Below are 72,089 nucleotides of genomic sequence, written 5' to 3'. Positions count from 1 at the left end.
AAAAGGAGGTTGATAAAGGATAATAAGATCATGAGGGGCATTGACAGCATAGATAGTTGGAGTCCTTTCCCCAGGGTAGGAATGTCCAGATACATGGGTAGGAAAGGAATAGAGAGATGAGATCCCAATGTGGTCAAATGGGGTCATGCAGATGAGGATCATGGTCAGCATAGACAAGGTTACCTGAAGGAAACGTTTCTGTGCTGCATTACTCTACAACTCTATAAGCATCGAATTGAGCTCTTTGGCATACTGGGTTCATGCAATTTACCCAACTACACTAATCCCATTTGCCCACATTAAGACAGTATCCCTCTCTGCCAAGTCCTATTTAAGCATTTGTCTCAAAGCTTTTTAAACATAGGATTCCGATTAACATTTAGTGCGGAAACAGGCCCTTTGGCCCAAGTCCTCGCCAACCAGCGACCCTTGCACTATCCTACACACACTAGAGATGGGGTTTTTAACATTTACCAAGCTTACAACCCAAGAGTATGAACATGGAATCCTCCAATTTTAGGTGACCTCTAACAACCCCCCCCCCCCCCCCCCCCCCGCCTTACCTGGCTCACGCCTATTTCTCCCTTCCCCCTCCTCTTACATCTCTTCCTATGGCTTCACAATTTGTAATCCCCCTCCTCTCTTCCAGCTTTCTTTTCCCCCACCCCTTACAATCAGTCTGAAGAAGTATCCTGACTTGAAACGTCTCCAATCCACATTCCTCAGAGATGTTGCCAGACCCACTGAGTTACTCCAGCACTTTGTTTCTTTGTTTAACACAGACCAGACTTAGACCCAACCAGTGACCCAACCAACACAATCACTGACTTGTCAGACCCTGGTCATCCTTCTCCCTGTTCCCTTCCAGCAGAAGGTACAGAAGCTTGAAAGCGTGCAACACTAGACTCCAGAACTGCTTCTTCCCCTCTGTTATCAAGCTTCTGAACGGTCCTTCCATTAACTAGGGTACTAAACCAATTCACCTCTACTGCATTGCAGACATTGGACTTTGTTTCTGGAACTAATGCACTACAAAGCTGAGAAACATATTCTTAGTTACTCCAGCACTCTGTATCTTCCCTTTTGTTCTATCTATTGCACTCGAGTTTGGCTTGATTGTATTTATGTATAGTATTTTCTGATCTGATTGGAAAGCATGCAAAAGAAAGCTTTTCACTGTATCTCGGAACATGTGACAACAATAAACTTAAGCCGAACCTAGACCTAATATTGTGTAGGAAAAAACTGCAGATGCTGGTTTAAATCGACGGTAGACACAAAATGCTGGAGTAACTCAGTGGGACAGGCAGCATCTCTGGAGAAAAGGAATGGATAACATTTCGGATAAGACTTCTTCAGACTGAAGGGTCTCGATCTGAAATGTCACCCAGTCCTTCTCTCCAGAGATGCCTCCTGTCCCGCTACACCTAATATTCACAGGTGAAATACTACAAGATTGGAAGGCTTGAGTTATTAGGTGACATTAGATCAGCTGTGGACACAAGAAACTGCAGGCGCTGGAATCTTTAGCAAAAACAATGCTGGAGTAAGATGCTGGATTCAGGCAGCATCTGCAGAGGGAATGGACAGGAAACCTTTTGGGTTGGGAACCTTCTTCAGATTGATCAGACTGAACAGACAGGGACTGTTTTCCCTGGAGTGAAGGAGGCCGAGGGGTGATCTTATGGAGGTTTATGAAATCATGGGAAGCATAGAGAAGGCGCATGGTCACAGCCTATACTCCAGCATAGGGGAGTCTAAAACTAGAGGGCGCAGCTTTAATATGAGAGGGGAGAGACTTATTCCCACATAGGGTGCTGGGTATAAGGAAGAAGCTGCCACAGAAATTGGTAGAGATGGGTAGAATTATAACGTTTAAAAGACATTTGTACAGGTTTATGAATAGGAAGGGTTTAGAGGGATATGAGCCAAACAGGCAAAGCTCACTAGCTTTGGTAGACATCTTGATTGGCATGGATAAGCTGACAGGTCTCTTTGCATGCTGCATGATTCTAATATCAGATATCTGTGGGGGAGTAACATGCTTGGATCTATGGCAGGAGTTCAGATAGTTTATGTGTGGAAATAACAGATACCAGAGTTACAGAGTGGGAAGTCATTCATTGTCTGTAGGAAGTCATTTACATGTTGAATAACAGATACTAGGAGTGGGTTACAAACTGAAGGTTTTCAATGGGTTTGTGTGTTTCTGTACACAATCTCAAATACTGCAGCTGAGGCCAATGTAAAATGCCCAGAGAACAGACCTGAGGACACTTCCTGCTGCTGTGTGATTTGAAAAGCCCACCCACCCTCTAGAGAAATTGACCAAAGGCCTGTGTGCCAGCGTGTCACCCCAGACCCAAATCCCACGATGGTCTTGAACCGTAAGTACTACTGACCTTTATTTTGTTGTAGTTATACGGATCCATATTCACATTGCCACCCTGGGGGGGCCTGGAAGATAAATGGATGGGATGAGTTACTACCTCCAAGCTGAAGAGTTCCTGCACTTTGCTGACAACTTCTTCACAGGGACAACACTTCCTGTTCTGTCTCAGTGCCAGAGACCAGGGGCTCCGTGGTAACTCCAGCGTTGCAGAATCGGTGCTCCCACACTGCAGCTTGGAGCAATGACAGCAAATATACCCCGTCCCGGGTTTGCCGGGTGTGAAGTGTAATAGTGAGGAGGTGTGGGAATTGTGGGAAGAACTGAACTGCTCTCTGTCTTATGAGCACTTCGTACCGTGGAAATAGAACTTTATTTTAGTGAAGTGTCTCATAGGTTGAACATGTCTGACCTTGTACTTTTGATCTTTAATGTTAAGGCTGATAAGGGAAAGAAGAGAATTCTGGATCACAATAGTTAACCATGTTAACAAATATACGTGACCCACTCCACATTTCTTGCTATTAAATATGATATTAAAAGGTCGCATGCTCTGAGTCAGCAGAGCAGTCTCTGGCTTGACACGTTATTGTGAACAAAGAAGTTAATTGTCACTCACGTCTTGAATATATTATTCCAACAGAGGTCTGGCTTTGTCTCTGCAGACCTTTAGTGACATCACAACAGATTCTTGGTCCCTTTATTTAAAGAGAGGTATAGCTGCCATGGAAGCAGTTGGGTGAATGGTGAAAGGTTGAGTCCTGGGATGGGGTGCTGTATGAGAGATTGAGCAGGTTGGGCCGAAGCTCACTGGAGATTTTGGAATGAGAGGTGATCTTCATGAATTGTCTAAATTGTGAGGGGGACTGACAGGGTTGTGTCAGATTCAGGGGCGGCCATTTGAGGTGGAGCTGAAGACCTTTGCTCAGAATGCAGCCGTGCAGCTGCAGAACCAGCTGTTGTTCTGGTGCTGGTGTCCAGTTCCTGGGCTCAGTGGAGACCACAGACCAGCACCACAGCCCGACACTACCACTGGAGACCCCCCTGTCAGCTCTCCCTGATAACTCCCATCTCTCACTAGAACCCATCTGAGTAACGAGACTTACCACCAGCCATGGATGGTCCACCATTCAAATTCACATCCTTTGCCGGTCCAGTGATTCACCTGGAGAAAGAACAAAGAAAACCCATCACTGAAACAAAATGGATGAAAAAGGTTAAAAAAAAGATAGATCATTGGGGTCATTGTCAGGCAGAGAGTGGGCAGGCAATGGGAGGGTTTGGCAAAAGGACAGAGGGGTGAGTGAACAAAGGGAAGGGTGGAAGAGACAGGTGGATGGGTCAAAGTGACTGTGGGATTGGTTGCTTCTCTCCAGGTGGATGTTTCTCTGCTTCTCAGGATATGAGTGAGAGGGTGCAGAGGAAAGTGGGACCCAGAACAAGTGGTACACATTGGTACCAATGTGGAGAAGGCAGCAATGGAAGTCTGTCAATGTTGCCAGAGGTGGACAGGTGGCAATCTCTGGGCTGCTGGCACGGCCAGGCTTCAGGGAGAACAGAATATGAAGAGAAGGTGGCGATAGACTGGTAATATCCATGGTGCATGCAGGTACATTCAGATTCAGAGGCAGATGAAACCTGTATGAGATGGACGGGTCACAAGTTAATAGGATTGGGACAATGCCCAAGTCATGACAGTTGAATCAAGATCAGCAGGGTATGGGCATACCAGGCAATAACAGCAAAAATAAATAAGGTGAACAGAGGGTGTGAGTGTTGGATGATGACAGAGAAGGAATTGTTGGATAGGAGCAAATTGAGAGACACAATCTGGTGTCCACAATATACACAGAATGTGATGAGTAAGATTGGTGAGCTGCAGGTACAAAGAGCCATGTGTGATTATGATGTGCTGCTGATCACATGGCTCATTCTCGGCAGAACAGACCTCTTAATATTCAAAGATATGGTGGTCAGAAAAGGTAAGGATGGAAAACAGGAGATGGGAGGCAGACGAAAATGGTATTATAGACTATCGATTAAACATTCCCTTCTCCAAACAAGACAGCATCAAAGCTTCACCGTCGCCTCTCGCCGATGGACGGATGCCAACTACTATAGACTGAAGAGAGGGGATGTCCTTAAGGCCATGCACAAACTCGCTTGGGCTGGAATTCACTTTGCAAAACTTCCTCTTCTTCCCGACGTCGTTCATGCCCACGTGCACAACCACTTCTGGCTGTTCACCCTTCCTCTTGAGGATGTTCTGAAGTCGGTCTGTGACATATTTAACCCTGGCACCAGGGAGGTAACAGACCATCCTGAAGTCCCGCCTGCCACTACAGAATCTCCTGCCCACACTTCGGACAATGGAGTCACCCACTACTATGGCTCTGCCTGACGTCGGTCTCCCCAGTCGAGTCTCCTTGCCAGGATTGGAGCCACCGACCTGTTCACCGCTTGGACTGGAAGCGTCTTCTGCTCCGACAACTCCTAAGGGGGCATACCTGTTTTCATTCGGCACAGCCACCGGGGTCGCCTGCTCTCCACGTTTACTCCCTTTTCTCCCAGTCACCCACCTGCTCTCCTCCTGAATCACTGGCTTAACAACTTCACTTGTCCAGGAAACTCTCATTTTCCAGGATGGCCCTAAGGTCATCCAGCTGCTTCCCCAGTTCCCCAACACGTTCACTCAGGAGCTGCACCTGGACACAATTCCTGCAGGTGTAGTCTCCAGAAGCTCCATAGGCATCCTTGACCACCCATAACCTGCAGGAAATACACTGCACCAACCTGCCTGCCATTTCTTCAGTGGACAAAAAATCACAAGTTTCAAAGATCTGGGATACCAAAAAAAATTAGAGATTGCCAAATTTTATTTGGAGAAAAAAATAAATGGACAGAATACTTTTCAACTCTTGTTTCCTTACGCAAGCATAGATAATGTGCTTTGTGTTAGTAAATCGCGATATGGACTGCTCTCCCCAGTCCTCATGTATCACAAGTGTTGATATTGTGGCAGCTGGCACTGTCACTGAAGAATGGGGAATGTTTTATGTACAGACGAGGAGTATTCCCACACCAGGGAAAAGTAAAGGAACTCAGGTGCTCCCTGGATCACCCAGGAGGGAGTGAAGGAAGGAGTGAGCATGAGGAAGGTGAGACTTCAATGGAAACCCACCTGAATGTGGTGAGTTGGGAGAGGCAGTGAGTACAAAAGGAGAGAGGCTTTTCAAGGGAAAGTGGAACAAAGAGCCTTCCAAAGGCCTGTAAATGGGATGAGCGGAGTGTGGAGATCAGGGTATAACGGAGTGATCTGCATCAAGGTAGAGGCACAGCTGGAACATGGCTGAGGGCATTGTATCACCCGTTATCAGGAAATGGGAGCTGCCAGAAGCGGAGTGATGCAGATCTGGGAGAGGGGGTGGGGGTAACTGATGAGGAGGAGGAGGTAACACTAACAAGTCACTTGCACCGGAAGGGATAATCCCAGGTTGTTAAAGGATGCAAGGGTCATGGAGCAGGTGGCTGTAATCTATGTTGCCACCACCTTCTGTGTGAAGAAATTGACCCTCAGGTTCCAATCAAATCTTGCCCCACTCACCTTTAACCTAAGTCTTCTTGTTCATGATTCCCCCGCGTTCGGTAAAATACCCTATCTATTCCCCTCAAGACCTTATACTCCTTTATAAGATCATTGCTCATCTTCCTGCACTCCAAAGAATAACGTTCTCGCCTACACAACCTCTCTCTGTAGCACAGGCTCACAAGTCCTGGCAACATCCTCTTCTAGCTTCTCTGTGCTCTTTAAGCTTAATGACATCCTTCCTATTGCAGAGTGACCAAAACTGAACACAATACTCCAAATGCAGCCTCAAAGTCTTGTGCAACTGTAACACAATATTGCAACTTCTTTACTTAACACCCTGATTAATGAAGGTACCAAAAGCCTTTACTACCCATTCCTCAAACCTCCCTGAGAGGATGTTAGTCCTTTTCCAGTTTTGATGCACCCTGTCCCTCTTGTAAAGGTCACACCTGCCCAGAAGTTATCCCAGTGATCTCATCAGCTAAAGGCCTGTCTTCTGCACCAGTTCTTCAGCCATGCGTTCATCTATTCTAGTGTTACCATCATTGGCATATGGCACTGAGAGGAATTTTGAGATTACACTCTGGAAGTTCTGCTTTGTAAACTTCTATCAAACTCTCTAAGTTCACCCTGTCGGATCTCACCTCTCGTTCTGCCTAGGTTGTCAGTACCATTGTGTACAACAATCTCAGCTGTTTTCTCTCCCCTTTCACAATGTCCCGGATCCAATCCAAGACATCTCTGTCCTTGACACGAGAGAGGCAACAAACCATCCTGGGATCTCGCTCTGAGCCAAGGGGAAGTCCATCTCTTCCCCACACCACAGCTCACTGAGATGTTTCCTTGCCCTGCTGTGCATCACAGCCAACTGTGGTGCCACACCTTGGCTACTGCTGCAACTTTCCTCTGAGAGACCTACTCTGTCTGCAAGGGGAATGACCACAGGGCACTCACTCCTGCACGACCTGCCTGCACTTACTGCTCCTCCTGGTCATCCACCTCCTTCCTTTCTCTACCTGCAGTGTGACTAATTGCTAAATTCAGTCAACAAAGTTCTCCGTAAATCAAATTCTCCACGGCACTACACAGTGGGAAGCTGCAGCTGGACACAGCCTCCTGCAGGTGTAGTCAGACACACCAGAAATGTTCCCAAACTCCCACAGGAAGAGCAGACCACTGGCCTAACCTCCATAACCTTTCCTCTTGTTCTACCCTTATTAGACCTTTGATGTATATGGTCTCACTTCCACCTGGCATTGCTCTGCCCATCTTATTAGATCAATATCACCATGTAACCAATCACTCTTCAGACAGAAATCCAGATAGACACATTCTGTCCCAAATAAACCTCCTCACCATGGGTGGCACATTGGCGCAGTAGTACAGCTGCTGCCTCCCAATGCCAGAGACCCGGGTTTGATCCTGACTACGGGTGCTGTCTATATGGAGTTTGCACGTTCTTGCTGTGACTGCGTGTGTTTCCTCTGGATGCTCTGGTTTCCTCCCACATCCCAAAGACGTGTGGGTTTGTAGGTTAATTGTCCCTAGTGTGTAGGATAGAACTAGTGTACTGGTGATTGCTGTTCAGCACGGACTCAATGGGCCTGTTCCACTCTGTATCTCTGAAACTAAAAACATGTACACGTTACTGAAGGAATCACTGATCAGAGGAGCAGGACATGTCACAAGAGGGTCTGATGTCAGAATGCAGCTGTTTTATGGATCGCTGACTGAGGGCAAACGATTAGGTGGTGACAGAACAAGTTTCAGAGATGCTCGTACAGTATTCTTGAAGCCTTTCAACATCGACACACTCCATTGGTAACAATGAACAGTGGATTGTCTTATTTGGCATACCTGCATAAAGTGTGTGCTCGGTCGTAAAGAGTTATCATGGAAACAGCCCCATTGATCAAACTCGTCCATGCCGACCAAGGTGCCTCACCTAAGCTAGTCCCATTTCCTTAGGTATGGCCCATATCCCACTAAACCTTTCCTGTCCATGTGCCTGCCCAAATGTCTTTTAAATGCTATTATTGTACGTGCCTCAACGATCTCCTCTGGCAGTTCATTTTCCATAACTACCACCCTTTGTGTGAAGAAATTCTTATTAATTCTTTCCCCTCTCACCTTAGGCCTATGCTCTCAGGTTCTTAATTCCACTATCCTGGGTAAAAAACTGTACATTCACCATATCCATTCCCTATGACTGATGAAAGCCAATACACTAAAACTCCTCTTTAATACCCAAACCACCCGTGATGCCACTTTCAGGGAACTACACTTTACACTAGCACTTTCACTGCTTAGTTTTTAGTTTAGTTTAGAGATACAACGTGGAAACAGGCCCCTCGGCCCACTGAGTGCACAGATGAGCAATCCCCACACATTAACACTAATCTATACACACTAGGGACAAATTACAATTATACCCCGCCAATTATCCAACAAACCTGTATGTCTTTGGGGTGTGGAAGGAAACCGGAGATCCTAGAGAAAACCCACACAGGTCACGGGGAGAACTTACAAACTCTGTACTGACAAGTACGTAGTCAGGATCAAACGTGGGTCTCTGGCGCTGTAAGGCAGCAACTCTACTCCCGCACCACCGCCCGATCCCTCTGCTCTACAACACTCCACAGGCCCCTGCCATTCACTGCGAAGATTCTACTTTGGTTTGACTTTACAAAATTTAACATCTTGCACTTATCTGCATAAAACTCCATTTGCCTCTCCTCGGCCCACTTGCCCAGCAGATCAAGACCCTGCTGTAATTTTTGATAACCCTCTTTGCAATCTGCGATACCACCTACTTTATTGTCATCTACAAACTTACTAATCAAGCCTTGTACACTCTCATCCAAATCAGTTGTAACCTGAGACAAGCCTCTTCATTGTCCACTATACCACCAATCTTCTCTCAACCTTATTGTTCCAAACGTGCGTTTCAAGGTAGATAAGGAAAGGTACAAGGATTAGAAATTAAGGATCTGAAGTGGGGAAGGATGATATGAATGTCATGAAACAGGACCTGGCAAAAGTTGACTGGGAGCAGGTACATCCATAAACCTACCAGTCATGCCATCCAGATTCTAATTATTAGTACGGCAATATGATCTCTAAAGCAGCTTCTGTGATAATGACACTATTTGCATGCTCTCACAATCAAAGCACTCAGACTGGCACACAAATAATTCCATTTACCTTACAGACATTTTTCACCACTTAAGTGCCAGAACATTAACGGTAGGATCTCCCAAGTTAGATTTGCTATAAAACAAAAGTGTTTTCATTAACGGATCTGTGAACTGGCCACACGAGGAAGTGCTGATAGAGCAAATAGTAATTGGCGGTACAGCCCCCGTTCACCTACTGCATATAAACCACCACAACACGCACTCACCTGGTAACTCCAGAGATGGGGGTAGAGATGTCAAAGGGAGGGAAAGAGTCAGAGTGGTCTAGGTGGGAGCAGAGTCAAAGTGGCAGCAGGGGTCATGAAATGTTTACATTCCATCTGAGTACACCAATCCAGTCATCTAGGTAGACAGAGCTCGGTTCAGTTTAGTTTATTGTCACATGTATCGAGGTACAGTGAAAAGCAGTGAAAAGTGACCAAAGGCAGCAGATCAAAACACCATCCACATTCCCCTCAGCCCCACACTTTCTGAACTTGGACGTTTCCTCACTTGCTTCCAATCCACTCACCACCCTCCCATTCATCTAGGCTGAATCAATGTAAATGCTGCATTCTCCAAGTTTATAATGTGAAGGTGTTTCTGGGGCTACTTGGATTATGAATCCAAATCAGGTCTTACATTGTTCAATCCATGGTCTATAAAGAATATCAAGACAATAATGAATACTCTCCACATTCCTAGATGCGTGCACTTCCAATGACACTCGGAATGCTTGACTCATGTCTAGATGACCAAGGCGAATAACGCATTTAATGAGCACCCAGTCTATTCACACCCTCCACAGTGATACACCATGGCTGCAGTGTGTCCAGATTAAACTCCATCAGTCGTTTCTCTGCACATATTTTCAACCTATCTATATCCTGCTGAATCATTCGACAAGCCTCCTCACTATCCATAACTGCACCAATTAGGCAGCATCTCTGGAGAAAAGGAATAGATGATATTTCAGGCTGAGTGAGAGTGTCAGTCCAAAGAAGGATTTCGACCCGATACGTCACCTAGACGTTTCTCCGGAGATGCTGCCAGACCAGCTCAGTCTTTGCATATGCATGGGCGCAATCCCTTGTTAGGACAGGACGAGGCACTGGCACCTCAGGCTTGCCCCGGCCACTTGGCCTTAGTCTCAGTGGAAGTGCTGGCTGTCTCGGATTTTTTCCTGACAGCCCAGTCTTGACCACACAATGGTACTGGCAGTCTCAGTTTTGTCCCAGTAACTCAGTCTTCCTCGGACGTGTGACAGGAGAACACAGCCAACAGGCAGCCCTGCGCCTTGCGCCTTGTGCCTTGCCCCTTGCCCCTTGCCCCTTGCCCCTTGCCCCTTGCCCCTTGCCCCTTGCCCCTTGCCCCTTGCCCCTTGCCCCTTGCCCCTTGCCCCTTGCCCCTTGCCTTTCCCGTTCCCACACTCTCCTTTTCACTAGAATGCCTAGGTTTATAGGGAACAGGCTGAAAAGGTTCTGGTGACCAAACCAATATAAGCTAATTGCCCCCCGCTGTTACCAATGATGCTGAGAATTGCCTCTCCTGGCCTGTCAGCCAATGAGAGGGACAGGAGCGGCATCTGAAGGAGGGGTCCCTCTCACATTGTGCACATCAACTTTGAATTCAATCTATCAAGTCTCTGTGGATCTCATGTACTTTAGCCTTTACATCAGCCTACCATGAAGGCCTGTGTTGAAAACTTTACTAAAATCCATTTATTCAACACCCATTGCCCTACGTTCAATCATCTTTGTCACCTCCTCAAAAAACTCAACCAATTTTTTAAGATATCATCTCCCCCTCCCAAAGTCATGATGACTATCCCTTAAAAGACTTATTATGGATAGATTAGGATTCTATCCCTAAAAATCTTCTCCACCAATTTTTCTACCACAGCCTCACCATCCTATGAATGACCTGTTTTGTCTCTATTTCCTGCCTCAAATGAAGGAATTGCAATGGGGTACCTGCAGAACTTTGGGATCTTGCATGTGGCTAAAGAGGATACAAAGATCTTTGTCAAGGCCCCAGCAGTCTCCACTCTTGTATTTTCAATGATCTGGGATAGATCCCATTAGGCGCTGGGGAGTTATCCACTATATTATTCTTCTAGAAAACAATACCTGTGCCACAGTGGCCCAAGGGTGATACAGTGACACAGCTGGTAGAGCTGCTGCCTCACAGTGCCCAGGACCAAAGTTTGATCCTGACCTTGGATGCTGCCAGTGACACAACTATACCTCGCGCTCCCGCATCTCGTGCCTCGTTAGCCCAACCGAGGGTTCGAGACCCCCCCGCTAATCCGTATGTCCCTACATGACCCCCCCCCCCCCCCCCCAGAACCCTCGAAACCGTACCTCACGGGTGCCCGGACCTCCCTCCTGGAACGCGTACGGAGGGGGGAACCCGATACCGCCAATGTGACGGGAGGCGGTGAGGTCGCCGCCGCCGGAGGCGATGGAGGGGCCACGGAAGTGGAGGGCGTAGGCGACGGAGAGCGCTTGATCGGGAACGGGGGCCCGGGCCCAACCATAGGCGGCGGGGGGCTGAGGGGTGGCAACCAAGGCACCGCTGGCGGCAGCAGGGGGGCGGCCATAGGCCGGCCCCGGCGCGGAGGTTGAGCCACCGACACCGGGAGGTCCTGGTCCAAATGGGCCGGCTTGAGCCGGGATACGGAAACGAGTTCCTGGCGATTACCCACCTGTAAGGTAAAAGTGACAGCCCCTCTCTTCAGTACCTGAAACGGGCCCTGATAAACCGGCTGAAGAGGGGGGCGGTGGGAATCTTTCCGCAGGAACACGAAATCACAGTCCCGCAAGTCCGACGGGACGTGGACCGCCATGCTTCCGTGCCAGGAGGTCGGAACTGGAGCCAGAGAACCTACCCGTGCCCGGAGGGAACCCAACACCGACGTAACGGGTGGTGGCAAAGCGGGGGCTGGAAGGGAGGATGTCACCTCATACCCGCAGGGGCGAACCGTAGACGAGCTCGGCCGAGGATGTGCCTAGCTCAGCCTTCGGGGCCGTACGAATGCCGAGGAGGACCCAAGGCAGCTGGTCAGCCCAATCTTGGCCGGTCAGTCGGGCACAGAGGGACGCCTTCAGCTGCCGATGGAAGCGCTCAACCATCCCGTTGGATTGGGGATGGTAGGCGGTGGTCTGCTGTAAGCGAGACCCATATAACTGTGCCAGCGCGGCCCAGAGGGAGGAGGTGAACTGGGCTCCCCGATCTGTGGTGATGATAGCCGGGACGCCGAAACGGGCCACCCAATGCAACGCCAGGGCCCGTGCACAGGAGGCCGCCGAGGTGTCCGTCAATAGGAGCGCCTCCGGCCAACGTGTAAACCGATCCACCACCGTCAGCAGATGAGGATAACCCCGGGAATAAGGCAATGGACCCACCAAATCCACGTGGATGTGGAAAAAACGGACTGGGGGAACCTCGAAACTCTGGTATGGGGGCTGGACATGGCGATGAACTTTGGAGGTTTGGCACGGAATACAGGCACATGCCCAGGCTGCCACCTGCTTCCGCAGGCCGTGCCAGACAAACCGGGCGGCCACCATGGCCGAAGTCGCCCTGATGGACGGATGTGCCAGGCCTTGAATGACCTCAAAAACCTTACGCCGCAGGGCGGCAGGCACCACCAGGCGAGGGCGTGGAAGGGAAACGTCACACCACAACTTGGTACCTGTTGGGCCACACGCCACATGCTCCAGACGCAGTCCCGAGGCTGTGGAGGCGTACACCGCGGCAGTTCCTTCCAGGCGCTGAGCCTCCGCTAGCTCCTGGAAATCCACCTGTCCACCTACCGCGGCTACGGAGGGAATGGCCGGCTGGGACAGGGCATCAGCAACAGTATTAAGCCTACCCGCAATATGAGGGACATCGGTGGTAAACTCCGAAATCAGGGTGAGGTGCCGCTGCTGGCGAGCCGACCACGGGTCAGAAACCTTAGCAAAAGCGAATGTTAGAGGTTTGTGATGCGTGTAGGCCACAAAAGAACGGCCTTCCAAAAAATAACGGAAGTGGCGGACTGCTAAATAGAGGGCCAGGAGCTCCCTATCAAACGCACTATATTTGAGATCGGCTCGCGAGAGCTGCCGGCTGAAAAACACCAGGGGCTGCCATTGACCTTCGACCTGCTGCTCCAAAACCCCACCCACCGCCACGTCCGAGGCGTCCACCGTCAGCGCCGTGGGGGCGGAGGAGCGCGGGTGCACCAGCATGGTGGCGTTGGCGAAGGCCTGTTTGACCGCGACAAAAGCCGTCTCTGCAGATGCGGACCATACCAACTCTGCGGGGTTACCCGCGAGGCATAGAAAAAGGGGGCGCATGACCCGAGCTGCTGCAGGCACGAACCGGTGGTAAAAGTTCACCATGCCTACGAATTCCTGCAAACCCTTGATGGTAGTAGGGCGTGGAAAAGAGCGGACCGCCTCCACCTTAGCTGGCAAAGGGGTGGCTCCGGCCGATGTAACCCGGTGACCCAAAAAATCTACCACCGACAGGCCGAATTGGCATTTGGACGGATGGAGAATCAGGCCGTGGTCCTGCAGCCTCTGGAATATAGTGCGGAGGTGGACTAAGTGCTCCTGGACCGAACGGCTGGCAATAAAAATGTCATCGAGATAAATAAACACGAACGGCAAACCTCGACCCACACGGTCCATCAGACGCTGGAATGCCTGAGCTGCGTTTTTAAGGCCGAAAGGCATGCGCAACCACTCAAACAATCCGAACGGAGTAATGGTAGCCGTCTTTGGAATGTCCGGCGGGTGGACCGGGATCTGATGATATCCTCGCACCAAATCAATCTTAGAAAAAATTGTAGCCCCCTCCAGGCTAGCTGAGAAGTCCTGTATGTGCGAACTTTCCCCTGACACCCTTTATATCAAACAAAAATCACAGCTGGAGAAGTGACTGATGCAACTTTGTCATGTTATAGTGTCCAAGTAAACCCCTGGAACAGATATATGGGAAAGATGTAAAAGCAGAGGGTGAGTTGTAGTGGGTGACTTTAATTTTCCCAATATGGACTCGGTCTCCGGTGGTGCCACAAGCTTAGATGAGGCAGAATTTTTGTAGGTGCATCTAGGAGGGTTTCTTGACAATATCTAGATCCAACCAGGGAAGGGACCATACTGGACCCTGTATTGGGAAATGAGCCTGGCCAGCTGATTGGAGTTTCAATGCAGGAGCATATTGGGAACAGTAAACACAACTCCATATGTTTTCTGAAAGTTATGGATAAGGATAAATCTGGACCTTGGAGGAGAGTGCTAAGTTGAGAAGATGCCAATGACATCAGTATTAGGCATGAGCTGGGGAGACAGGATGAAAGGCAAGAATGGCAAGGCTCACGAACCTTCGATGACAAGTTTAGTCAAAAAGAAAAAAAGAAGCATATGAAAGGATGAGGAAACTGAAATTGGGCCCTTGAGAAATGTAGACAATAAGAAGAAAACAAAACTTCCATGGCAAGTTGGATTAAGGAGAATCCCAAGATATTGTATTCATTGTTGACAAATAAGTGGGTAACTGTAAAAGGATGCCACTCGTAGGCAGAGTCTTTTACTATATATAAGTTTATTCATAACACTGCACATACATTATGCCCTAGCTGTCCGTGGTCATCACTGGCACTAGAGAGCGAGCTGGAGGTGGGGAAGTTACAATTATACCAAAGACAATGGGGAGTGGTTAGTAGTGGTGAGGTCACTATGTTAAAGGAACATGCACTGATCTACATCCTTCCTCTTGGAAACAAAGTGACCACGGCTCATGCGCTAGGCTCAAACTACAAACAGACTACTCGTACACACCGTACCGGACAGGCGGCCTGACCACTCTCCCAGAGCGGGTGCGCAACCCACCATCCCCGCCGGTCGAAGGAGCAGCATGAACGGGTGCGGGTACAGAGGCCGGGGAACCAGGGGAAGGTGGAGGACTGGGAAGCGATGCACGCACAGGCGAGGGAGGGGTAGGTAGCTGGGGCGACTGCGGATGTACCGGAGCAGGAGGCACATCAGGCACCTTGTAGTGGACGGGAGGCGAATACGGGATCGCGGGGGGCGGTGCAGGTTCGTTTACCAGCATCAGGTGCTGGCGGGTACGACGGTACACGGTACCCTCGTAGTTGACCAGGTACGACCGTGGAGAGTCAGCATTGCCGACGACCACGGCCAGCCGGTGGTGGCCGGAGGACGACTCCATCCGGACAACCTGGCCAGCGAACAAAGGTGGAAGGGGACGGGACGATTTGTCAAAGGAGCGCTTCCGAATGAGCTGCTTCTCAGTGATGCGCTCCCTGACAGCGGCAGGGCTCCGAGCCGTGGGTTTCAGGGATTGCTGGGAGACGGGGATGGGGGGTCTAGTGGTGCGGGACAGGAGGCGTTGCGCAGGGGAACCGAGCGCGGGGTCCCGGGAGATGTTGCGGAGGTTGAGGAGGGCAAGGTACAAGTCCGAACTGTCAAGCCGGCAACGTTCCATCAGCTCCTTAGCGCTGCGGACAGCGCGCTCTGCAAGTCCATTGCTTTGCGGGTACTCGGGGCTGCTGGTGATGTGGCGGAAGTTCCAGCGATTTGCAAAAACAGCAAACTCCGCGCTGGTAAACTGGCTGCCGTTGTCGGACTGGAGAGATGCCGGGGAACCAAAGGTCGAGAAGTGGCGGCGAAGCTTCCCGATGACGGCAGCAGACGTGAGGGACGGCAGCAGGTCCACCTCGAACCAGCTTGAGTAGGAGTCCACCAGGACCAGGTAGTGTTTGCCACGCCACTCGAAAATATCGGCGGCAACAGCCGTCCACGGCAACTCGGGAGCCGGCTGCTGCAGGAGAGGCTGACGCTGCTGATGAGGTAATAGGCTGTTGCAGGCAGCGCAGGCGGAGACCCTGTCCCGGATCTCCTTGACCATGCCAGGCCAGTAAAACTGTGCTTGGGCCTGGGACAACGTGGCCTCCACCCCTGGGTGTCCGTTGTGGGCGGTGTGGAAGTAGTGATCGCGCAGCGCAGCCGGCACCACAACCTTGTGACCCTTCACCACCACACCCGCGTGCAGCACCAGTTCATCCCGAACCAGGAAGTAGGGCACGGCACCAGCCGGCAGGGAAGACCGTCGTTCAGGCCAGCCACGGCGGATGACGCCCGCAAGCTGTTGGAGGTCCGGATCCGCGGCAGTGTGTTTGACCAGGGACTGCAGCTGCCAAGATGGAACAATGTTGACGTTCAACACCATCAGGTCCGCCGATTCGTACGGATGGCGGGAAATGGAAGGTAGTGGGGCGCGGGACAGAGTGTCTGCCACGAACATCTCCTTGCCTTTGCGGTACACGATTTCGAATTGAAAACGCTGCAGCTGCAGCATCATTCGCTGCAGGCGGGACGATGCTGCGTGGATGGGCTTGTTTAAAATCGAGACCAGCGGCTGGTGGTCAGTTTCGATGGTGAAAGTTTTTCCCAGAACGTAGTCTCTGAACTTGGAGCAAGCGAACACCACGGCAAGGAGCTCCTTCTCAATCTGCGCGTAGCGCTGTTCAGCAGGGGTCATTGTTCGAGAGGCATAGGAGACGGGCAGCTGTCGGTCGTCGTAGAGCTGCAGGCAGGCAGCACCCAGGCCGAACCGAGATGCATCGCAGGTGAGGACAATTGGCCTGTTTAAGTCGAAAAACCGCAAAGTCGGGGTCCGCGCGAGTCTGGACCTCAGGGCTACGAAGGCCGATTGGTGGTGAGGGAGCCAGACCCAGGCATTGTCCTTCTTGGTCAGCTCTCTCAGGGGGGCACTTAGTTCGCTGAGGTCGGGTATGAACTTACCCAGGTAGTTGACCATGCCCAGGAAGCGCTGCAGGCCGGGCACGTCAGTGGGAGCGGGCATTTCGGTGATCGCCGCCGTCTTCTCGGGGTCTGGCTTCAGGCCCCCCGCCGTGAAAACGTGGCCTACGTAGGTGACTTCCGCAACGCGGAACCGACACTTCCTTCGATTAAGCTTGAGGTTTATCTCACGAGCCTTGTCCAGGACTTGGCGGAGGTGTCGGTCATGCTCAGCAATGTCCCTCCCGTACACCAGGATGTCATCCACGATGATGGCGCACGGCAACCCAGCAAACAGCTGCTCCATCGTGCGCTGAAAAACCTCGCTTGCCGAGTTGATACCAAAAGGCATGCGGAGGAAACGGAACCTGCCGAACGGTGTGCTGAAGGTGGTCAGGAAGGAGGAACGTGCGTCCAGCGGGATCTGCCAAAAGGAGCTCTTGGCATCCAGGACCGAGAAAACTGTGGCTGGACCGACCTGTGCCGCGACGTCCTCCACCGTCCGCATGGGGTAGTGCGGGCGTTTAGTAGCCAGGTTCAGGTCCTTGGGGTTGATACAGATCCTGATCTCGCTCGCGTCCTTCTTGGCAGCGACCACCATGGTGGAGACCCACTGGGTGGGGGCACTCACCTCCTTGAGGATGCCCAAGTCCACCATGCCACGTAGTGTGGACTCCACGCGGCCCTTCATGGCAAAAGACACACGGTGGGCCGGTCTGACCACTGGGTCGACCCCCGGGTCCACAACGATCTTGTAGGCACAGGGCAGCTTCCCCAGGACGTCATCAAATCGGTCAGGGTACTCGACCAGGGGGTCCATGGGGGCCTGCACCAGGTGGATGTCGCGGTGAAATGAGACCAAACCAAAGTCCTGGCATGCACGGGCGCCCAGCAGGGTGACGTTTTCAGATGCTAGCAGGAGGAACGTGAGGGGCCGAGAGGTATCCAGAACAGTACAGACAACCGTTGCCTTTCCCACGGCAATCAGAACGCCTCCCCCATAGGCATGGAGGCGGGAGTTGTCAGGAGTAACCCTCTCCCCCGAATTTATCTGCTCGAAGAGGCCCACAGACATAACATTGGCAAACGCCCCAGTGTCGACCTTGGCAGGGAAGGAGTGTCCATTGACTGTAACTTGCACGGATGGATCCGTTATCAATGCAGGTGCTCCCAAGAGCGAAAACACCAGAGAGTCTCCATGGGAGGAAGTCGTATCTGAGCCATCGAGGACCTCATGTTGGTACCGGGAACCGGTTGCGTTATCGCTTGCAAGGTTGTGTAGACTCCCTCTAGGAGCAGGGACAGGTCTCCCACGAGAACGACAGGCTGCAGAAAAATGGTTCTGCTTCCCACATGAATTACAAGTTTTGCCCTGCGCTGGGCAAATGTTATACCTGTGTGACGAGAAGTTGCAGTTTGGGCATCTGCGAGGGGTGGCCATAGTGGGCGCGGAGGGGGCGACCCTGGGCTGTGGGTCATTCAATCGCCGGCGGCTGGCGAAATTTATGTCCTGGGGGGCCGGCCGGGATACTGAGCCAACAGCAGAGGCCATTCGTGCGGCATGTATTGCGTCCGTAAGCGACAGGTCAGGCTTCATTAGGAGCTCATCCCGCAGCCTAGAGTTTAGGAGACCGTTGACCAGGACGTCCCTGATCATCTCGTCGGGTGTAATCGTTTGAAGGCGGCACCGCCGAGCCATATGTCTTAAAGATGCAATAAAGGCGTCAACGTGCTCCCCTGGAGTCTGACGCCGCGAGAAAAATTTAAAACGTTCGATGATATTGTTGGTGGGTATGTCGCACAGGGCAGTGAACTTAGCAATGAGACATACCGGGTCGTTGCGGTCCTCTGGAGGGACGAATTGGAACGACGCATAGCGTTCCATTGCCTCCGGACCAGCCAGGTTGAGGAGCAGGTGGGCTTTTATCGCAGCAGTCGCATCAGGATGGGCAATGGCTATATAGTGTTCGTAGTCCCGCTGGAAGACAGTCCAGCGGTGCACGATGTCCTCATCGAAAACGAGCGTGTCCGGACGACGACACGAGGAAGACATGGCAAAGTGGAAGGAGGGGACACAATTGGGAGAAACAAATAATAAAATAAAAACCGATAAACAGGAGGCGCAAGTCTACCGATCTGACACCATGTAAAAGGATGCCACTCGTAGGCAGAGTCTTTTACTATATATAAGTTTATTCATAACACTGCACATACATTATGCCCTAGCTGTCCGTGGTCATCACTGGCACTAGAGAGCGAGCTGGAGGTGGGGAAGTTACAATTATACCAAAGACAATGGGGAGTGGTTAGTAGTGGTGAGGTCACTATGTTAAAGGAACATGCACTGATCTACAGTAACTAAGGAGGGGATTGGAACAGTCAAAGGTAAATAAGAGAATTTATGCATGGATTCACCGAAAACGGGTGAGTTACTAAATGAGTACTTTGCACCTGTATTCACCAAGGAGAGAATAGTGCAATCACGGAGGGGTATATTGATATTCTAGGGCATGTTGATCATTTTGACTGTTTATCATTATTGTCCTATTCTGCTGCAGGCTCTGGTGCCTGTGGTAAGAGCAGGGAGTGTACCTCTGGTAGTTGCAAGAACTTGTGGTTGGAACATGTCGTATAGGAAGCCTGTGTGACCACAGCCCCATCTGATCTCATGAGCCTGCAGCCTGGGGATGTATAAAGCCTGAGCATCCCACTGTGCATTACAGCTACAATAGCCTACAACTGTCTCCGCCGTGACATGGGAAAACAAAACATTTCTTCACACAGAGAGTGGTGAGTCTGTGGAATTCTCTGCCACAGAAGGTAGTTGAGGCCAGTTCATTGGCTATATTTAAGAGGGAGTTAGATGTGGCCCTTTTTGCTAAAGGGATCAGGGGGTATGGAGAGAAGGCAGGTACAGGCTACTGAGCTGAATGATCAGCCATGATCATATTGAATGGCGGTGCAGGCTCGAAGGGCCGAATGGCCCACTCCTGCACCTATTTTCTATGTCTATGTTTCTATGGGTCTGCCATTCCTCCTGAGTACTTTGCACCTGCATTCACCAAGGAGAGAATAGTGCGATCAGGGAGGGGTATATTGATATTCTAGGGACATGTGATCAAGAAGGAGGAGGTTTACTCTGCTTTAGTTCAGAGATACAGCATGGAAACAGGCTCGTTGGCTCTCCATGTCCATTCCGACCATTGATCACCCATATACACTAATTCCATGCTATCCTGCTTTCTCATGTACTTCCTACACATCAGGGGCAATTTACGGAAGCCAAATAACCTACAAACCCGCATGTCTTTGGGATGTAGGAACAGGGAGAATAGGCAAACTCAACACTGGCAGCATCCAAGGTCAGGATCAAACTTTGGTCCTGGGCACTGTGAGGCAGCAGCTCTACCAGCTGTGTCACTGTGTCGCCCTTGGGCCACTGTGGCACAGGTATTGTTTTCTAGAAGAAGAATATTGTGTCCAAGAAAACTACCGGAACAGATATATGGGAAAAATGTAAAAGCCACAGAGGAGTTGCAGTGGGTGACTTTAATTTTTCCAATATGGACTTAACTCCCCTTGGTGCCACAAACTTAGATGGGGCAGAATTTTTGTAGGTGCATCTAGGAGGGTTTCTTGACAATATCTAGATCCAACCAGGGAAGGGACCATACTAGACCCTGTATTGGGAAATGAGCCTGGCCAGCTGATTGGAGTTTCAATGCAGGAGCATATTGGGAACAGTAAACACAACTCCATATGTTTTCTGAAAGTTATGGATAAGGATAAATCTGGACCTTGGAAGAGAGTGCTAAGTTCAGAAGATGCCAATGACATCAGTATTAGGCATGAGCTGGGGAGACAGGATGAAAGGCAAGAATGGCAAGGCTCACGAACCTTCGATGACAAGTTTAGTCAAAAAGAAAAAAAGAAGCATATGTAAGGATGAGGAAACTGAAATTGGGCCCTTGAGAAATGTAGACAATAAGAAGAAAACAAAACTTCCATGGCAAGTTGGAATAAGGAGAATCCCAAGATATTTTATTCATTGTTGACAAATAAGTGGGTAACTAAGGAGGGGATTGGAACAGTCAAAGGTAAATAAGAGAATTTATGCATGGATTCACCGAAAATGGGTGAGTTACTAAATGAGTACTTTGCACCTGTATTCACCAAGGAGAGAATAGTGCAATCACGGAGGGGTATATTGATATTCTAGGGCATGTTGATCATTTTGACTGTTTATCATTATTGTCCTATTCTGTTGCAGGCTCTGGTGCCTGTGGTAAGAGCAGGGAGTGTACCTCTGGTAGTTGCAAGAACTTGTGGTTGGAACATGTCGTATAGGAAGCCTGTGTGACCACAGCCCCATCTGATCTCATGAGCCTGCAGCCTGGGGATGTATAAGGCCTGAGCATCCCACTGTGCATTACAGCTACAATAGCCTACAACTGTCTCCGCCGTGACATGGGTCTGCCATTCCTCCTGAGTACTTTGCACCTGCATTCACCAAGGAGAGAATAGTGCGATCAGGGAGGGGTATATTGATATTCTAGGTACATGTGATCAAGAAGGTGGAGGTTTACTCTGCTTTAGTTCAGAGATACAGCATGGAAACAGGCTCGTTGGCTCTCCATGTCCATTCCGACCATTGATCACCCATACACACTAATTCCATGCTATCCTGCTTTCTCATGTACTTCCTACACATCAGGGGCAATTTACGGAAGCCAAATAACCTACAAACCCGCATGTCTTTGGGATGTAGGAACAGGGAGAATAGGCAAACTCAACACTGGCAGCATCCAAGGTCAGGATCAAACTTTGGTCCTGGGCACTGTGAGGCAGCAGCTCTACCAGCTGTGTCACTGTATCGCCCTTGGGCCAATGTGGCACAGGTATTGTTTTCTAGAAGAAGAATATTGTGTCCAAGAAAACTCCCGGAACAGATATATGGGAAAAATGTAAAAGCAACAGAGGAGTTGCTGTGGGTGACTTTAATTTTTCCAATATGGACTTAACTCCCCTTGGTGCCACAAACTTAGATGGGGCAGAATTTTTGTAGGTGCATCTAGGAGGGTTTCTTGACAATATCTAGATCCAACCAGGGAAGGGACCATACTGGACCCTGTATTGAGAAATGAGCCTGGCCAGCTGATTGGAGTTTCAATGCAGGAGCATATTGGGAACAGTAAACACAACTCCATATGTTTTCTGAAAGTTACGGATAAGGATAAAACTGGACCTTGGAGGAGAGTGCTAAGTTGAGAAGATGCCAATGACATCAGTATTAGGCATGAGCTGGGGAGACAGGATGAAAGGCAAGAATGGCAAGGCTCACGAACCTTCGATGACAAGTTTAGTCAAAAAGAAAAAAAGAAGCATATGTAAGGATGAGGAAACTGAAATTGGGCCCTTGAGAAATGTAGACAATAAGAAGAAAACAAAACTTCCATGGCAAGTTGGATTAAGGAGAATCCCAAGATATTTTATTCATTGTTGACAAATAAGTGGGTAACTAAGGAGGGGATTGGAACAGTCAAAGGTAAATAAGAGAATTTATGCATGGATTCCCCGAAAATGGGTGAGTTACTAAATGAGTACTTTGCACCTGTATTCACCAAGGAGAGAATAGTGCAATCACGGAGGGGTATATTGATATTCTAGGGCATGGGAGGAGTTGGCTGCGCCTAACGGCTGCGGCAGTCTGTTGTCTTTTTTTCTTTTTTTTTGTTTGTGTCGGTGTTGGGATGGTTTTTGTTTCTGTTTTTGGCTGTGTATGTGTGGTGGGGGTGTGTGGTGGGGGTGTGGGGTGGGGTGGGGGGGTGGGGCGGGGGGAAACCTTTATTTTATTAGGTCTCTTCCCCGGGGCGCGGCTCGGCTGCGGGCCTTAACATTGCCGGCGCAGCTCGGCTGCGGGACGTTTCAGTGCCCGGTGCGGCTCGGCTGCGGGCCTTAACATTGCCGGCGCAGCTCGGCTGCGGGACGTTTCAGTGCCCGGTGCGGCTCGGCTGCGGGCCTTAACATTGCCGGCGCAGCTCGGCCGCGGGACGTTTCAGTGCCTGGTGCGGCTCGGCCGCTGGACTTAACATCGCCCGGTGCGGCCGCGGGACGTTTCAGTGCCCGGTGCGGCTCGGCCGCGGGACGTTTCAGTGCCCGGTGCGGCTCGGCCGCTGGACTTAACATCGCCCGGTGTGGCCGCGGGACGTTTCAGTGCCCGGTGTGGCCGCGGGACGTTTCAGTGCCCGGTGCGGCTCGGCCGCGGGACGTTTCAATGCCCGGTGCGGCTTGGCCGCTGGACTTAACATCGCCCGGTGTGGCCGCGGGACGTTTCAGTGCCCGGTGCGGCTTGGCCGCTGGACTTAACATCGTCAGCGCTGTTCGGCCGCGGGACGTTTCAGTGCTCGGTGCGGCTCGGCCGTTGGACTTAACATCGCCCGGTGTGGCGGCGGGACGTTTCGGTGCCCGGGGCGGCTCGGCCGGGGGGCCTTCCATCCCCTTGCGGGGGCTGTGCGTGTCGGTTGCCTCGGTAGGGGTCGAGCTGCCTGTCCGTGGGTGCGGGGGGAGGAGAGGGGAAGTTTTGTTGCCTCCATCACAGTGAGGGGGTGTTTGGAGTCACTGTGATGGATGTTTGTGTTGGGGTCGGGTGTCCTGTGTTCTTTTCTTTTTGCTGTATTTTGTGTGACTGCTGAAATTTCGCTCGGTGTTGTGCTGAGTGACAATAAAGTGTTGTTATGTTATGTTATGTTATGTTGATCATTTTGACTGTTTATCATTATTGTCCTCTTCTGCTGCAGGCTCTGGTGCCTGTGGTAAGAGCAGGGAGTGTACCTCTGGTAGTTGCAAGAACTTGTGGTTGGAACATGTCGTATAGGAAGCCTGTGTGACCACAGCCCCATCTGATCTCATGAGCCTGCAGCCTGGGGATGTATAAAGCCTGAGCATCCCACTGTGCATTACAGCTACAATAGCCTACAACTGTCTCCGCCGTGACATGGGTCTGCCATTCCTCCTGAGTACTTTGCACCTGCATTCACCAAGGAGAGAATAGTGCGATCAGGGAGGGGTATATTGATATTCTAGGGACATGTGATCAAGAAGGAGGAGGTTTACTCTGCTTTAGTTCAGAGATACAGCATGGAAACAGGCTCGTTGGCTCTCCATGTCCATTCCGACCATTGATCACCCATACACACTAATTCCATGCTATCCTGCTTTCTCATGTACTTCCTACACATCAGGGGCAATTTACGGAAGCCAAATAACCTACAAACCCGCATGTCTTTGGGATGTAGGAACAGGGAGAATAGGCAAACTCAACACTGGCAGCATCCAAGGTCAGGATCAAACTTTGGTCCTGGGCACTGTGAGGCAGCAGCTCTACCAGCTGTGTCACTGTGTCGCCCTTGGGCCACTGTGGCACAGGTATTGTTTTCTAGAAGAAGAATATTGTGTCCAAGAAAACTCCCGGAACAGATATATGGGAAAAATGTAAAAGCAACAGAGGAGTTGCTGTGGGTGACTTTAATTTTTCCAATATGGACTTAACTCCCCTTGGTGCCACAAACTTAGATGGGGCAGAATTTTTGTAGGTGCATCTAGGAGGGTTTCTTGACAATATCTAGATCCAACCAGGGAAGGGACCATACTGGACCCTGTATTGGGAAATGAGCCTGGCCAGCTGATTGGAGTTTCAATGCAGGAGCATATTGGGAACAGTAAACACAACTCCATATGTTTTCTGAAAGTTACGGATAAGGATATATCTGGACCTTGGAGGAGAGTGCTAAGTTGAGAAGATGCCAATGACATCAGTATTAGGCACGAGCTGGGGAGACAGGATGAAAGGCAAGAATGGCAAGGCTCACGAACCTTCGATGACAAGTTTAGTCAAAAAGAAAAAAAGAAGCATATGTAAGGATGAGGAAACTGAAATTGGGCCCTTGAGAAATGTAGACAATAAGAAGAAAACAAAACTTCCATGGCAAGTTGGATTAAGGAGAACCCCAAGATATTTTATTCATTGTTGACAAATAAGTGGGTAACTAAGGAGGGGATTGGAACAGTCAAAGGTAAATAAGAGAATTTATGCATGGATTCACCGAAAATGGGTGAGTTACTAAATGAGTACTTTGCACCTATATTCACCAAGGAGAGAATAGTGCAATCACGGAGGGGTATATTGATATTCTAGGGCATGTTGATCATTTTGACTGTTTATCATTATTGTCCTATTCTGCTGCAGGCTCTGGTGCCTGTGGTAAGAGCAGGGAGTGTACCTCTGGTAGTTGCAAGAACTTGTGGTTGGAACATGTCGTATAGGAAGCCTGTGTGACCACAGCCCCATCTGATCTCATGAGCCTGCAGCCTGGGGATGTATAAAGCCTGAGCATCCCACTGTGCATTACAGCTACAATAGCCTACAACTGTCTCCGCCGTGACATGGGTCTGCCATTCCTCCTGAGTACTTTGCACCTGCATTCACCAAGGAGAGAATAGTGCGATCAGGGAGGGGTATATTGATATTCTAGGGACATGTGATCAAGAAGGAGGAGGTTTACTCTGCTTTAGTTCAGAGATACAGCATGGAAACAGGCTCGTTGGCTCTCCATGTCCATTCTGACCATTGATCACCCATACACACTAATTCCATGCTATCCTGCTTTCTCATGTACTTCCTACACATCAGGGGCAATTTACGGAAGCCAAATAACCTACAAACCCGCATGTCTTTGGGATGTAGGAACAGGGAGAATAGGCAAACTCAACACTGGCAGCATCCAAGGTCAGGATCAAACTTTGGTCCTGGGCCCTGTGAGGCAGCAGCTCTACCAGCTGTGTCACTGTGTCGCCCTTGGGCCACTGTGGCACAGGTATTGTTTTCTAGAAGAATAATATTGTGTCCAAGAAAACTCCCGGAACAGATATATGGGAAAAATGTAAAAGCAACAGAGGAGTTGCAGTGGGTGACTTTAATTTTTCCAATATGGACTTAACTCACCTTGGTGCCACAAACTTAGATTGGGCAGAATTTTTGTAGGTGCATCTAGGAGGGTTTCTTGACAATATCTAGATCCAACCAGGGAAGGGACCATACTGGACCCTGTATTGGGAAATGAGCCTGGCCAGCTGATTGGAGTTTCAATGCAGGAACAGTAAACACAACTCCATATGTTTTCTGAAAGTTACGGATAAGGATAAATCTGGACCTTGGTGGAGAGTGCTAAGTTGAGAAGATGCCAATGACATCAGTATTAGGCATGAGCTGGGGACACAGAATGAAAGGCAAGAATGGCAAGGCTCACGAACCTTCGATGACAAGTTTAGTCAAAAAGAAAAAAAGAAGCATATGAAAGGATGAGGAAACTGAAATTGGGCCCTTGAGAAATGTAGACAATGAGAAGAAAACAAAACTTCCATGGCAAGTTGGATTAAGGAGAATCCCAAGATATTTTATTCATTGTTGACAAATAAGTGGGTAACTAAGGAGGGGATTGGAACAGTCAAAGGTAAATAAGAGAATTTATGCATGGATTCACCGAAAATGGGTGAGTTACTAAATGAGTACTTTGCACCTGTATTCATCAAGGAGAGAATAGTGCAATCACGGAGGGGTATATTGATATTCTAGGGCATGTTGATCATTTTGACTGTTTATCATTATTGTCCTATTCTGCTGCAGGCTCTGGTGCCTGTGGTAAGAGCAGGGAGTGTACCTCTGGTAGTTGCAAGAACTTGTGGTTGGAACATGTCGTATAGGAAGCCTGTGTAACCACAGCCCCATCTGATCTCATGAGCCTGCAGCCTGGGGATGTATAAAGCCTGAGCATCCCACTGTGCATTACAGCTACAATAGCCTACAACTGTCTCCGCCGTGACATGGGTCTGCCATTCCTCCTGAGTACTTTGCACCTGCATTCACCAAGGAGAGAATAGTGCGATCAGGGAGGGGTATATTGATATTCTAGGTACATGTGATCAAGAAGGTGGAGGTTTACTCTGCTTTAGTTCAGAGATACAGCATGGAAACAGGCTCGTTGGCTCTCCATGTCCATTCCGACCATTGATCACCCATACACACTAATTCCATGCTATCCTGCTTTCTCATGTACTTCCTACACATCAGGGGCAATTTACGGAAGCCAAATAACCTACAAACCCGCATGTCTTTGGGATGTAGGAACAGGGAGAATAGGCAAACTCAACACTGGCAGCATCCAAGGTCAGGATCAAACTTTGGTCCTGGGCACTGTGAGGCAGCAGCTCTACCAGCTGTGTCACTGTGTCGCCCTTGGGCCACTGTGGCACAGGTATTGTTTTCTAGAAGAAGAATATTGTGTCCAAGAAAACTACCGGAACAGATATATGGGAAAAATGTAAAAGCCACAGAGGAGTTGCAGTGGGTGACTTTAATTTTTCCAATATGGACTTAACTCCCCTTGGTGCCACAAACTTAGATGGGGCAGAACTTTTGTAGGTGCATCTAGGAGGGTTTCTTGACAATATCTAGATCCAACCAGGGAAGGGACCATACTAGACCCTGTATTGGGAAATGAGCCTGGCCAGCTGATTGGAGTTTCAATGCAGGAGCATATTGGGAACAGTAAACACAACTCCATATGTTTTCTGAAAGTTACGGATAAGGATAAATCTGGACCTTGGAGGAGAGTGCTAAGTTGAGAAGATGCCAATGACATCAGTATTAAGCATGAGCTGGGGAGACAGGATGAAAGGCAAGAATGGCAAGGCTCACGAACCTTCGATGACAAGTTTAGTCAAAAAGAAAAAAAGAAGCATATGTAAGGATGAGGAAACTGAAATTGGGCCCTTGAGAAATGTAGACAATAAGAAGAAAACAAAACTTCCATGGCAGGTTGGATTAAGGAGCATCCCAAGATATTTTATTCATTGTTGACAAATAAGTGGGTAACTAAGGAGGGGATTGGAACAGTCAAAGGTAAATAAGAGAATTTATGCATGGATTCACCGAAAATGGGTGAGTTACTAAATGAGTACTTTGCACCTGTAAGATTTGAGAAGTTTTCCCTCATTCTGAAATCAACACAAAACCAAAGAGCTGCAGTTTGGACATTTTAAACGGGAGACTGGGGCTGATAGCGGAGAAAGGCTGCAGTCAGTTTACCAAAGGATGTCACAATCTGTGGGTCCTAAAATGGCTGCAGGACCTCGTGACCAGCCACAAAAGGTAAAAAACCTTACAACCCAGTCTCTAGGTTTCTGCAAAGCTACGGCCAGAACAAAGGATGGGTATTGGCCATGCAGAAACCTACGAAACCAGGTCGGAGTCCAGACACTAGGGCGCTGACATCAGCATACTCACAATGCCCCAAGCCGACCTAAACAGTTCATCTCAGTGAGGGGGCACAATAGCCCATAGAAAACTACCTGGTAGGTGATGGGAAACCAGTTAACACCCATCACCTCACAACGAAATCCCAATTAACACCGTCTGGCCATCCCCGGTATCCCCGAACATAAGCGCAGATCAGAAGAAAACCTCATACATATCTTTTTGAACAAAGAGATTCCAAGATCTGGCGGGAGATAGGACGGGTCAGAAACAGTATAACTGGCCACTACTTTTGGGTGAATAAGTGAAGTCAACTCGAGAAGAAAACCTGCAGGGAACGCAAGCAGGCAAGGCAAGACAGACACAGTCAAGAAGCGCAGAGAAAACCGGGTTCGAAGTCAACTGAAGTCAAGAAGAAAGTCGGAAAGAAGAACGGATGCAAGAGGGAGGAACAGGCACGCAACTCGAGAAGAAATACTGCAAAACGAACAGCCAGTAACCCCAGTAATAGCCCCATGGTGAGCATGCACTCCAAATCCTACATATCCTGGACATAGTTTAGTGTAGAGGGGAGGGTGGTTGTGAATAAACGTTGGGTGTGTATTAAAATATGTGTTGGTCAAGGTTGCGATGCGTCGTGCGTTCCCCATCTGACAGTCGTGTATGTGTCTTGCAGAACTGTGTTTAAGAATTCATAAGTAAAAGGGTATTCGTGTATATGTTTTGTGGAACTGTGTGTTTCAAGAATTCAGCGAAGAAGGTATTCGGATATATGTCTCGTGGAACTGTGTGTTTTTAAGTTTTCAGCGAAAAGGGTATTCGGGTATATGTCTTGTGAACTGTGCGTTTCGTGATTAATAAATCAAAGGTATTCATGTATTCGGTATGTGTATTATAGATATATCTTATAGAACTGTATAAATATATTCATGGACAATAGTCCCAAGTGCTGAATAAAAGCCTTTTCATTTCAACCCTGGTTTTGAAATCTGGTCTGGTTGAATTTTTTCTGCACTATAAGAGCTCCTGCATCTAAGCCCAGTGTCTAGAACCGTAAGGGGTGAGTGGGTCGAACCACTCACGGGGAACCAGTGTGCACGGCCTGGTCAAGGGATCAGAGCAAGGCACGGGGACCTTAGGTCGGGCGAAAGCTCGGCGCAGAAACCCCTTACACACCTGTATTCATCAAGGAGAGAATAGTGCAATCACGGAGGGGTATATTGATATTCTAGGGCATGTTGATCATTTTGACTGTTTATCATTATTGTCCTATTCTGCTGCAGGCTCTGGTGCCTGTGGTAAGAGCAGGGAGTGTACCTCTGGTAGTTGCAAGAACTTGTGGTTGGAACATGTCGTATAGGAAGCCTGTCTGATCTCATGATCTCAGGCCTGCAGCCTGGGGATGTATAAAGCCTGAGCATCCCACTGTGCATTACAGCTACAATAGCCTACAACTGCCTCCGCCGTGACATGGGTCTGCCATTCCTCCTGAGTACTTTGCACCTGCATTCAGCAAGGAGAGAATAGTGCGATCATGGAGGGGATATTGATATTCTAGGGACATGTGATCAAGAAGGAGGAGGTTTAATCTGCTTTAGTTCAGAGATACAGCATGGAAACAGGCTCGTTGGCTCTCCATGTCCATTCCGACCATTGATCACCCATACACACTAATTCCATGCTATCCTGCTTTCTCATGTACTTCCTACACATCAGGGGCAATTTACGGAAGCCAAATAACCTACAAACCCGCATGTCTTTGGGATGTAGGAAAAGGGAGAATAGGCAAACTCAACACTGGCAGCATCCAAGGTCAGGATCAAACTTTGGTCCTGGGCACTGTGAGGCAGCAGCTCTACCAGCTGTGTCACTGTATCGCCCTTGGGCCACTGTGGCACAGGTATTGTTTTCTAGAAGAATAATATTGTGTCCAAGAAAACTCCCGGAACAGATATATGGGAAAAATGTAAAAGCAACAGAGGAGTTGCAGTGGGTGACTTTAATTTTTCCAATATGGACTTAACTCACCTTGGTGCCACAAACTTAGATTGGGCAGAATTTATGTAGGTGCATCTAGGAGGGTTTCTTGACAATATCTAGATCCAACCAGGGAAGGGACCATACTGGACCCTGTATTGGGAAATGAGCCTGGCCAGCTGATTGGAGTTTCAATGCAGGAGCATATTGGGAACAGTAAACACAACTCCATATGTTTTCTGAAAGTTACGGATAAGGATAAATCTGGACCTTGGTGGAGAGTGCTAAGTTGAGAAGATGCCAATGACATCAGTATTAGGCATGAGCTGGGGAGACAGGATGAAAGGCAAGAATGGCAAGGCTCACGAACCTTCGATGACAAGTTTAGTCAAAAAGAAAAAAAGAAGCATATGAAAGGATGAGGAAACTGAAATTGGGCCCTTGAGAAATGTAGACAATAAGAAGAAAACAAAACTTCCATGGCAAGTTGGATTAAGGAGAATCCCAAGATATTTTATTCATTGTTGACAAATAAGTGGGTAACTAAGGAGGGGATTGGAACAGTCAAAGGTAAATAAGAGAATTTATGCATGGATTCCCCGAAAATGGGTGAGTTACTAAATGAGTACTTTGCACCTGTATTCATCAAGGAGAGAATAGTGCAATCACGGAGGGGTATATTGATATTCTAGGGCATGTTGATCATTTTGACTGTTTATCATTATTGTCCTATTCTGCTGCAGGCTCTGGTGCCTGTGGTAAGAGCAGGGAGTGTACCTCTGGTAGTTGCAAGAACTTGTGGTTGGAACATGTCGTATAGGAAGCCTGTGTGACCACAGCCCCATCTGATCTCATGAGCCTGCAGCCTGGGGATGTATAAAGCCTGAGCATCCCACTGTGCATTACAGCTACAATAGCCTACAACTGTCTCCGCCGTGACATGGGTCTGCCATTCCTCCTGAGTACTTTGCACCTGTATTCACCAAGGAGAGAATAGTGCGATCAGGGAGGGGTATATTGATATTCTAGGGACATGTGATCAAGAAGGAGGAGGTTTACTCTGCTTTAGTTCAGAGATACAGCATGGAAACAGGCTCGTTGGCTCTCCATGTCCATTCCGACCATTGATCACCCATACACACTAATTCCATGCTATCCTGCTTTCTCATGTACTTCCTACACATCAGGGGCAATTTACGGAAGCCAAATAACCTACAAACCCGCATGTCTTTGGGATGTAGGAACAGGGAGAATAGGCAAACTCAACACTGGCAGCATCCAAGGTCAGGATCAAACTTTGGTCCTGGGCACTGTGAGGCAGCAGCTCTACCAGCTGTGTCACTGTGTCGCCCTTGGGCCACTGTGGCACAGGTATTGTTTTCTAGAAGAATAATATTGTGTCCAAGAAAACTCCCGGAACAGATATATGGGAAAAATGTAAAAGCAACAGAGGAGTTGCAGTGGGTGACTTTAATTTTTCCAATATGGACTTAACTCCCCTTGGTGCCACAAACTTAGATGGGGCAGAATTTTTGTAGGTGCATCTAGGAGGGTTTCTTGACAATATCTAGATCCAACCAGGGAAGGGACCATACTGGACCCTGTATTGGGAAATGAGCCTGGCCAGCTGATTGGAGTTTCAATGCAGGAGCATATTGGGAACAGTAAACACAACTCCATATGTTTTCTGAAAGTTACGGATAAGGATAAATCTGGACCTTGGAGGAGAGTGCTAAGTTGAGAAGATGCCAATGACATCAGTATTAGGCATGAGCTGGGGAGACAGGATGAAAGGCAAGAATGGCAAGGCTCACGAACCTTCGATGACAAGTTTAGTCAAAAAGAAAAAAAGAAGCATATGTAAGGATGAGGAAACTGAAATTCGGCCCTTGAGAAATGTAGACAATAAGAAGAAAACAAAACTTCCATGGCAAGTTGGATTAAGGAGAATCCCAAGATATTTTATTCATTGTTGACAAATAAGTGGGTAACTAAGGAGGGGATTGGAACAGTCAAAGGTAAATTAGAGAATTTATGCATGGATTCACCGAAAATGGGTGAGTTACTAAATGAGTACTTTGCACCTGTAAGATTTGAGAAGTTTTCCCTCATTCTGAAATCAACACAAAACCAAAGAGCTGCAGTTTGGACATTTTAAACGGGAGACTGGGGCTGATAGCGGAGAAAGGCTGCAGTCAGTTTACCAAAGGATGTCACAATCTGTGGGTCCTAAAATGGCTGCAGGACCTCGTGACCAGCCACAAAAGGTAAAAAACCTTACAACCCAGTCTCTAGGTTTCTGCAAAGCTACGGCCAGAACAAAGGATGGGTATTGGCCATGCAGAAACCTACGAAACCAGGTCGGAGTCCAGACACTGGGGCGCTGACATCAGCATACTCACAATGCCCCAAGCCGACCTAAACAGTTCATCTCAGTGAGGGGGCACAATAGCCCATAGAAAACTACCTGGTAGGTGATGGGAAACCAGTTAACACCCATCACCTCACAACGAAATCCCAATTAACACCGTCTGGCCATCCCCGGTATCCCCGAACATAAGCGCAGATCAGAAGAAAACCTCATACATATCTTTTTGAACAAAGAGATTCCAAGATCTGGCGGGAGATAGGACGGGTCAGAAACAGTATAACTGGCCACTACTTTTGGGTGAATAAGTGAAGTCAACTCGAGAAGAAAACCTGCAGGGAACGCAAGCAGTCAAGACAGACACAGTCAAGAAGCGCAGAGAAAACCGGGTTCGAAGTCAACTGAAGTCAAGAAGAAAGTCGGAAAGAAGAACGGATGCAAGAGGGAGGAACAGGCACGCAACTGGAGAAGAAATACTGCAAAACGAACAGCCAGTAACCCCAGTAATAGCCCCATGGTGAGCATGCACTCCAAATCCTACATATCCTGGACATAGTTTAGTGTAGAGGGGAGGGTGGTTGTGAATAAACGTTGGGTGTGTATTAAAATATGGGTTGGTCAAGGTTGCGATGCGTCGTACGTTCCCCATCTTACAGTCGTGTATGTGTCTTGCAGAACTGTGTTTAAGAATTCATAAGAACCACTGAAGGTCACCTCACCTACTGTCTCCTTTCTCTGTTCATTTATTTATTTACTTATTTATCTATTTATTAATTTCCCTATGTTCTCAAAATCTCTGTAAAGCGTCTTTGAGTATATGAAAAGCGCTATATAAATAAAATGTATTATTATTATTATTATTATTATAAGTAAAAGGGTATTCGTGTATATGTTTTGTGGAACTGTGTGTTTCAAGAATTCAGCGAAGAAGGTATTCGGATATATGTCTCGTGGAACTGTGTGTTTTTAAGTTTTCAGCGAAAAGGGTATTCGGGTATATGTCTTGTGAACTGTGCGTTTCGTGATTAATAAATCAAAGGTATTCATGTATTCGGTATGTGTATTATAGATATGTCTTATAGAACTGTATAAATATATTCATGGACAATAGTCCCAAGTGCTGAATAAAAGCCTTTTCATTTCAACCCTGGTTTTGAAATCTGGTCTGGTTGAATTTTTTCTGCACTATAAGAGCTCCTGCATCTAAGCCCAGTGTCTAGAACCGTAAGGGGTGAGTGGGTCGAACCACTCACGGGGAACCAGTGTGCACGGCCTGGTCAAGGGATCAGAGCAAGGCACGGGGACCTTAGGTCGGGCGAAAGCTCGGCGCAGAAACCCCTTACACACCTGTATTCATCAAGGAGAGAATAGTGCAATCACGGAGGGGTATATTGATATTCTAGGGCATGTTGATCATTTTGACTGTTTATCATTATTGTCCTATTCTGTTGCAGGCTCTGGTGCCTGTGGTAAGAGCAGGGAGTGTACCTCTGGTAGTTGCAAGAACTTGTGGTTGGAACATGTCGTATAGGAAGCCTGTCTGATCTCATGATCTCAGGCCTGCAGCCTGGGGATGTATAAAGCCTGAGCATCCCACTGTGCATTACAGCTACAATAGCCTACAACTGCCTCCGCCGTGACATGGGTCTGCCATTCCTCCTGAGTACTTTGCACCTGCATTCAGCAAGGAGAGAATAGTGCGATCATGGAGGGGATATTGATATTCTAGGGACATGTGATCAAGAAGGAGGAGGTTTAATCTGCTTTAGTTCAGAGATACAGCATGGAAACAGGCTCGTTGGCTCTCCATGTCCATTCCGACCATTGATCACCCATACACACTAATTCCATGCTATCCTGCTTTCTCATGTACTTCCTACACATCAGGGGCAATTTACGGAAGCCAAATAACCTACAAACCCGCATGTCTTTGGGATGTAGGAAAAGGGAGAATAGGCAAACTCAACACTGGCAGCATCCAAGGTCAGGATCAAACTTTGGTCCTGGGCACTGTGAGGCAGCAGCTCTACCAGCTGTGTCACTGTGTCGCCCTTGGGCCACTGTGGCACAGGTATTGTTTTCTAGAAGAATAATATTGTGTCCAAGAAAACTCCCGGAACAGATATATGGGAAAAATGTAAAAGCAACAGAGGAGTTGCAGTGGGTGACTTTAATTTTTCCAATATGGACTTAACTCACCTTGGTGCCACAAACTTAGATTGGGCAGAATTTTTGTAGGTGCATCTAGGAGGGTTTCTTGACAATATCTAGATCCAACCAGGGAAGGGACCATACTGGACCCTGTATTGGGAAATGAGCCTGGCCAGCTGATTGGAGTTTCAATGCAGGAACAGTAAACACAACTCCATATGTTTTCTGAAAGTTACGGATAAGGATAAATCTGGACCTTGGAGGAGAGTGCTAAGTTGAGAAGATGCCAATGACATCAGTATTAGGCATGAGCTGGAGACACAGGATGAAAGGCAAGAATGGCAAGGCTCACGAACCTTCGATGACAAGTTTAGTCAAAAAGAAAAAAAGAAGCATATGAAAGGATGAGGAAACTGAAATTGGGCCCTTGAGAAATGTAGACCATAAGAAGAAAACAAAACTTCCATGGCAAGTTGGATTAAGGAGAATCCCAAGATATTTTATTCATTGTTGACAAATAAGTGGGTAACTAAGGAGGGGATTGGAACAGTCAAAGGTAAATAAGAGAATTTATGCATGGATTCCCCGAAAATGGGTGAGTTACTAAATGAGTACTTTGCACCTGTATTCATCAAGGAGAGAATAGTGCAATCACGGAGGGGTATATTGATATTCTAGGGCATGTTGATCATTTTGACTGTTTATCATTATTGTCCTATTCTGCTGCAGGCTCTGGTGCCTGTGGTAAGAGCAGGGAGTGTACCTCTGGTAGTTGCAAGAACTTGTGGTTGGAACATGTCGTATAGGAAGCCTGTGTGACCACAGCCCCATCTGATCTCATGAGCCTGCAGCCTGGGGATGTATAAAGCCTGAGCATCCCACTGTGCATTACAGCTACAATAGCCTACAACTGTCTCCGCCGTGACATGGGTCTGCCATTCCTCCTGCTCCTCTTCCTGGTGGCAGCCAGCTGTTCTGGGTGAGTACAGTCAGGATTACTGGTAAGGGGAGCTTTTTCTTTCCATTGTGTCTGGATTAATCCCATCTGTTCATGAGTGATAGCTGAATGAGGCTATTCAGCCCATCAAGTCCACTCTGCCATTCAATCATGGCTGATCAACTGCCATTCAATCATGGCTCCCTCTCAACCCCATTCTCCTGCCTTATCCTCATAAGCCTGTCACTCGTACTAATCAAGAGTCTATCTACCTCCACCTTAAAAATATTCATCGACCTGGCCTCCACAGCCTTCTATGGCAAAGAATTCCATGGATTCACCACCCTTTGAGTAAAGAAATTCCTCCTCAGCTTCCTAAATGGACGTCCTTTTATTCTGAGGCTACGACCTCTGTTCCTAGACTCTCTCACTAGTGGAAACATCCTCTCCACATCTACTCTATCCAATCCTTTCACTATTCGATGTTTCAATCAGGTCCCCCCCACATCCTTCTAAATTCCAGGGAGTGCAGGCTCAGTGCGGTCTGGGCGGTAAAACCAGCCAACACTCTCAAAGTACTCAACTTATAGATGTTAGTCTTTAAAATGTTTATTGGAAGTAAATATCAAAAACTATTATGGCATAAAATACGTAATAAAATGTGCGATTAAATTTTACAAGAAAGTTAAAATGATGCAAGATAAAATGTTACAAAATACAATGCACTGACCATTCCTCTGTGCCCTAATGGGTTTGCACAGCTTTAATTCTTAACTTTAAGTCTCCAACTCAGAATGCAGCTCACCTCAATGTTTACTGATCCAGTGGTTAAATGGTACTTTATTGTCACATGTAACTAGGTACGTACACTTGAGTAAGAATCTTACTATACAAAGACACAAACATACTTAAGTACAAGAGTGTCGGAATAGTAGATTACACTGTTACAGGCATTACACAAGGCACACCACATTTCCAGCGCTATTTGTAAGATTGAAGTCCAAGGTTGTTTAAAATGTTGAGTCCGAACTTGGCCATAAAGGCCAGTTGTCCTAGTGGCGGCACTGCATTGGAGTTGCAGCGGCCGATCTGGCCAGACGATGTTATCAAAGTCCTCCACCCCTGCTCCGCCACTCTGTGCTGCAGCAGGCTGGTTCTGATCCACGCACTCGGCCTCTTAGAGCGGCACCTGAGCCACTCGAGCCCCCGGCTGCTGCAGGGCCTCCAGTGGCCCACTCCACCGACACTTTGACAAGGGGACATCCACCCATAAACATGTCGTCACTCGCCTCACACGGCCACTGCTCAGCCTTCGATCCCCAGGGTGCCACCCCGCAATCAACCTTGAGCACAGAGTGCTGCCGAAGGTGTGGGAGGAAAGACCCCAGCAGCACCGTTCTTTTACTGCAACCGCCACCATTTTGAATCTTACGCACCAATCCTGTCCAGTTTCATTGCAAGTTGCTCTGAACTTTCCCCTGACACCCTTTATATCAAACAAAAATCACAGCTGGAGAAGTGACTGATGCAACTGTGTCATGTTATAGTGTCCAAGTAAACCCCTGGAACAGATATATGGGAAAGATGTAAAAGCAGAGGGTGAGTTGTAGTGGGTGACTTTAATTTTCCCAATATGGACTCGGTCTCCGGTGGTGCCAAAAGCTTAGATGAGGCAGAATTTTTGTAGGTGCATCTAGGAGGGTTTCTTGACAATATCTAGATCCAACCAGGGAAGGGACCATACTGGACCTTGTATTGGGAAATGCGCCTGGCCAGCTGATTGGAGTTTCAATGCATGAGCATATTGGGAACAGCAAACACAACTCCATATATTTGCAGTAAGTTACGGACAAGGATAAGCCTGGACCTTCGGGGAATGTGCTACATTGAGGTGAGGCTAATGACATCAGTATTAGGCACGTGCTGGGGAGAGAGGACGGAAGGCAAGAATAGCAAGGCTCAGGATCCTTGGATGTCAAGAGATGCTGCAAGTTTAGTCAAAAAGAAAAAGGAAGTTTGAGGAAGCTGAAATTGGGCCCTTTGAGAAATGTATAGACAATAGGAGGAAAATGAAACTCCCATGGCAAGTAGGATTAAGGAGAATCCCAAGATATTTTACCCATTGTTGACAAACAAGTGAGTAACTAGATAGAGGATTGGACCAGTCAAGGATAAATTGATGCTTGGATCTGGAAATGGGTGAGGTACTAAATGAGTACTTTGCACCTGCATTCACCAAGGAGAGAATAGTGCGATCAGGGAGGGGTATATTGATATTCAAGGGACATGTGATCAAGAAGGAGGAGGTTTACTCTGCTTTAGTTCAGAGATACAGCATGGAAACAGGCTCGTTGGCTCTCCATGTCCATTCCGACCATTGATCACCAATACACACTAATTCCATGCTATCCTGCTTTCTCATGGACTTCCTACACATCAGGGGCAATTTACGGAAGCCAAATAACCTACAAACCCGCATGTCTTTGGGATGTAGGAACAGGGAGAATAGGCAAACTCAACACTGTCAGCATCCAAGGTCAGGATCAAACTTTGGTCCTAGGCACTGTGAGGCAGCAGCTCTACCAGCTGTGTCACTGTATCACCCTTGGGCCACTGTGGCACAGGTATTGTTTTCTAGAAGAATAATATAGTGGGTAACTCCCCAGGGCCTCATGGGATCTATCCCAGATCATTGAAAATACAAGAGTGGAGACTGCTGGGGCCTTGACAAAGATCTTTGTATGCTCTTTAGCCACATGCAAGATCCCAAAGTTCTGCAGGTACCCCATTGCAATTCTTTCATTTGAGGCAGGAAATAAAGACAAAACAGGTAATTCATAGGATGGTGAGCCTGTGGTAGAAAAATTGGTGGAGAAGATTTTTAGGGATAGAATCCTAATCTATCCATAATAAGTCTTTTTAGGGATAGTCAACATGACTTTGGGAGGCAGAGATGATAACTTAAAAAATTGGTTGATTTTTTTGAGGAGGTGACAAAGATAATTGAACGTAGGGCAATGGGTGTTGAATAAATGGATTTTAGTAAAGTTTTCAACACAGGCCTTCATGGTAGGCTGATGTAAAGGCTAAAGTACATGAGATCCACAGAGACTTGATAGATTGAATTCAAAGTTGATGTGCACAATGTGAGAGGGACCCCTCCTTCAGATGCCGCTCTGATCCCTCTCATTGGCTGACAGGCCAGGAGAGGCAATTCTCAGCATCATTGGTAACAGCGGGGGGCAATTAGCTTATATTGGTTTGGTCACCAGAACCTTTTCAGCCTGTTCCCTATAAACCTAGGCATTCTAGCGAAAAGAGAGAGTGTTGGAAAGGGAAAGGCAAGGGGCAAGGCGCAGGGCTCCCTGCTAGCTGTGTTCCCCTGTCACAAGTCCGAGGAAGACTGAGTTACTGGGACAAAACTGAGTCTGCCAGTACCATTGTGTGGTCAAGACTGGGCTGTCAGGAAAAAATCCGAGACAGCCAGCACTTCCACTGAGACTAAGGCCAAGTGGCCGGGGCAAGCCTGAGGTGCCAGTGCCTCGTCCTGTCCTAACAAGGGATTGCGCCCATGCATATGCAAAGACTGAGCTGGTCTGGCAGCATCTCCGGAGAAACGTCTAGGTCACGTATCGTGTCGGAATCCTTCTTCGGACTGACACTCTCACTCAGCCTGAAACATCATCTATTCCTTTTCTCCAGAGATGCTGCCTAATTGGTGCAGTTATGGATAGTGAGGAGGCTTGTCGAATGATTCAGCAGGATATAGATAGGTTGAAAATATGTGCAGAGAAACGACTGATGAAGTTTAATCTGGACACACTGCAGCCATGGTGTATCACTGTGGAGGGTGTGAATAGACTGGGTGCTCATTAAATGCGTTATTCGCCTTGGTCATCTAGACATGAGTCAAGCATTCCGAGTGTCATTGGAAGTGCACGCATCTAGGAATGTGGAGAGTATTCATTATTGTCTTGATATTCTTTATAGACCATGGATTGAACAATGTAAGACCTGATTTGGATTCATAATCCAAGCAGCCCCAGAAACACCTTCACATTATAAACTTGGAGAATGCAGCATTTACATTGATTAAGCCTAGATGAATGGGAGGGTGGTGAGTGGATTGGAAGCAAGTGAGGAGAAACATCCAAGTTCAGAAAGTGTGGGGCTGAGGGGAATGTGGATGGTGTTTTGATCTGCTGCCTTTGGTCACTTTTCACTGCTTTTCACTGTACCTCGATACATGTGACAATAAACTAAACTGAACCGAGCTCTGTCTACCTAGATGACTGGATTGGTGTACTCAGATGGAATGTAAACATTTCATGATCCCTGTTGCCACTTTGACTCTGCTCCCACCTAGACCACTCTGACTCTTTCCCTCCCTTTGACATCTCTACCCCCATCTCTGGAGTTACCAGGTGAGTGCGTGTTGTGGTGGTTTATATGCAGTAGGTGAATGGGGGCTGTACCGCCAATTACTATTTGCTCTATCAGCACTTCCTCGTGTGGCCAGTTCACAGATCCGTTAATGAAAACACTTTTGTTTTATAGCAAATCTAACTTGGAAGTTCCTCCCGATAATATTCTGGCACTTCAATGGCCGAAAAATGTCTGTAAGGTAAATGGAATTATTTGTGTGCCAGTCTGAGTGCTTTGATTGTGAGAGCATGCAAATAGTGTCATTATCACAGAAGCTGCTTTAGAGATCATATTGCCATATTAATAATTAGAATCTGGATGGCATGACTGGTAGGGTTATGGATGTACCTGCTCCCAGTCAACCTTTGCCAGGTCCTGTTTCATGACATTCATATCATCCTTCCCCACTTCAGATCCTTAATTTCTAATCCTTGTACCTTTCCTTATCTACCTTGAAACGCACGTTTGGAACAATAAGGTTGAGAGAAGATTGGTGGTATAGTGGACAATGAAGAGGCTTGTCTCAGGTTACAACTGATTTGGATGAGAGTGTACAAGGCTTGATTAGTAAGTTTGTAGATGACAATAAAGTAGGTGGTATCGCAGATTGCAAAGAGGGTTATCAAAAATTACAGCAGGGTCTTGATCTGCTGGGCAAGTGGGCCGAGGAGAGGCAAATGGAGTTTTATGCAGATCAGTGCAAGATGTTAAATTTTGTAAAGTCAAACCAAGGTAGAACCTTCGCAGTGAATGGCAGGGGCCTGTGGAGTGTTGTAGAGCAGAGGGATCGGGCGGTGGTGCGGTAGTAGAGTTGCTGCCTTACAGCGCCAGAGACCCAAGTTCGATCCTGACTACGTACTTGTCAGTACAGTGTTTGTAAGTTCTCCCCGTGACCTGTGTGGGTTTTCTCTAGGTTTCCTTCCACACCCCAAAGACATACAGGTTTGTTGGATAATTGGCGGGGTACAATTGTAATTTGTCCCTAGTGTGTGTAGATTAGTGTTAATGTGTGGGGATTGCTCATCTGCGCACTCAGTGGGCCGAGGGGCCTGTTTCCACGTTGTATCTCTAAACTAAACTAAAAACTAAGCAGTGAAAGTGCTAGTGTAAAGTGTAGTTCCCTGAAAGTGGCATCACGGGTGGTTTGGGTATTAAAGAGGAGTTTTAGTGTATTGGCTTTCATCAGTCATAGGGAATGGATATGGTGAATGTACAGTTTTTTACCCAGGATAGTGGAATTAAGAACCTGAGAGCATAGGCCTAAGGTGAGAGGGGAAAGAATTAATAAGAATTTCTTCACACAAAGGGTGGTAGGTATGGAAAATGAACTGCCAGAGGAGATCATTGAGGCACGTACAATAACAGCATTTAAAAGACATTTGGGCAGGCACATGGACAGGAAAGGTTTAGTGGGATATGGGCCATACCTAAGGAAATGGGACTAGCTTAGGTGAGGCACCTTGGTCAGCATGGACGAGTTCGATCAATGGGGCTGTTTCCATGATAACTCTTTACGACCGAGCACACACTTTATGCAGGTATGCCAAATAAGACAATCCACTGTTTGTTGTCACCAATGGAGTGTGTCGATGTTGAAAGGCTTCAAGAATACTGTACGAGCATCTCTGAAACTTGTTCTGTCACCACCTGATCGTTTACCCTCAGTCAGCGATCCATAAAACAGATGCATTCTGAAATCAGACCCTCTTGTGTCATGTCCTGCTCCTCTGATCTGTGATTCCTTCAGTAACGTGTACATGTTTTTAGTTTCAGAGATATAGAGTGGAACAGGCCCATTGAGTCCGTGCTGAACAGCAATCACCAGTACACTAGTTCTATCATACACACTAGGGACAATTAACCTACAAACCCACACGTCTTTGGGATGTGGGAGGAAACCAGAGCATCCAGAGGAAACACACGCAGTCACAGCAAGAACGTGCAAACTCCATATAGACAGCACCCGTAGTCAGGATGAAACCCGGGTCTCTGGCATTGGGAGGCAGCAGCTGTACTACTGCGCCATTGTGCCACCCATGGTGAGGAGGTTTATTTGGGACAGAATGTGTCTATCTGGATTTATGTCTGAAGAGTGATTGGTTACATGGTGATATTGATCTAATAAGATGGGCAGAGCAATGTCAGGTGGAAGTGAGACCATATACATCAAAGGTCTAATAAGGGTAGAACAAGAGGAAAGGTTATGGAGGTTAGGCCAGTGGTCTGCTCTTCCTGTGGGAGTTTGGGAACATTTCTGGTGTGTCTGACTACACCTGCAGGAGGCTGTGTCCAGCTGCAGCTTCCCACTGTGTAGTGCCGTGGAGAATTTGATTTACGGAGAACTTTGTTGACTGAATTTAGCAATTAGTCACACTGCAGGTAGAGAAAGGAAGGAGGTGGATGACCAGGAGGAGCAGTAAGTGCAGGCAGGTCGTGCAGGAGTGAGTGCCCTGTGGTCATTCCCCTTGCAGACAGAGTAGGTCTCTCAGAGGAAAGTTGCAGCAGTAGCCAAGGTGTGGCACCACAGTTGGCTGTGATGCACAGCAGGGCAAGGAAACATCTCAGTGAGCTGTGGTGTGGGGAAGAGATGGACTTCCCCTTGGCTCAGAGCGAGATCCCAGGATGGTTTGTTGCCTCTCTCGTGTCAAGGACAGGGATGTCTTGGATTGGATCCGGGACATTGTGAAAGGGGAGGGAAAACAGCTGAGATTGCTGTACACAATGGTACTGACAACCTAGGCAGAACGAGAGGTGAGATCCGACAGGGTGAACTTAGAGAGTTTGGTAGAAGTTTACAAAGCAGAACTTCCAGAGTGTAATCTCAAAATTCCTCTCAGTGCCATATGCCAATGATGGTAACAATAGAATAGATGAACGCATGGCTGAAGAACTGGTGCAGAAGGCAGGCCTTTAGCTGATGAGATCACTGGGATAACTTCTGGGCAGGTGTGACCTGTACAAGAGGGACAGGGTGCATCAAAACTGGAAAAGGACTAACATCCTCTCAGGGAGGTTTGAGGAATGGGTAGTAAAGGCTTTTGGTACCTTCATTAATCAGGGTGTTGAGTAAAGAAGTTGCAATATTGTGTTACAGTTGCACAAGACTTTCAGGCTGCATTTGGAGTATTGTGTTCAGTTTTGGTCACTCTGCAATAGGAAGGATGTCATTAAGCTTAAAGAGCACAGAGAAGCTGAAGAGGATGTTGCCAGGACTTGTGAGCCTGTGCTACAGAGAGAGGTTGTGTAGGCGAGAACGTTATTCTTTGGAGTGCAGGAAGATGAGCAATGATCTTATAAAGGAGTATAAGGTCTTGAGGGGAATAGATAGGGTATTTTACCGAACGCGGGGGAATCATGAACAAGAAGACTTAGGTTAAAGGTGAGTGGGGCAAGATTTGATTGGAACCTGAGGGTCAATTTCTTCACACAGAAGCTGGTGGCAACATAGATTACAGCCACCTGCTCCATGACCCTTGCATTCTTTAACAACCTGGGATTATCCCTTCCGGTGCAAGTGACTTGTTAGTGTTACCTCCTCCTCCTCATCAGTTACCCCCACCCCCTCTCCCAGATCTGCATCACTCCGCTTCTGGCAGCTCCCATTTCCTGATAACGGGTGATACAATGCCCTCAGCCATGTTCCAGCTGTGCCTCTACCTTGATGCAGATCACTCCGTTATACCCTGATCTCCACACTCCGCTCATCCCATTTACAGGCCTTTGGAAGGCTCTTTGTTCCACTTTCCCTTGAAAAGCCTCTCTCCTTTTGTACTCACTGCCTCTCCCAACTCACCACATTCAGGTGGGTTTCCATTGAAGTCTCACCTTCCTCATGCTCACTCCTTCCTTCACTCCCTCCTGGGTGATCCAGGGAGCACCTGAGTTCCTTTACTTTTCCCTGGTGTGGGAATACTCCTCGTCTGTACATAAAACATTCCCCATTCTTCAGTGACAGTGCCAGCTGCCACAATATCAACACTTGTGATACATGAGGACTGGGGAGAGCAGTCCATATCGCGATTTACTAACACAAAGCACATTATCTATACTTGCGTAAGGAAACAAGAGTTGAAAAGTATTCTGTCCATTTATTTTTTTCTCCAAATAAAATTTGGCAATCTCTAATTTTTTTTGGTATCCCAGATCTTTGAAACTTGTGATTTTTTGTCCACTGAAGAAATGGCAGGCAGGTTGGTGCAGTGTATTTCCTGCAGGTTATGGGTGGTCAAGGATGCCTATGGAGCTTCTGGAGACTACACCTGCAGGAATTGTGTCCAGGTGCAGCTCCTGAGTGAACGTGTTGGGGAACTGGGGAAGCAGCTGGATGACCTTAGGGCCATCCTGGAAAATGAGAGTTTCCTGGACAAGTGAAGTTGTTAAGCCAGTGATTCAGGAGGAGAGCAGGTGGGTGACTGGGAGAAAAGGGAGTAAACGTGGAGAGCAGGCGACCCCGGTGGCTGTGCCGAATGAAAACAGGTATGCCCCCTTAGGAGTTGTCGGAGCAGAAGACGCTTCCAGTCCAAGCGGTGAACAGGTCGGTGGCTCCAATCCTGGCAAGGAGACTCGACTGGGGAGACCGACGTCAGGCAGAGCCATAGTAGTGGGTGACTCCATTGTCCGAAGTGTGGGCAGGAGATTCTGTAGCGGCAGGCGGGACTTCAGGATGGTCTGTTACCTCCCTGGTGCCAGGGTTAAATATGTCACAGACCGACTTCAGAACATCCTCAAGAGGAAGGGTGAACAGCCAGAAGTGGTTGTGCACGTGGGCATGAACGACGTCGGGAAGAAGAGGAAGTTTTGCAAAGTGAATTCCAGCCCAAGCGAGTTTGTGCATGGCCTTAAGGACATCCCCTCTCTTCAGTCTATAGTAGTTGGCATCCGTCCATCGGCGAGAGGCGACGGTGAAGCTTTGATGCTGTCTTGTTTGGAGAAGGGAATGTTTAATCGATAGTCTATAATACCATTTTCCTCTGCCTCCCATCTCCTGTTTTCCATCCTTACCTTTTCTGACCACCATATCTTTGAATATTAAGAGGTCTGTTCTGCCGAGAATGAGCCATGTGATCAGCAGCACATCATAATCACACATGGCTCTTTGTACCTGCAGCTCACCAATCTTACTCATCACATTCTGTGTATATTGTGGACACCAGATTGTGTCTCTCAATTTGCTCCTATCCAACAATTCCTTCTCTGTCATCATCCAACACTCACACCCTCTGTTCACCTTATTTATTTTTGCTGTTATTGCCTGGTATGCCCATACCCTGCTGATCTTGATTCAACTGTCGTGACTTGGGCATTGTCCCAATCCTATTAACTTGTGACCCGTCCATCTCATACAGGTTTCATCTGCCTCTGAATCTGAATGTACCTGCATGCACCATGGATATTACCAGTCTATCGCCACCTTCTCTTCATATTCTGTTCTCCCTGAAGCCTGGCCGTGCCAGCAGCCCAGAGATTGCCACCTGTCCACCTCTGGCAACATTGACAGACTTCCATTGCTGCCTTCTCCACATTGGTACCAATGTGTACCACTTGTTCTGGGTCCCACTTTCCTCTGCACCCTCTCACTCATATCCTGAGAAGCAGAGAAACATCCACCTGGAGAGAAGCAACCAATCCCACAGTCACTTTGACCCATCCACCTGTCTCTTCCACCCCTCCCTTTGTTCACTCACCCCTCTGTCCTTTTGCCAAACCCTCCCATTGCCTGCCCACTCTCTGCCTGACAATGACCCCAATGATCTATCTTTTTTTTAACCTTTTTCATCCATTTTGTTTCAGTGATGGGTTTTCTTTGTTCTTTCTCCAGGTGAATCACTGGACCGGCAAAGGATGTGAATTTGAATGGTGGACCATCCATGGCTGGTGGTAAGTCTCGTTACTCAGATGGGTTCTAGTGAGAGATGGGAGTTGTCAGGGAGAGCTGACAGGGGGGTCTCCAGTGGTAGTGTCGGGCTGTGGTGCTGGTCTGTGGTCTCCACTGAGCCCAGGAACTGGACACCAGCACCAGAACAACAGCTGGTTCTGCAGCTGCACAGCTGCATTCTGAGCAAAGGTCTTCAGCTCCACCTCAAATGGCCGCCCCTGAATCTGACACAACCCTGTCAGTCCCCCTCACAATTTAGACAATTCATGAAGATCACCTCTCATTCCAAAATCTCCAGTGAGCTTCGGCCCAACCTGCTCAATCTCTCATACAGCACCCCATCCCAGGACTCAACCTTTCACCATTCACCCAACTGCTTCCATGGCAGCTATACCTCTCTTTAAATAAAGGGACCAAGAATCTGTTGTGATGTCACTAAAGGTCTGCAGAGACAAAGCCAGACCTCTGTTGGAATAATATATTCAAGACGTGAGTGACAATTAACTTCTTTGTTCACAATAACGTGTCAAGCCAGAGACTGCTCTGCTGACTCAGAGCATGCGACCTTTTAATATCATATTTAATAGCAAGAAATGTGGAGTGGGTCACGTATATTTGTTAACATGGTTAACTATTGTGATCCAGAATTCTCTTCTTTCCCTTATCAGCCTTAACATTAAAGATCAAAAGTACAAGGTCAGACATGTTCAACCTATGAGACACTTCACTAAAATAAAGTTCTATTTCCACGGTACGAAGTGCTCATAAGACAGAGAGCAGTTCAGTTCTTCCCACAATTCCCACACCTCCTCACTATTACACTTCACACCCGGCAAACCCGGGACGGGGTATATTTGCTGTCATTGCTCCAAGCTGCAGTGTGGGAGCACCGATTCTGCAACGCTGGAGTTACCACGGAGCCCCTGGTCTCTGGCACTGAGACAGAACAGGAAGTGTTGTCCCTGTGAAGAAGTTGTCAGCAAAGTGCAGGAACTCTTCAGCTTGGAGGTAGTAACTCATCCCATCCATTTATCTTCCAGGCCCCCCAAGGGTGGCAATGTGAATATGGATCCGTATAACTACAACAAAATAAAGGTCAGTAGTACTTACGGTTCAAGACCATCGTGGGATTTGGGTCTGGGGTGACACGCTGGCACACAGGCCTTTGGTCAATTTCTCTAGAGGGTGGGTGGGCTTTTCAAAACACACAGCAGCAGGAAGTGTCCTCAGGTCTGTTCTCTGGGCATTTTACATTGGCCTCAGCTGCAGTATTTGAGATTGTGTACATTAACACACAAACCCATTGAAAACCTTCAGTTTGTAACCCACTCCTAGTATCTGTTATTCAACATGTAAATGACTTCCTACAGACAATGAATGACTTCCCACTCTGTAACTCTGGTATCTGTTATTTCCACACATAAACTATCTGAACTCCTGCCATAGATCCAAGCATGTTACTCCCCCACAGATATCTGATATTAGAATCATGCAGCATGCAAAGAGACCTGTCAGCTTATCCATGCCAATCAAGATGTCTACCAAAGCTAGTGAGCTTTGCCTGTTTGGCTCATATCTCTCTAAACCCTTCCTATGCATAAACCTGTACAAATGTCTTTTAAACGTTATAATTCTACCCATCTCTACCAATTTCTGTGGCAGCTTCTTCCTTATACCCAGCACCCTATGTGGGAATAAGTCTCTCCCCTCTCACATTAAAGCTGCGCCCTCTAGTTTTAGACTCCCCTATGCTGGAGTATAGGCTGTGACCATGCGCCTTCTCTATGCTTCCCATGATTTCATAAACCTCCATAAGATCACCCCTCGGCCTCCTTCACTCCAGGGAAAACAGTCCCTGTCTGTTCAGTCTGATCAATCTGAAGAAGGTTCCCAACCCAAAAGGTTTCCTGTCCATTCCCTCTGCAGATGCTGCCTGAATCCAGCATCTTACTCCAGCATTGTTTTTGCTAAAGATTCCAGCGCCTGCAGTTTCTTGTGTCCACAGCTGATCTAATGTCACCTAATAACTCAAGCCTTCCAATCTTGTAGTATTTCACCTGTGAATATTAGGTGTAGCGGGACAGGAGGCATCTCTGGAGAGAAGGACTGGGTGACATTTCAGATCGAGACCCTTCAGTCTGAAGAAGTCTTATCCGAAATGTTATCCATTCCTTTTCTCCAGAGATGCTGCCTGTCCCACTGAGTTACTCCAGCATTTTGTGTCTACCGTCGATTTAAACCAGCATCTGCAGTTTTTTCCTACACAATATTAGGTCTAGGTTCGGCTTAAGTTTATTGTTGTCACATGTTCCGAGATACAGTGAAAAGCTTTCTTTTGCATGCTTTCCAATCAGATCAGAAAATACTATACATAAATACAATCAAGCCAAACTCGAGTGCAATAGATAGAACAAAGGGGAAGATACAGAGTGCTGGAGTAACTAAGAATATGTTTCTCAGCTTTGTAGTGCATTAGTTCCAGAAACAAAGTCCAATGTCTGCAATGCAGTAGAGGTGAATTGGTTTAGTACCCTAGTTAATGGAAGGACCGTTCAGAAGCTTGATAACAGAGGGGAAGAAGCAGTTCTGGAGTCTAGTGTTGCACGCTTTCAAGCTTCTGTACCTTCTGCTGGAAGGGAACAGGGAGAAGGATGACCAGGGTCTGACAAGTCGGTGATTGTGTTGGTTGGGTCACTGGTTGGGTCTAAGTCTGGTCTGTGTTAAACAAAGAAACAAAGTGCTGGAGTAACTCAGTGGGTCTGGCAACATCTCTGAGGAATGTGGATTGGAGACGTTTCATGTCAGGATACTTCTTCAGACTGATTGTAAGGGGTGGGGGAAAAGAAAGCTGGAAGAGAGGAGGGGGATTACAAATTGTGAAGCCATAGGAAGAGATGTAAGAGGAGGGGGAAGGGAGAAATAGGCGTGAGCCAGGTAAGGCGGGGGGGGGGGGGGGGGGAGGGGGGGTTGTTAGAGGTCACCTAAAATTGGAGGATTCCATGTTCATACTCTTGGGTTGTAAGCTTGGTAAATGTTAAAAACCCCATCTCTAGTGTGTGTAGGATAGTGCAAGGGTCGCTGGTTGGCGAGGACTTGGGCCAAAGGGCCTGTTTCCGCACTAAATGTTAATCGGAATCCTATGTTTAAAAAGCTTTGAGACAAATGCTTAAATAGGACTTGGCAGAGAGGGATACTGTCTTAATGTGGGCAAATGGGATTAGTGTAGTTGGGTAAATTGCATGAACCCAGTATGCCAAAGAGCTCAATTCGATGCTTATAGAGTTGTAGAGTAATGCAGCACAGAAACGTTTCCTTCAGGTAACCTTGTCTATGCTGACCATGATCCTCATCTGCATGACCCCATTTGACCACATTGGGATCTCATCTCTCTATTCCTTTCCTACCCATGTATCTGGACATTCCTACCCTGGGGAAAGGACTCCAACTATCTATGCTGTCAATGCCCCTCATGATCTTATTATCCTTTATCAACCTCCTTTTCAGCCAACATCCTGGTGAATTGTTTTTGTCCAACTCCGTGAAGAGTTGGTGCAGGGGGCAGGGATTCGGATTTCAGGATCTTTGGGATCTTTTCCGGGGCAGGGGTGACCTGAATAAAAGGGACGGGTTGCACCTAAACTGGAGGGGAACAACATCCTAGCGGGAAGGTTTGCTAATGCTACATGGGAGGGTTTAAACTAGATTGGCAGTGGGGTGGGATCTCGTGCAGGACAGAGGCACAGGAGAGGTTAGAATGGAGGGTGGTGTAGGAAAGGTTGATGGACAGAAGAGGGAAAAACCCGGAGAGCGAGGAAGGATTGATGGTTTAAACTGCATGTATTTTAATGCAAGGGCTTGATGGGTAAGGCATATGAGCTTAGGACGTGGTTAGGTTCGCACGACTGGGACGTTATAGCCATGACTGAAACCTGGATAAGGGAGGGGCAGGACTGGCAGCTCAATGATCCGGGGTACAGGAGCTTCAGGAGAGACATGGGTGAGGAAAAAAGCAGAGGGGGAGTTGCATTGTTTATTAAGGAGGATGGCACGGCTAGGTTCAGAGGTTAAGTTCAGAGGTAACATTACGGACAGTTCGTCTAGTGAAGCTATGTAGGTGGAGCTGAGGAACAAGAAAGGGATGATCAGGAAAGGGGTGTACTACAAATGCCCAAATAGTCAACGGGAATTAGAAGAGCAAATGTGCCAGGAGATTGCAGACAGCTGCAGGTCAAATAAGGTTGTTGTAGTAGGGGATTTTAACTTTCCTAATATAGACTGGGAAAATCATAGCATGAAGGGTTCAGATGAGGTTTAAGAAAGCTATGGACCGGGATGGAGAGGGACCATGTGTTAGACAATAGACAATAGACAATAGGTGCAGGAGTAGGCCATTCAGCCCTTCGAGCCAGCACCGCCATTCAATGTGATCATGGCTGATCACTCCCAATTAGTACCCCGTTCCTGCCTTCTCCCCATACCCCCTCACTCCGCTATCCTTAAAAGCTCTATCCAGCTCTCTCTTGAAAGCATCCAACGAACTGGCCTCCACTGCCCTCTGAGGCAGAGAATACCATACCTTCACCACTCTCTGACTGAAAAAGTTCTTCCTCATCTCCGTTCTAAATGGCCTACCCCTTATTCTTAAACTGTGGCCCCTTGTTCTGGACTCCCCCAACATTGGGAACATGTTTCCTGCCTCTAATGTGTCCAATCCCCTAATTATCTTATACGTTTCAATAAGATCCCCCCTCATCCATCTAAATTCCAGTGTATACAAGTCTAATTGCTCCAGCCTTTCAACATACGACAGTCCCGCCATTCCGGGAATTAACCTAGTGAACCTACGCTGCACGCCCTCAATAGCAAGAGTATCCTTCCTCAAATTTGGAGACCAAAACTGCACACAGTACTCCAGGTGCAGTCTCACCAGGGCCCGGTACAACTGTAGAAGGACCTCTTTGCTCCTATACTCAACTCCTCTTGTTACGAAGGCCAACATTCCATTGGTTTTCTTCACTGCCTGCTGTACCTGCATGCTGCCTTTCAGTGACTGATGCACTAGGACACCCAGATCTCGTTGAACATCCCCTCTTCCTAACTTGCTCAACTGGGGTAAGGCCAACTTTGAGGGTATGAGAGAACCTTCAAGTTGACTGGAGCAGGTTATTTGATGGGGAAAGGAACATCGGCCAAGTGGGATGTTTTTAAAAGTGTACTAAAGAGAGCTCAGGATGTGTACGTCCCCGTTAGAGTGAAAGGCATAGCAGGCAAAGAAGGCAGCTTGGCTGATGAGGGAAATTGAGATGTTAGTCAAAAACAAGAAGGATACATGGGACAGGTATAGGCAGCTGGGATCAAGTGCACCCCTGGAGGAGTTTTGGGAACTAAGGAGCAACTAAAAAAAGGAGAACAGAAAGGCTAAAAAGAGGCCAGGAGATAGCTCTGGCGGGTAGCCTCAAGAACAATTCCAAAAGATTTTATAAATAATTAAGGGAGAAAGGGTAACTAGAGAGAGAGTGGGACATCTCAGGAATAAAAACTGTCACCTCTGTGTGGAGCCACAGGAGATGGGCAAGGTCCTCAAATGAGTATTTCTCCTTTGTATTTACCGAGGAGAAAGACAGTAGGGCAGAGGAAATTGGAGCATTCACTGGAAGTGTCATGAGAGTCATTGTTACCGTCAAGGAAGTACTGAAGGTACTGTCGTGTATGAAGGTAGACAAATCTCCGGGGCCTGATCAGATATATCCGACGACATTCCGGGAAACTAGAGAGGAAATTGCGGGAGCCCTGGTTGAAATTTATGAGTCATCCTTAAATACAGGAGAGGTGCCAGATTGGAGGGTGGCAAATGCTGTGCCTCTTTTCAAGAAAGGCTGCAGGGAAAATGCTGGGAACTATAGGCCGGTGAGCTTAACATCTGTAGTTGGTAAGTTACTGGAGAGTATTCTGAGGGATAGAATATACAGGCATTTGGATGGGCAAGGGCTAATTAGGGATAGTCAGCATGGTTTTGTACGTGGGGAGGTCATGTCTCAGAATTCTGATTGATTTTTTTGAAGACGTGAGCAAAAATGTTGATGAGGGCAGAGCTGTAGAAGTTGTGTTAATGGACTTCAGTACGGTGTTCGACAAGGTTCCACATGGTAGGCTGCTCTGGAAGATTAGATCTCATGGGATCCAAGGAGAGATAGCTGAAAGGATAGCTAATTGGCTCCATGGAAGGAGGCAGAGGGTGATGGTGGAAGGTGGCTTCTCAGAATGGAGGCCTGTGACTAGTGGTGTGCCTCAGGGTTTGGTGCTGGGCCCATTACTGTTTCCCATCTACATCAATGGATGAGAACATACAGGGCAAGATTATCAAATTTGCTGATGACACCAAAGTTAGTGGTTTTGCAGATAGTGAAGATGGTTGTGAACAATTGCAGCAGGATCTGGATCGATTGGCAAGGTGGGCGGAGGAATGGTTGATGGAATTTAATGCAGAGAAGTGTGAGGTGTTGTATTTTGGGACGTCGAACAAGGGTAGAACCTACACAGTAAAATGGTAGGCCTCTGTGTAGTGTTGCAGAGCAGAGGGATCTAGGAGTACAAGTGCATGGTTCCTTGAAGGTCACGTCGCAGGTAGATAAGGTAATCAAAAAGGCTTTTGGCACTTTGGCCTTCATCAGTCAGAGTATTGAGTATAGAAGTTGGAAGGTCATGTTACAGTTTTATAAGACGTTGGTGAGACCGCATTTAGAATATTGTGTTCAGTTCTGGTCACCATGTTATAGGAAAGATATTGTCAAGCTTGAAAGGGTTTAGAAAAGATTTACAAGGATGTTGCCACGACTAGAGGGTGTGAGCTATAGGGAGAGGTTGACTAGGCTGGGTCTCTATTTCATGGAGCGTAGGAGGATGAGGGGAGATCTTATAGAGGTGTATAAAATCATGAGAGGAATAGATCGGGTAGATGCACAGAGTCCTTTACCCAGAGTAGGGGATTCAAGGACCAGAGGACATAGGTTCAAGGTGAAGGGGAAAAGATTTAATCGGAATCCGAGTGGTAACTTTTTCACACAGAGGGTAGTGGGTGTATGGAACAAGCTGCCAGAGGAGGTAGTTGAGGCTGGGACTATCCCATCGTTTAAGAAACAGTTGGACAAGTACATGGATAGGGCAGGTTTGGAGTATTATGGACCAAGCAAGTGGGACTAGGGTAGCTGGGCCACTGTTGGCCGGTATGGGCGAGTTTGGCCGAAGAGCCTGTTTCCACACTGTACCACTCTATGACTCTATAACTATAAATCTACGACTCAATATTCAAGTCTACACATAACTTTTGGGTTTCTGTTAGATTATGTGGAAATCCTCACTTGGATTCCAACCTGTAATTCCTGAGTATCTGTTTATTTACAAACCCCCAAATCCCTGGATTAGATCCCACCCTATTCCCAGATACCTGCATCTGTTTTCATATAGCTGTTCAACTTGATTGCAATCCAGCTGCTATCGCTGTGTAGGGTATGTGATGTTCTCTTTCTTGTATTTTCAGTTTTTATTTCACTCTTGTCCTGACACAAAATGTTAATTTGTTTATTTTCAGTCTTTACAGCCTGATTTGGACAAGGTTTGGCCCGAACTGTCTGGCAAAGACACTCTTTGGTAATGGTTTGTACCTAAGGTGGATAAATCCCCAGGGGTTGACCAAATGTATACTTGCACCTTGTGAAAAGCTCGGGTAGAAATTGTGGAGCCCTTGCACAGATATTACCATCATCTTTAGGCACAGGTGAAGTTCCAGTAGACTGGAGGGTGGCTAATGTACAGTTATTTAAGGGCACCAAGGACAAGCCAGGGCACCACTGGTGAGTGAGCCTGCATCAGTAGTGGGTACGTAACTGCAGGTGATTCTGAGGGACATCATTTACCAGCAGTTGATAGATAAAGACTGATCAGGGATAATCATAGGGAATCATATCTCACAAAGCAGACAGTTTTTTAAAGAGGTGACCAAGAGGATTGATTGAGGTTAAAGATCGTTGTCTATGTGGACATTAGCTGGGCCATGACAAGGTCATAAGTGATTGGAGCAGAATTAGGCCATTCGGTCATTCCACAATAGTGACCCAGCATCGATCCCTGTGGCACACCACTGGTTTCTGATCTCCAATCTGAATAACAACTCTTTACTATACCCTCTGGCTCTTGCCATCAAACCAATTTTCTCACCAATTGGCTAGTTTGCCGTGGATCCCATGTGATCTAACCTTCCAGCCGAGCTTACAATGCGATACCTTGTCAAAGGCCTTGCTGAATTTAGCAGGCCACACTGCCCTCATCAATCCTCTTCTAACTTCTAAATGTTGTGAGAGTCACTGCTTCCACTGCCTCGAGCAGTGTGTTTCAGATTCCAACTACCCTCTCTTGAAAAAGTTATTTTCAGATCTCTAAATCTTTTCCCACTTCTCCTAAAAGTGAGCCATCTAGTTTCCTACTATCTGCTCTGTCTCTTACTCTCATACCTTTGTGCATGTCCACCGGGTCCCCTTCAGCCTCCTCAACTCCCGGGAAAGCTAACGCTGTCTATCCAGTCGTTCCTCATAATTCAGGTGCCTAATCCTAGATCAGAATTATACAGTTCTCCAGGTGTGGCCTGACCAATAGATAAAGTTGTAACACTGTTCTTATTTAGTGCCTGACAAATGAAGGGAAATATTGTGCACACCTGTGCTGGCAACCTTGTGTACTGCACACCTGCAATCCTTGGGTTTGAACACCAAAGTTTGTCTGTTCAATGGTTTAGGTGGCACAGTGGTACAACTAGTAAAGCTACCACCACACGGCTCCAGTAACCCCTGGTTCAATCCTGATATCTGCCTCTGCCTGTGTTTGTACATTCTCCCTGTTATTCTGTGGGCTTCCCAAGGGTGCTCTGGATTCTTCCCACATTCAAAAGATGTGTGAGGGCTACGTTAATTGGCTGCTATAAATTAAGGGGGAGAATCTATGGGGCAATTGATCATAAAATGGGTGCTTGGTGGTCAGTGCAGACTCAGTAAGCCAAATAACTGACTGCTGTGCTGTACCTTCATATGAGTCAAATCTCCAACCCACTGGATCCCCTCCCACGGACACTCTCCCCACCATTCTGCCCCATCACCCATTCTGCCCCATCACCCACTCTCCCCACCACTCTCCCCCATCACCCACTCTCCCCCATCACCCACTCTCCCCATCCCCACCCCTCCTATGGACACTCTGCCCCATCACCCACTCTCCCCACCCCCTTCCCACCCTTCAACGGACACTCACACCACCCACTCTCTACACCCCTCCCACGGACACTCTCCCCCATCACCCACTCTCCCATCCATGGACACTGTGCCTCATCACCTACTCTCCCCAACCCCACCCCTCCTGTGGACATTCTCCCCCATCACCCCTCCCCTCCCACTGACACTCTCCCCCAACACTCACTCTCTCCACCCCCTCCCCACCCACGGACACTCTCCCTCATCACCCACCCTCCCTGCCCCCACCCTTCCTATGGACATTCTCCCCCATCATCGCTCCCCTCCCATGGACATTCTCCTTCATCACCCACTCTCCCCACCCCCACCCCCACCATGGACATCACCCACTCTCCCCACCCCCACCCCTACCCCTACCCCTCCCCTTCCAACTGGACAAATAATGTTTTGGTTCCTGGACTTCAGACTGGAGAAAGGTCCTGATCTGAAAAGTCATCAGTCCATTTTCTCCCTGCAGATACTGTCTGGTCTGCTAAGTTCCTCCACCAACTTGTTTTTAACTTCCTCTAAACATTTCTATCCATATGCCTGTCCAAATGTCTTTTAAATCCATCTCTACATGACCTCTGTCAGCTTATTCCGTAAATGTAGCACCGTCTGTGTGGAAAAGATTGCCCCTTTGGTCCCCTTTAAATCTTTCCCCTTTCACCTTAAACCTATGCCCTCATGTTTTAGACACCCCAACCCTGGGAAAGCAGTCACTTTATTGCCTTCTTCACTCCAGTGAAAACAGCCTCAGCCTGTCCAGTCCCTCCATATCATTCAATCCCTCCTGTCCCTGTTACATCCTCATGAATCTCTTCTGTACCCTTTCCAACTTAATGACGGGGTTCCCATAGTTGAAATTATTCCTATATATTTAGTTGGAATAATTCCTGTAGTTGGGTGACTGGAACTTTGCACAATAGTCCAAGTGTGGTCTCACCACCAATATCATTCAAAGACAGTTTCTGTTTCTCCTTCAATCCATCTTTCAGCTCTGCACTCTTGAAAACTCTTCATATTGAAACATTGCTGTTCCTAATCTCTTTCCACAGGTCCCATGAATGGGAGGCACACGGTAAGCCTGCTACTCAGACATTAACAGTGCGTGAGTACTTTGAGAAAGGTCTGAACTACTACAGGTGAGGACCTGATGTGTGTATCTCACTGACATACAGCCCCACCACCACCATCCACGGGAGGAGAGAGAGACAAAATGAGGAAGGGTGGCAGAGAGACAAATATATGGAAGAAGATAGACAGAGGCAGGGAGATGGAGAGAGAGAGAGATGGAAGGAGGGAGAGGAGGAGGACGGACAGAGAGAGAGTCTGAGGGAGAAGTGATGGAGAGAGTAAGAGTGACAGAGGGGGGGACAATGAGAAGGAGAGGGGATTGAGGACAGAGCACAAAGAGATGGGATGGAAAAGATGGAGAGTTCAAGGAGAGAGCAACAGTGTGTGAGTGGCAGAGAGAGAGTGGGAGATAAAGGATGCAGCGAGGGAAAGAGAGAAGGGGGAGATGCACAGATGCCTGACAAAACAAACAGATGTGGGAAACAGAGGCAGACACAGGAAGATAGATAGATAGTTACAGATAGATGTGTGAAAAGAGGGGAGGAGGACAGATGTGAAGAGATGGAGAGCTATACAGGCAGGGAGAAAGAGATGGATGGGTAGAGGGAGAGGCAGAATATAGATCATATAGACAGAGAGCTATGCAGTATGGAAACAGGGCCTTCAGCACCTCTTCCATGCTAACCAAAGTGTTCACCTCGAGCCACACCCATTAGGTTGCGTTTGGCCCATACTCCTCTAAACCTTTCCAATCCATGTACCTGTCCGTATAACTTTGAAATATTGTTATTGTACTCGCTCCTCCTACCTCTTCTGGCAGCTCATTTCATACTCCCACCACCCTCAGATCTCTTTTAAATCTTTCCCCTCTCATCGAAAATCTAGTTTTACACTCTCCCGCCCTTGGGAAAAGACTGTGATCATCCACATGATCGAAGTTCCCTGTGTTACACCCTGCATTGTTCCAGGCCTATCAGTACAATGCAGCACAGGAACAGGCCCTTTGGCCCACAATGTCAGTGCTGTTCATGATGCCAAGATAAACTAATCTCCTCCACCTGCACATGATCCACATCCCTCCATTCCCTGCATATCCATGTACTTATTTAAAGGCCTCAAATGTCACTATTGTATCTGCCTCCACCACCACCCTCAGCAGTGTGTTCCAGGCACCCACCACTCTCCTTTAAACTTTGCCCCTCTCACTTTAAAGCTTTGCCCTCTGCTCTTTGAGTCTGGTCCTTATAAATTAAACCCTCCGTAGCATTATCTGCAGAGGAATCTTGAGGAGCAAGTCTATAGTTCACTGAAAGTGGAAGCACAACATGGATAGGGAGGTAAAGAAGGCAGACAGCTTGCTTACCTTCATCAGTCAGATGTGGGTTTTAGAATCAGGTGATCATGTTGCAGCTTTATAAACTATGGTCAGGGCACATTTGGAGTATTGTGTGCAGTATTGTGTGGGGGGGGGGGAAGAGGGGGGAATAAAAGAGAAATGAGGGATCTGGGGATGGGAGATGAGCACACTGAGGAAGGAAAATGGTGGGGTGTGAAGGGGCAGATGGGAGATAGTGAAATAAATGGGCTGCACCGGGTGTAGGAGGGGGGAACGGAAACGAGAGAGGGCATGGGGGTATTACTTGATATTGGTGAATTCAATGTTCATACCATTGGGTTGTGAACCTGTGTAGATGGACAGAGAGCTGTACAATGCAACAGGAAACACAGATCAGTTTTTGTTCACAAATCGTTGCTACTCTCCAATGTGATTGTGTGCCAGAGAGGGAGAGTGTGTGGAGAGGTGGGAATACTGAGAGGGAGCACATGGGTTAATGGGGATTAAGCAGAGAGGGTGAGGAATGTGGGGACGGTATGTTGGTGAGGGGGAGGAAGGGATACAAGAATTTGTATTTACTTATGAGCGATGAATGTTGATGTGCAGCGGAAACAAAACTTATTTGTTTTTGTTGCAGACGTGTGGAAAGTTGTGCAAACGTAATACCAAAGGTATGTAATGCTCAATTAATGGTTCTTTGTTGCAAGGTGTTTGTGTTGTGAGACAGGGACCTAATGTTACCAATGTACAGGAGTCCTCGGCGCCGTCTCTTCCGTATTCCACCCCCCCCCGTGTCATATCTCCCCCCCCCCCCCCCCCGTGTCATATCTCCCCCCCCCCCCGTGTCATATCTCCTCCCCCCCATGTCGTGTGTCCCACCCCCACCCACGCATAAAATGTTACAAAAACTCATTGGAGTCTCTTGCATCTTATCTGCCAGAGGTCTGCCAGGCCTTCTTTTTTGCCCTTTAGTTTTCCTTTACGAACATCATTTACAAGGATGTTATCATATCATATATCATATCATATATATACAGCCGGAAACAGGCCTTTTCGGCCTCCAAGTCCGTGCCGCCCAGCGATCCCCGTACATTAACACTATCCTACACCCACTAGGGACAATTTTTACATTTACCCAGCCAATTAACCTACATACCTGTACGTCTTTGGAGTGTGGGAGGAAACCGAAGATCTCGGAGAAAACCCACGCAGGTCACGGGGAGAACGTACAAACTCCTTACAGTACAGCACCCGTAGTCAGGATCGAACCTGAGTCTCCGGCGCTGCATTCGCTGTAAAGCAGCAACTCTACCGCTGCGCTACCGTGCCGTGCCAGGACTTGAGGGCCTGAGCTACAGGGAGTGATTGGGCAGTCTAGGACTTTATTCCCTGGAATGCAGGAGGATGAGGAATGAACTTACAGAGGAGTGAGTATAAGATCATGAGTGGAATAGATAAGGTCTTTTACCCAGAGTAGGGAAATCAAGAATCAGAAGCCATAGGATTAGGGTGATAGGGGAAAGATTTAATAGGAACCTAAGGGGCAACTTTTTCACACAGAGGGTGGTGGGAAAATGGAATGTTGGGTATATGGATGGGTACATGGATAATGAAGGAGGGATATGGGCCAAGTGCAAGTAGGTGGGACTAGTATAACAATCAAACAATCTCCTAGATGTTCTAGTGGCCAGAGATCCTAGGGTGACGGAGGAACTGAAGGAACATTAGGTAGAAAATGGTGTTGGGTAGACTAATGGGACTGAAAGCTGATAAATCCCCTGAGCCTGATGGTCTGCATCCCAGGATACTTAAGGAGGTGGCTCTTGAAATTGTGGACGCATTGGTGATCCTTTTCCAATGTTCTATAGATTCAGGATAAGTTCCTGTGGATTGGAGGGTAGCTAATGTTATCCCACTTTTAAGAAAGGAGGGAGAGAGAAAACAGGAAATTATAAACCAGTTAGTCTGACATCAGTGGTGGGGAAGATGCTGGAGTCAATTATAAAAGATGAAATTGCGGAGCATTTGGATAGCAGTAACAGGATCGTTCCGAGTCAGCATGGATTTACGAAGGGGAAATCATGCTTGACTAATCTTCTGGAATTTTTTGAGGATGTAACTAGGAAAATTGACAGGGGAGAACCGGTGGATGTGGAGACTTTCAGAAAGCGTTCGACAAGGTCCCACATAGGAGATTAGTGGGCAAAATTAGAGCACATGGTTTTGGGGGTAGGGTACTGACATGGATGGAAAATTGGTTGGCAGACAGAAAGCAAGGAGTGGGGATAAATGGGTCCCTTTCAGAATAGCAGGCAGTGACTAGTGGGGTACCGCAAGGCTCGGTGCTGGGACCGCAGCTATTTAATATATACATTAATGACTTGGATGAAGGGATTAAAAGTACCATTAGCAAATTTGCAGATGATACAAAGCTGGGTGGTAGTGTGAACTGTGAGGAAGATGTTATGAGGTTGCAGGGTGACTTGGACAGGTTGTGTGAGTGGGCGGATGCATGGCAGATGCAGTTTAATGTGGATATGTGTGAGGTTATCCACTTTGGTGGCAAGAATAGGAAGGCAGATTATTATCCGAATGGTGTCAAGTTAGGAAAAGGTGACGTACAACAAGATCTGGGTGTCCTAGTGCATCATTCACTGAAAGGAAGCATGCAGGTACAGCAGGCAGTGAAGAAAGCCAATGGAATGTTGGCCTTCATAACAAGAGGAGTTGAGTATAGGAGCAAAGAGGTCCTTCTGCAGTTGTACAGGGCCCAAGTGAGACCGCACCTGGAGTACTGTGTGCAGTTTTGGTCTCCAAATTTGAGGAAGGATATTCTTGCTATTGAGGGCATGCAGCGTAGGTTTGCTAGGTTAATTCCCGGAATGGTGGGACTATCATATGTTGAAAGACTGGAGTGGCTAGGCTTGTATACACCGGAATTCAGAAGGATGAGAGGGGATCTTATCGAAACATATAAGATTATTAAGGGGTTGGACACCTTAGAGGCAGGAAACATGTTCCCAATGTTGGGGTAGTCCAGAACCAGAGGCCAGTTTAAGAATAAGGGGTAGGCCATTTAGAATGGAGATGAGGAAAAACTTTTTCAGTCAGAGAGTTGTAAATCTGTGGAATTCTCTGCCTCAGAAGGCAGTGGAAGCCAATTCTCTGAATGCATTCAAGAGAGAGCTAGATAGAGCTCTTAAGGATAGCGGAGTCTGGGGGTGTGGGGAGAAGGCAGGAACGGGGTACCGATTGAGAATGATCAGCCATGATCACATTGAATGGCGGTGCTGGCTCGAAGGGCCGAATGGCCTACTCCTGCACCTATTATCTACTGTCTAATATAGATGGGGCATATTGGTCAGCATGGGCAGGTTGTGCCTATGGGCCTGTTTCTGTGCTGTGTGATTCCATTACTATAAATATGCCCTCCAGTCCGCTACATTCTCCAGGGATACGCTTTGTCCCAGCCACCTGGACCTGATCCAAGCCTCCTTTTTCCTGACCTTTTCAGGATGTTTCTGCAACTTCAATTACCTTTTGTGGTTTTCCTTTGCTGATACTGTAGTGGGATGTTGAACCTGAAATGTTAAATCTGTTTCTTTCCCCTATAAACGTTACCTGACTTGCTGAGGTTATTTATTGTTTTCTATTTTATTTAGATTTCCAGCCAATCCGTCATCCAGTAATACGTGCTGATGTAATGTGCTCGGAGCACTTCCCTCTCCGCGTTTCATTAGTTTGTCATCGTCTTTTCTGTCTGAAGGATCATAGCTGGTCAGTCCACTCCTGGTAACCTCCACTTTCCTTTGTTCACAGAAAGCCGAAGCATGCTTCAGAAAGCTATCAATTGTGAAAGATTGTGTAAGTATCAGGTCCTGATGAAAAAAGCTCACAACCAGCCCATAATCCATGTTCCCCTTGATATCCAGAAATCTAGTAATCTCTGTTGTGAATGCCCTCAGTGGATGAGCTCCCACACCCCTGTGTGATGAAATCTACAGAATCGCCACCTATGAGGATGGGGATTTTTTTCTTATCTCAGTGCTCAACAGCCTGTCCCAACTTGCAATCCCAACAACCCCCTACTTCTACACTTCTCAACTAGAGGAACCAACATTACAATAAATCCCCTCCCAAAGCCTATAATGGATATGCAAATCATCACGAGGTTATTACTCATTATTTTCCACTCGAGAGGACAGGCCCATTCTGCTTAATCTCTCCTCAGGACAAAATCACTCTGGTCCAAATGTACCACAACAAGTTCACCCTGAGCTGCAACCCCTTAAAACTACAACAGATTTAGACAATAGACAATAGGTGCAGGAGTAGGCCATTCGGCCCTTTGAGCCAGCACTGCCATTCAATGTGATCATGGATGATCATTCACAATCAGTACCCCGTTCCTGCCTTCTCCTCATACCCCCTGACTCCGCTATCTTGAAAGCAGCCAGAGAATTGTCCTCCACTGCCTTCCGAGGCAGAGAATTCCACAGATTTACAACTCTCTGAATGAAAAAGTATTTCCTCATATCCGTTCTAAATGGCTTACCCCTTGTTCTTAAACTGTGGCCCCTGGTTCTGGACTCCCCCAACATTGGGAACATGTTTTCTGCCTCTAATGTGTCTAATCCTTTAATAATATATGTTTCAATAAGACCGCCTCTCATCCTAAATTCCAGCGTATACAGGCCTAGTCGCTCCAGTCTTTCAACATACGATAGTCCCACCGTTTCGGAATTTACCTAGTGAATCTTTGCTGCACGCCCTCAATAGCAAGAATGTCCTTCCTCAAATTTGGAGACCAAAATTCCACACAGTACTCCAGGTGTGGTCTCACTAGGGCCCTGTACAACTGCAGAAGGACCTCTTTGCTCCTATACTCAACTCCTCTTGTCATAAAGGCCAACATGCCATTAGCTTTCTTCACTGCCTGCTGTACCTGCATGCTAACTTTAAGTGACTGATGACCAAGGACACCCAGATCTCTTTGTACTTCCCCATTTCCCAACTTGACACCATTCAGACAATAATCTGCCTTCCTGTTCTTTCCACCAAAGTGGATAACCTCACATTTATCCACCTTAAACTGCATCTGCCATGCATCCGCCCACTCACACAACCTGTCCAAATCACCCTGCATCCTCATAGCATCTTCCTCACAGTTCACACTGCCACCCAGCTTTGTATCATCTGCAAATTTGCTAATGGTACTTTTAATCCCTTCATCCAAGTCATTAATGTACTTCGCAAGAATGGCGTTGGAGAGAGAACTGAGGGCGACAGGAGGATAGTCATACCGTGCGGAAACAGGCCCTTCGGCCCAACTTGCCCACACCAACCAACATGTCCCATCTACACTGGCCCCACCTGCCGATGTTTGGCCCATATCTCTCTAAACCTGTCCTATCCATGCACCTGTCCAAATGTTTCTTAAACATTGTGATACTACCTGCCTCTACTACCTCCGGCAGCTCATTCCATACATCCACAACCTGTGTGAAAGTTACCCCTAGGTTCCTATTAAATTTCCCCCCCCTCACCTTAAAACTATGTCCTCTGGTTCTTGATTCCCCTACACTGGGCAAGAGGCTCAGTATGTCTACCCAATCTATTCCTCTCATGATTTTGTACACCTCTATAAGATCACCCCTCATCCTCCTGCGCTCCAATGAATAGAGTCCTAGCTTGCTCAACCTCCATATAATTACGACTCATAAATCTCAGGCCCTTGAATCCTGGCAAGATTCTTGTAAATCTTCTCTGCACCCTTTCCAGCTTGACACCATCTTGCCTAATACCTAATCAATGTCTGATATAAATGCAACAGGACTTCCCAACTTCTATACTTAATACTCTGACAGATGAAGGCCAGTGTGCCAAAAACCTTTTTGACCACTTATCTACTTGTGTTGCCACTTTCAACAAATTATGTACCTGCACTCCTAGATCTTCCTTCTCTACAACTCTCCCCAGAGACTTACCGTTGACTGTGCAGATCCTGCCCATTTTAGTCTTCCCAAAATGCAACACCTCACATTTCTCTGTATTGAATTCCATCAACCATTCCTCAGCCCTCCTGGCCAACCGATCAAGATCCTGCTGCAATTATTGACAACTGTGGCGCGTCGAGAAAGGCCCGAAATAAAGGCAAGGAGCCGGGTATTTCGGGAGGTTTGATTTTATTACGTTTGCTAGACCGGTCAAGTCTGCCAGAGTGAAATCGCGCCCAAAACCTCGTCCTTTATAACCGTAGCAAAGGGCCGCCCCCCTGAACTGGTCCATTCCCGTGCCGAGGGGTCGGTAGTGGTATGGCCAGACCCTTGGGAGCCGCCACAGGACCCCCCCCCCCTAGAACCGGAGGCACGAAACGCACTGGTGGTCGCACTACCCGACCGGACCGCGTACGAAAATCGGCCAACAGAGGGGCCGGCGGAGGCAAAGTTGGAGGGACAGGTGGTGGGACCCGCAAAGAGGGGCAACCTCGTGACCGAGGCTGGGCAACCCGTTGGTCGATGTCCAAGTGGGCCGGCTTCAAGCGGTCAATTGACATGGCCTCCGGCCGGCCCCCCATGTCCAAGACAAAGGTTGTCTGTCCGTGCTCCAGCACCCGGTACGGGCCCTCATAAGGCCTCTGGAGCGGCGTCCGGTGGGCGTCACGGCGCAGGAACACATGGGTGCAGTCCCGGAGGGCCGATGGCATGAAAAGGCGGAATGTACCATGTCGGGACGTCGGCACAGGTGCGAGCTTGCCAACTCGCTCTCGAAGGCGCTGTAGTTAAGCTCCATCTTAACTATCTACAATACCACCCACTTTTGTGTTATCTGCAAACTTGCTAATCATGTACATTCTCATCCAAATCAATGATATAGATGACAAACAGCAATGGGCCCACCACCAAACCCTGAGGCACACCACCAGTCACAGGCCTCGAGTCCGAAAAGAAACCTTCCACCATCAGCCTCAGCTTCCTTCCATGAAGCCAATTTTCTATCCATCCAGCTATCTCTCCTTAGATCACATGTGATCTAACCTTCCAGATGTTCCAGGTGTTCCGGATGTGGCCTTCATTCTATCGGTGACACAAAGCATAGATTCAGCGACTGTTTTGCCGGACACTTGAGCTCGACCCACCAAAGATGACTGGATTTCCCAGTTATTAACCACATTAACCCCCCTTCCCATTCCAACACTGACTTTTCTGTCCTGTGCTTCCTCCATTGCCAGAGTGAGGCCAGACACAAACTAGAGGAACAGTGCCTCAAATTCCACGGGTCACTTACAACCTAATAATATGGACATTTAATTCTCCAATTTGGGTAACTTACCAAACTCCCCCACCTTCTTCCCCCCTTCCTTCCCCCCAGTCCATCTCTCTTCCCTGTGCTACACCTGGACTCATAACCATTTCTCTCTCACCCATTTCCTTCCAACTACATTCCTTCCTCTAGCTTCACAATTTTCAACTCACCCTCTGGACTTTGTTCAACCATTTGCTGATCAAAAAACATTCGTCTGAATCCACCCGTGACTCATAGGCTTTGTCCTGCCCCTCCTCTCATCCAACTTCCTTCCCACCCCCCCCCCCCCCCCACCCCCAAAATCAGTCCAAAGAAGTGTCCCAACTTGAAACCTTAATGTCTTTCGAAGTTGCAACAGGCAGGAATGAAAAAGAGGACCCAGTTGATATGTATTTGGACTCAGAGGCCTTTAATAAAGTGGAGTATAGGAGGTTATTAAACAAAATTTACATGCTCGGCCATGAGGAAAATATACGAGCCAGGACTTGGTCAACTGAGAGAAGATGGAGTAGGATAAAATGGGTCATTTTTTGGGCTGGGTGGCTGTGACCAGGAATGATGCTGGATTAATGCTGGGCCCAGCTGCTCACAATTGATATCCCTGAATTGTATTAGAAGATCAGGTTGGATATGTCCAAGCAAAACACAAACTGCTGGAGGAACTCAGCATCAGTGGAGGCAGAGGGATGGTGCCTGTTTGGGGTCAGGATCCTGCACCAGCTCACTGCATGATATATCCAAGGTAGCTGACGATACCAAGCCAGGATTATGCAGAGACATCGGGCAGAACATGGCGGATGGAAAATAATGTGGAGAAAGTTGGAGAATTTTAAATGGTGGGAAATTGAAAGGTGTTGGTGTTGGGAGAGGTCCAAGTATGGGGTTCTTGCACACCAACCACTGAAAGTTCACATGTAGGGTAGTGAGCTATTTGTTGTGTGTTGGGCTTTATTTTAAGAGGATTGCTCCAATTATATGGGGCACTGGTGAGACAGCACCTGGAATATGTACAGATCTGCTGTACCTGCCTGAGGAAAGATTACCCTCAATGGAAGGTGAGCCGCATTGCTTCAGCAGGTTGAATGGTGGGTTGGGATGGGGTCTGGCTGCTCCTCTGTAGAGAGAACGAACAAACTTGGTCTAAACTCTAGTTCCAAGAATGAGAGGTGATCTCATTGAAACACAAATTTTTACTGGATTTGATATGAATTTGATGTTTCCATTGCCTTCAGTCTGAAATACAACTATCCCCCACTCTCAGCTGCCGGTCCATGCTGCTACCCAATCTTTAACCCCCTCTGGCCCAGTTTCACACTGCCTTGAGGGTAGGACTTCATCAAGCCCCTGAAAGCCCTCTCAGAGATTGAATAGATGGAGGATGGCAGGAGAGAGGGAGAGCAGAAGATACGGGGGGGGGGGGGGGGGGGAAGGGGATTGACAACAGCAGAGAAGTTTCAGGCGAGGAACTCCAGTGATCTGGGATGTGCTGCCTGAATGGAGCTCAGTAGATTCACAGCAATGGGCAAAGGGAACTGGAGAAAGTCTGGACTGTGGGGAGGAATGGGGAGTGAGACTCAGCAAGGAGCTCCACCATCAAGCTGGAACAAGCCTGATGGGCCGAGTGGACTCCTGTCATTCACCGATTCTCAAATCCAATCTGGAATTCCAGAGGGGGAGGGATGTGGGACTTGTTCCCACCCTGTGCCTGGCTCTCCCTCTCCACGGTTCAATAGTTGATAATCTCTCCTTATTTCTGCTCCTGATGTCCTAACTTAGGTCCGTCCGCACCTGGTAACCTTATCTTTCCGCTCTCTGTTCACAGATAATAATCCGGAAAGAATCATCTGGAAAGCGAGTGAGTATCAAGTCCTGAGTATAAAAGCGAACACTCGATCCCGAGAAGGAGTCCACAACTAAGCGCTAGTGGGGAGAAGTGATGTTGGTGACAGGACAATGGGTGGAACAGGAAGTGAGTGAGAGAAGTGAAACAGAGAACTGGAAGGCAGAGTGAGGTGAGAGGGGTACAGGGGAGAGATAGTTTGGGGGGAGAGTGTGAGGGAGGCAGATAGGTAGACCGGGAGGAAGGAGAGGGAAATAGAGAAGAGAAGAAAGAGTGGCAAAGAGAAATGCAAGGGTTATGGCCACATCATGCAACACAGAACCCTCAGTCCATCGTGTCCATGCTGACCATCAGGTATCCAACTCCAACCACTTGGTCCGCACCCTACTCACTTGGTAATTCAGGAGCTCATGCAAATGTTTCTTCAACACTGAAAATTTCTGCCTCCCCATCCCCTCAAGGAGATCATTCCAGATTCCAATCATCCTCTGAATGGATAAAGGTCTTCCTCGGATCCTCCTTAGACCAACACCCTCTGTCCCTAGACACATGTACCATTGGGAAACATTTCCTACAATCTATCTCTTACAGCATGGATACAGCTGCTTCGGCCTAACCTGTCCACACCGACCAAAATGCCTCATATAAGCAAGTTCCATTTGCCTGTGTTTGGCCCATATCCCTCAACGCCTTTCGTATCCATGTGCCTGTTCAAGAGTCTTTTAAATGCTGTTATAGTTCCTGCAAGAATGATCTCCACTGGCACCTAATTCCATGACCCAACATCCTCTGAGTGAAAAAAGTGGTCTTCAGGTTCCTATTACATCTTGCCCCTTTCTCCTTAAATCTAGGACCTCTGACTTTTGATTGTCTATCCTGGATAAAAGACTCTATTCACTCTCCTCATGATTTTAAACACCCAAAACACATCACTCTCTCTAACTCAGGCCATCAAGCCATGAAAAATTCTGGTAAATTATTTCTAGATTATTTCCAGTTTAATGACATGCAGTGCATTCAGAAAGCATTCAGACCCCATCATCTTTTCCACATTTTGCTACGTTACAGCCTTATTTTAAAAGATGGTTGTGAAACGGTGAACGGTAGGGATCTGGGGAGTGTTGTAGAGCAGCTGGATCGAGGAGTATTTATAGTACTGTGTTCAGTTTTGGGCACCAGGTTACAGGAAAGATGTTCTCAAGCTGGAAAGAGTGCAGAGAAGATTTACGAGGATGTTGCCAGGACGCGAGGGCCTGAGCTATAGGCTATGACTATAGCTTGGAGCGCAGGACGATGAGGGGTGATCTTATAGAGGTGTAGAAACTCATGAGAGGAACAGTTTGGGTAGATGCACAGTCTCTTGCCCATAATAGGGGAATCGACAACCAGAGGACATAGGTTTAAGGTGAGGGGGAAAAGATTTAATAGGAATTTGACGGGTATTATATTCACAAAAAAGGGTGACAGGTGTATGGAACGAGCTGCCGGAGGAGGTAATTGAGGCAGGTACTATCGCAACGTTTAATAAACATTTAGACAGATTCATGGATAGGATATGTTTGGAGCGATATGGGCCAAAGCAGACAGATGGGACGAGTGCAGATGGGACATGTTGGTCGGTTTGGGCAAGTTGGGCCGAAGGGCCTGTTTCCACACTGTATGACTCTGTATGCATGGTATAGGAGAGATAGAGGGTAAAAGAGGTGAGTGAGTTGTTTTATTGATTAAGGAGAATGTCACGGCACTAGCCTGAGATTACATTACGGATGGTTTGCCCAGTGAGGCTATATGCGTGCAGCCAATTTATATATCCTGCCTATTCTGTCCTCCAACTTTATTTCATCACCACCCATATGGACTTCCAGCCTGTCACCTGCCTCAGTCCCGCATTGAATCCCGCCCATCTGCCTTTCAAGTTTAGTCCCGTCCACTGTGCCTTCCCTCCACAGATGCTGCCTAACCTGCTCACTTCCCCTAGCAGCATGGTTTTCCCATCTATTCTGGCAGGGACAGACCTGGAGTGACAGAGCCCCAGAGGATGAATGGGTGGATGGGGCAGTGGTCTTCAGTGAATGGGGGGGGGGAGAGGTAGTAGGGTTTGGGTTGACAAGGACAAGGGCCTGCCAGTGGGTTGGGGTGATAGTTTCTGAGTTAATGAGGGGTTTCCACAGTGAGTGAGTGAGGGGTGACCCTTCACCGACTGTTGGTCACCCTCACTCCAGCTCCTTTCCCAGAAAGGTTTTCACCACTTTCTTTTGCCCGCAGATTATTACTGAAGCACGTTTGTATCTCAAGTAACCGTACAGAGCTCACAGCCAACCAACTGCACAGCACGCTACGATTCTGCAAATGCTCAGCGGGACAGGGGATGGAAAGGGATGGAAGAACAGAGACTGCCAGAGACACTCTGGTGGATGGATAAACAGGAAAAAGAGGCAGGTTGAAAGAGGGAAAGAGAGAAAGTTGGAGGTGTTCATGTGTTAGTCCTGTCGAGCTGCTAAATTCTCACTGCAGTTATCACCTGAAGGTAATATTCTTTATTGGAGACTCAGCTGTGACCTGTGCTCACATCACACATCGTCACTACATGGACATGCACCTTTCAATGTTCTCAAAATTATTATGGGGAGAGACCTAGAGGAAACATATGTACAAGCAAAGGAAGGACACCACACAAACAGGCAAAGAAGTGGTGTGATAGACAGATTGAAACTCCAGGGGTTCAGCAAATGCGAGCTATGCTTTGCTTTGTGGCTTTTAAGCAATAAAAAATCATTTCAAAACTTGTCTTGTATTGGTTATGTATGTCTGGACCTCTCCTGGTGCCATGGATGGAGACAGGAGGGGGTGCAGGTGAATGTGTGACCCACAACTGGTGCAAGAGGAAGGACTTGGATTCCTGGGGCAGGGCAGCCAAACTGAATGGTCAGGCTCAGAGCTGGATTGGCAGAGTGAAGGGAAACCCACAATGATTCAGGACCGCTGGGTGCCTTCAGTAAATGAGTCTGCAAAGCAGATGAAACAGGCTGGAAGAAAGAAAACCAAGTAGAGGGTACAGTGGAACAGCAGTTAGTGCTGCTGTCTGCCAGCTCTAATCCGTGTGCAGTTTATATGCTCTTCCTGTGTCCGTGGGTTCCCCTGGCACTCCTCCCACATCCCCTGCCCCACGGGGTGATCGGTCACTCTGGTAGCCCATCCTGGGCCACAGGTAAACTTTGTGGGCCAATACGATTGCACAGACTGGAAGGACTGAAAGGGCTTTCCTCATAAAGAAATCCAGAAATGTGTAAAGGTTTTGAAGGGGTTAATTGTTTGTAGTTCAGTGTGTGTGGTTGGGGTGAGGTGGGGTGGGGTGGGGGGGGGGGGGGTGAAGGTAGTGGAGGACAATGCAGAGACCATGGGAGGTTTGCAGTGACCAGAAGACATGGCTTACATAGAGTGCATGTGGAGAGAATGTTTCCACTAGTGGCAGAGTCTGGGACCAGAGGGCACAGCCTCAGAATGAAAGGACATACCTTAAGAATGGAGATGAGGTGAAATATCTTTCGCCAGAGGGTGGTGAATCTGTGGAATTCATCGCCATAGACGGCTGTGCAGGCTGTCATTGGGTATTTTCAAAGCAGAGGTTGACTGGTTCTTGATTAGTAAGGGGGTCAAAGGTTACAGAGAGAAGGCTGAAGAATGGGTTGTGAAGGAAAGATAGATCGGTCATGAATAAATGGCAGAGTCGACTCGATGGGCCAAATGGCCTAACTCTGTTCTTAATTCCGGCTTCATGGACATTAGTGTCAGTGAAATCTGAGGGTTACCAAAGAGATAGATAGTAGTTCAGAACTGCTCTCTGGCTGTGATAGGATAGTTCACTTTCCAGATAACAGCTGTGAAGAAACTGTCCCTGAATCGGCAGGTGTGCGTTTTCACATTTAATACCTTTTGCCTGAGGAAAGAAGAGGTAGTGGCTAAGGTGTGATGTCCTTGATTATGCTGCTGGCCTTGCCGAGGCAGCATGAGATATAAATAGAGTCAATACAAGGGAGGTTGGTTTGTGTGATGGTCTGGGTTGCGTCCACAATTCGTGGTCTTGGATGGAGTTGTTCCCAAGCCAAGCAGAGATGCATCCTGATAAAGTTCCTCATGGCAGCCTGATCGAGACAATTGGTTTAGTTTAGTTCTGTTATTGCTGTCACGTGTACCGAGATGCAATGAAATATTTTATTTTGCATACTATCCAGCCACAGCTTGCCTGTACCAGGCCCATATCCCCTCAACCCTTGATAGAAACAAGGAACTGCATATCTTTTTTGCATTCATTGTTTCATTCAATCATTCATTCATTCTTCTGTATCTCTCCACATCGCTATCTATATCTCTCGTTTCCATTATCCCTAACCAGTCTGAAGAAGGGACTCGACCTGAAACGTCACCCATTCCTTCTCTCCAGAGATGCTGCCTGTCCCGCTGAGTTACTCCAACTTTTTGTGTCTATCAAGGAACTGCAGATGCTGAGTTACTCCAGCACTCTGTGTCTATCCCTTCAAACACCCCCTTCTATGTAGCTGTCAGTGGCTTTCAAATGTCATAATTGTAGCTGCTTCTACCATGGCATCTGACAGCTCCATATGTACACAGCCCTCTGTATGGGGAAGCAGTTGCCTCTTGTATCCCTTTTAAATCTTTTCCCTCTCTGCGTCAACGTATGCCCTTTAGTTTTAGACTCTCTTCTCTAATACCCAATAACTTAGCCTCCACAGCCAGCAAAGAATTCCACAGGTTCACCACCCTCTGACAAACAGCTTTCAAACACACATCACGGATTAACCCAATCACCCCCCGGATAACTCTCATGAGCCTCTTCTGGACCTTCTTCCCTCTCTCGGCTCCTTCAACCTAATCAAGATTCTTGATTAGTCCGGGCGTCAAAGGTTGTAGCAGCAACTTAGTCCTTCCCAATAAAGTCCTTAAGCTTACCACTTTTACGAAAGGAGTGGAGTGAACATTCTTGACGCAAACAACCACAGAGATCTCATGACGTTTCAGTTTAATTAGTCGTTTATTGAAGTAGTTATACAAACAGATTAGTATATCTCTAGTCATTGACTTGGTAAGAATTGTATCCCACCACAGCTCCTCTCGTGTCTATTGCATAACATCGCGGTCTTCCCAATTGTAATTCTGGCCCCTCCCCTGGCTCCTCCCAGTCCATATATGCACATATGCCCATGTATGTAAGCCCCAAAAATAGGA

The 72,089-nt window shown here is 47.7% G+C and overlaps 1 protein-coding gene across 1 annotated transcript; it reads left to right on the top strand.

Moving 5' to 3' along the window:
• The first annotated feature begins 35,683 nt into the window (after positions 1-35,683).
• On the top strand, positions 35,684-69,604 carry LOC144590861 (ribonuclease T2-like). The gene is made up of 10 exons (XM_078395243.1): positions 35,684-35,754; positions 40,270-40,336; positions 45,956-46,014; positions 47,053-47,107; positions 53,601-53,659; positions 56,346-56,432; positions 58,338-58,371; positions 61,520-61,564; positions 66,828-66,860; positions 69,111-69,604. Exons 1-10 carry the CDS (start codon positions 35,702-35,704, stop codon positions 69,141-69,143), a joined length of 525 nt encoding a protein of 174 aa, XP_078251369.1. The 5' UTR covers positions 35,684-35,701; the 3' UTR covers positions 69,144-69,604.
• Positions 69,605-72,089: the final 2,485 nt, after the last annotated feature.

Source organism: Rhinoraja longicauda, unplaced genomic scaffold (assembly GCF_053455715.1).
Source record: "Rhinoraja longicauda isolate Sanriku21f unplaced genomic scaffold, sRhiLon1.1 Scf000362, whole genome shotgun sequence".
NCBI classification, from domain to species: Eukaryota; Metazoa; Chordata; class Chondrichthyes; order Rajiformes; family Arhynchobatidae; genus Rhinoraja; species Rhinoraja longicauda.
Note: the sequence above shows the minus strand (reverse complement) of the source record. Positions and strands in the feature narration are given on the sequence as shown.

Bases quoted from the DNA above. Each gene is read 5' to 3' on its own strand.
- LOC144590861 (XM_078395243.1), top strand. From the start codon at position 35,702: ATGGGTCTGCCATTCCTCCTGCTCCTCTTCCTGGTGGCAGCCAGCTGT. The intron at 58,372-61,519 runs GTATGTAATGCT...CTTTGTTCACAG, and splicing joins GTGCAAACGTAATACCAAAG to AAAGCCGAAGCATGCTTCAG. The intron at 66,861-69,110 runs GTGAGTATCAAG...TTTTGCCCGCAG, and splicing joins AAGAATCATCTGGAAAGCGA to ATTATTACTGAAGCACGTTT.